The sequence below is a fragment of the Ambystoma mexicanum genome, chromosome 5p (genome assembly GCF_040938575.1).
Source record: "Ambystoma mexicanum isolate Mex_15411 chromosome 5p, UKY_AmexF1_1, whole genome shotgun sequence".
Classification (NCBI taxonomy): domain Eukaryota; kingdom Metazoa; phylum Chordata; class Amphibia; order Caudata; family Ambystomatidae; genus Ambystoma; species Ambystoma mexicanum.
Genome location: NC_090930.1, coordinates 1,135,570,518 through 1,135,642,606, shown reverse-complemented (window position 1 = coordinate 1,135,642,606; position 72,089 = coordinate 1,135,570,518).

Genomic DNA, 72,089 nt, shown 5'->3' with positions numbered 1-72,089 from the left:
GGAATATAAAGAATCGCATTTCAAAAAAGCAGAAAGAAAGTATCCCGCTGAGATAAATAATGGGCAGAGAAAGGCGACGTCCTGCTAGAAGCCTATTACAAATATGTGAAGATGAACCGTCGGAAACACTGCGCTGATTGGCTGATACAAACGTTCTGCACGATGAATCTACGAATCGAAGACTCGATTGTTAGCTTTCTTGTTCAGCTCCATGTTTGTATGGTTCATTACGTTTCCTTCCGTAGTCACGCTGTTGACAGCCTCGCGTTGCTCCGCGTGCCTGTGGCCTAGCCATTCCCTTCGATTCTGCATCTGCTGATTCCTCCGTTCATCCCTTTAATGCCGCCGAAGCACCGTGCATCCTTTCCATTGCCAAGGTTCCCCGTTGCGTTGCACCGCTAATTGCTTCGCCCTCTCTCGCGTGCCCATAGAAGTAGACGTTGCCCCTGTTTATTTCATTTTCAATTGCTTTTACTGTGCAATCAATAGATATGTCCCCATACCACGTGCTGATGGATTTGTCCTATTTATACTCTCAAACAGCAATGACATTTTTGTAGAAAGCAGCCATTGGCTTGGTTAATTAGTTTTTGCTTCTTTAATAATTCTAGTAATAGACAGAAAACATGGAGTTGTGTAAATTGCATTCTCCCCGGGCCTTCTTTTTGGACTACAAGCTGAAAATATTATACAAATGTCGATCGGTTATGTTGATTACCTTGTCAATCATAGTATGTGTTCTGCAGTACAAAGCACAAATCAGAACATAGCAATCAAAGATCTTCAACTGCATCAATAAAATCTACTGTATAACATTTGCATGTTTTTTCTTGCACTTAAAATAATTCCTTCTGCTGCTCTGTGCGTTTTGAGTGATCCATCACAATAATGATAATTTTTTGTCCTCGATTTTCTATTTTGTTTGAGTAATACTTTCAATTCAATACTGAAATTAAATCTTAGTTTCAGGGTGCAACATATGGGATCAAGTACTCCTTACCATATGGTATAGGCTATTGCAAGTCACTGAGGAGCTCTGTGACCAAGCAGAAGAACAAGGCCTTTAAGTGGCTTTTAATTTTCTGTATATGTATAATAGGGGGTATTTCATTCATTGTTATGCATTTGGACATCACTGCCCCTTTGCTGAGTCTGATGCAAGACATCTTAACATTGTTGATACATGCAAACAATGGAGAATGTGGCAGTAAAAAGTACCACATAAATGCAGTTTCTATTGTGATTAAAACATTATTCTGAGCAGTTGTAAACAGGTGATTGTAAATCCATCCTTTGGTTTATAATGCCTGATATTATGCAGTTAGATACTTTCTCTCCTGTGTTTAAACTCCAATGTTAAAATAAAGTAATGATTGACCAATCAATCAATCAATCAATTAAGTGCTGCAAATGTATTTGACCAGGGAGGATCTACTGTTGGCTTCAATTTAGAGCTCTAGTGGCAGCTTTAAATCTTCACTTTGTAGGCTGTAGCAAAAGACATTTTGCTGTTGCAAGTGTATCTACAGTAGTGATGTTATTTTCTTAATACAGACGAATGACCTGTATTATGTGATGGCACAAATAAACAGCAATAAGTACATTATTTAGTGGTGTCATATGGATATTGCAGACTGCCACAATATTATAGGGCTTAATACAATTAGGGTAATTCACAAAACGAAAACAGAACTTACACCGATTTAGATGTGCAAATTACACGTGTAAAAGTCACCTGATTGACAAAGGGACATACGCTTGGAGACACTAAATCATATTGCCCACATCTTCCTTACACAATTTGTTCCACCCACCCAGTCTTTGTAGATACTTGTGCTTGTTGTTTGTGGTTTCTGAGCATTACCTTAACCATATCTATGTTAAACAAGGGACCTCATTATGACCCGGGCGGTAAGGGATTATCGGTCCAGTAATCCCATACCGCCCTATTACGAGTTCCCTTTGCGGGTCCTCCCTTAACGCCTGGTTTTACCAGGCGTTAAGGACGGGACCCGCAAAGGGACTTTGGTGCTAATAACGGTACCGCAATTTGTGGTACCGTTATTAGAGTCTTCCCCATTCCCATTGAGCCCTATGGGGGCTCAAATGGGAATGGGGGAAGGATACTGGTGAATGGGGAATTACCGCCCCAGCCAACCTTGGAATGGGGCGGTAATAGCTCCATTCACCAGGCCGGAGTCAGTAAGGATTTGGAGGCAGCCATGGCGCTAATAGCGCCATGGTTACCTCCAAACTCGTAATGACCCCAAGGACTTGCTCTAGTGGGATTCCAAATTGATGGTCCTACTCTGACTATTCCATTGCCATTTCAAGGATTCGTCGTATAGGGCCAACACATTTCACAGCATTTTTTGAATACATGTTTCCCAAAAACTAGAACTGTCAAAGGCGACATTTCACAAATTTGAGCTAGTCTGTTCTACTAGAGGAGCAATAAGCTTACACATCGTTGCCCAGAAGGAGCAATCGGGAATGAGCTTCTAGGTCATGCCAAATGGGTTAAGACCTGCAAGGACCTCACCAGAAAGATATGGCCAGAGTCTTTCGGCACAGGAAGCAAAAACTAGGACATCTAAACAATAACTTTTACCAAAAGTAGACTCAAGAGAGAAAACAAGTAATACTGAACATCAGGCAACATACTTTTTTACTCCATAGATGCAATGTGAAGACACAATTCCACACAATTCCTGACAATCATTTCTTTATCACAGGCTCCCGTCCACCTGCTTTGGCCCCCTTGTACTCCACATCTCCGGACCATATCACACTTGGAAAGTATCTTGAAAATATTGTATACCATCTGAATCTCTTGCTTATCCTTCGTAATATACATCTGGACATTATTAAGAGCATGTTTGCACATAGGACACTGTGAACATTTAAAGAAACATTTAATTTGATGACCTGTTTGTGACTCTCTTTTTTTGTTGTGCATATAACTTGGACTAAGTCTCGATTTCAGTGTGGGCGCTTCCTTAAAACATGAATATATTTGAACTGTGCATAGATTCTGTTGAAAACTGTTCCAAAAAATGCATTTACAAATGAAACAGACTCTGGTCATGTGTAACTGGGGATTGTAATATCTATACCCGAAGATGGTATAAAAAAAATTCAAAACTCTCACCAATACGTTACAAGTTGCCCTATTCCAAAAACATACGTACTCTCACAAATAATTGCACGAGTCATGGTATGATATGGTATGATATGCTATGGCATTTATAACGTGCCTATACACAAGTGTTTCAAGACGCGACAAGGCAAGGGGAAAACAGATGGAGGACAAAGACAACAATCTTACTAGGCTGAATGATATGCAGATCACGCAAGTGCCGGGGAGCGTGGAGGGGAGAAGTGCCTGGGGAGGGGGTGGGAGGATATAGTAGTGCAGGACAAAGGAAAACAGGAAACAAGTGGTGCAGCCAACAGGTGGCAAGTGCGGGTGCTCAGAAGTGCAGACAACGAGTGTCTAGTAAGTGCAGGGAGGGGAATGCAGGGTTACAGATACAGTCCACAAGTGCAGGAGGTGCCAGGAGGCAGTGCGGTTTGCAGCTGGACAGGCAGGGACCTGGGCCCAGATTCAGAGGGTGGCCAGATGATAATTGCGTGGATCAGGCAGGAGATCAGCAGAGAAGAGGAAGAGTGAAGGCAGAAGAAAAGAGGAAGGTCTTGAGGGGCTTTCGGGACCGGAGATGGTTCTGCTCAAGTTTCCGAGAGGCAGGGAGGGTGCTCCAGAAGGAGGCACCAGACGAAGAAAGAGATCTGCCCCCAACTCGTTGCTTGGAGAAGCGACTGACCCTCAAGGGGTTGGAGGTATTGTGGTCCTCAGCCCCAGAAAGCCTTGTGGACGATGCAGAGGGTCTTGAACTTGATCCTTGCCACCACTGGGAGCCAATGAAGAGATTTCCGTGCTGGAGAGATACGATCCCTGGGCTTTAGGCCAAGGACAAGTCTTGCAGTACTGTTCTGGATGAGTTGTAGAGGACGGAGAGTAGTGGCAGGTAGATTTAGAAAGAGGCTGTTACAGTAGTCCAGCCTAGAGAGGACCAGAGCTCTGGAGACAGTGAGATTCTTGGGGAAAGTGAGGAAAAGAAGAATACTTCAGAGGAAGTGCAGCTGGTAGTTTGACTTCTTATAGATGTCGGAAATGTGGGGAGAGAAGAAGAGTGTGGAGTGGAACATGACCCTGAGTTTCCTATCCTCACAGGCAGGAGCAGGAAGATGGCCCATGGTAGGCAGCCAGAGAGAGAGAGGAAAGGAGGGAGCTGGTGATCCAATAAGGAGGATCTCTGTCTTACTGGCATTAAGGCAGAGATCTTTGGTGGCTCAACACTCCTGGATTACGGTCAGACAATCAGGGATGAGAGAGGGAGAAGAGGCGGCTGAGTGGAGCCTGAAAGAGAGCTCAGTATCATTCGCATAGGACTGAAAATTAGAGCAGGGAGCAGCTACGCGGTGGGTGAGAGCTGCTGGGTATTGGTTGAACAGCAAGGTGAAAGATTACACCCCTGGGGAACACCGGAGGTAGAGAGAGTTAGAAGAGAGGAAGGACCGAAGTTGGACCTGGGAGCGTGGGTCAGACAGAAAGGAGATCAACCAGGCCAGGGCTTGATCAGTTATAACCAGGTTATCACGGAGCTGGTTGAGCAGGATGGCATGGTTGACAGTATCTAATGCAGAGGAGAGATTGAGAAGGATAACGACAGAAGGATGGAGGGTTCCATGTCATTCCATCACCCGTTTGTATTTCGCGGCCTTTTTTGCAGCGTTTTTTTTATGCAAAAACTCATCAATTTTTTTTTTCTTTTTTGTTGGGGGGGTTACCCCCCAAACCTCTCTTCCCACCTATTTAGGATATAGACCCAAAATACCCCAAAACATTATATCCCTCTACCCACCCCCCCATATTTTTCGATGGGTTTTTGCGGTAAAAAATCTGCAGTAAAAAATGAAGCGAAACAAAAATGGCGATGAATGGACATCGTACCAGTGTTGGAGTTTGAGAGCAAGTATTCACGGATGTTCAGGAGAGCAGTTTTGTGCTCTTGGCCATTCTGAAGCCAGACTGATGGTCATGGAGACAACCAACAGATTCAGGGGCCGATTCATGGAACAAACGTGCGCCGAAAATCCCAGCGCAAGCTGGCGCAAGGTGGTGCAAGCGTGAGAAAGCAAGCGCACGCGCACCCGTGCGATTCAAGGAAGGCGCTGTGCGTGTTTTCCACTGGTTGTGCGCCAAATCCGTGCGTGGCGCACACAAGTGCACACGTCATTGCAACAACCCGAACGCTGTGCGCGATGCGCACAGGGACAGCGCACAATGTCCGCTCACACACCAAAAAGGGGGCGGGACATGGGGCGTAATGCACGGAATGGGGAACAACGTGTGAAAAAGAAGGCGTAACTGGGGAAGTACTGCAGGGAAATACACGGAACGCCCACACGCACGCGAACAACTCGTATTCATGGATTCGAATACGGGAAACAAGCGCACACTAAAAGACACGCACAGGTGTCAACATGTCTGCCACAGGAAGGCAGGCTTAAGCGTACCCACGCACAGTATAAAAGTGCGCACAAACAACAAACACATATATAGCGTTACGATGAATGCCCCATTTGTCGCAGCACTGATCGTGGGACACTGCAGGAGGAGGAGAATAGCCAGGGCCCGCATTTTTCCCCCCGGACTAGCCTTTTTGGGATGCCTGACGACCAGGTCTACGGCAGGTGTAGGTTTCCACATCATATCAACCTAGACCTGGTCAGGGAGTTAGAAGATGACCTTACATCCCCCACCCTCTGCTCCCAAGCATTGAGCCCCTTGGAGAAGGTGCACAATGTCCTGCATTTTTTGGCCACTGGGTCATTTCAGCAGACTACTGCCATAGTGGGGGGGTCTCACAGGCCACGCAGTCACACTGCCTACACCAGGTGTTTGCAAACATGACAGTGCGCCCCTCAGTCCGCAGGCACATATACATGCCCAGAACACCCGCAGAAAGGCAGGCCGTTGTCCAGGACTTTTACAGGGTGGCACACTTCCCCAAAGTGCTCGGTGCCATAGATTGCACCCATGTGGCCCTGCGTCCACCTAGGGCCACTGAGCACATCTACCGGAACCGCAAGCACTGGCATTCCATCAATGTGCAGGTGGTATGCGATGCCAAGGGAATCATCACCTCTGTCTATGCAAACTACCCTGCCTCCACCCATTAGAGTTTCATATACAGAATGTCCGCACTGAGCTGGGCCCTGGAAGCTGGGCAGCATGGCGACAGATGGCTCCAGGTGAGTACAAATGCCCGTGCACATGCATGCATGTCACACACAGACAAATACACAAAGCCCAATAATCACAACCATTATCACCTCTCCCGGGGACCGTGCCTAGCCTCTTAGCAACCACATGATGACGCCAATCCGGAACCCCACCACACCACCCCAGGTAAGATACAACGCTGCCCATATTGCAACCAGGGGCATAGTGGAGCGCACATTCGGAGTGCTCAAGTCATACTTCCGCTCCCTTGAACGCTCTGGTGGGCAGCTACTCGATGCACCCCCAGTAGTGTGCAGGATCATTGTGGCAGCATGTGTCCTGCACAATGTTGCAACATGGCAGGGCATACCGGTGGACATGGTGGTGCCCCCACATCCCCAACCACAGGCACAGGCGCTGCCCATGGGAGGGGATAGGGCATGTGGCGAGGCAGCCCGGGCCCAGCTTGTGGCCACATTTTTCACCTAAACTCCCACCCCTGCGGAGTGCACACAGGCCTGGCACATACCAGGTGACACTCGATGATGACAAAGAGACAGTCAACTGTCACAACCTTACCACCCTGAGAATGTTGCTATGGAAGTGCCACATTGTTTGCATCCCTAGCTACTCAAACCTAACCAATCCTGTGTGACCAAAAGGTACACATGCAAGGTGTGTATCACACAGACCTGCAAAACAGGACATGACAATCACTGGTATGTCACCCAAAGCCTCCAAAACCACAACATGACATGGCAAGCAATAGCAAAACACCAACACAGTAACAATAATGTACACATTGACATGTCAAAAATGTAAAGTGGCGTCAGACAATGATGCTTGACATGGAATCAGATGAAATGACTGACCAACAACCTCCCACACAAAGCAAGTCATTCCCAAATGCATACCAACAGTTGTAGCTTGAACATAACAATGAATGCCTGTTTACATGCACATTGTGCACAGCAAAATCAACACTGCATAACCCGTGTGCTGTGTCCATCTCCTGCAACACACTGCTCAGAACACAGCATAGTGACCAGCCATTGTGTGTGACGCACACCCTGAGCATCACATGAAAACGACAAACTAAATAAAAAAGCAAATCACGCATGTACAGGATCCACAAATGGTCATAGATCATGTGCTGCAGGGACACAGTGGGCCCCAGAAGGCAAACTGAGTGCACATGTAGAGATGGAAGGATGGTTGTACATGCTGTGGATCATAGTGCAAGTGTGTGTGTGTCAGTAGGGACATGCACTCAATACATGCATGTGCAATCAAGTGACCATCAGTGTCTTCTACACACCACATGTGAACATTGCCCATGTGTACACCCCACCATGTCAAACCACAACTATCCCCTCACACCTGAAAGGTAAACACAACACATGAACAGGCATTGATCAGCAAAATACATCATGTATATAGGATACCACATTTACAATGTCAGGGCGCCCATCATACTGTGCACCACAAACTGATGTGTACTGTCACAGCTCCTGTGTACAGACGCAGGAGTGGCACGAACCAACCACCCCCACCATGGTCTGGGTGCCTGCAAGGTCAAACTTACACAGGCCTCTGAGACCATGGTGGGGAAGGAGGGTCAGGGATATGCAGTCGGGACAGGCATTGGTATTCTGGATAACCGGAATGAGGTGCAGGAGGGGGGAGTAGGATTGACAAGGGAAAGTAGGAAATGCAAAAAAATATACTAATCACATTAACACATACACAGTCAGGCCAAACGTGTACATCATGCACATAGTACCAAATTACTCAAATGGAAATCAAAGAGAAACTCATCTCTGGGGTGAGTGCTGACCTCCTGCCTGTGCACTCTCAGGTCCGGTATCAGGAGCAGATCAATGCTGCAAAGAGAGCCAGAGTCATTAATCTGTGCGTGCCCATAACACACACACACACCACCATACATGCCCCAAAGTAACAAACTACTCTACAAACAAACAATCGGGTGTGGTGCTTCGTACCCATATGTAAGATTCCCCCCGTGATGGTTCATACACAGTCAATGCAGTAAGTCAGGCACTGTTGGGTGCGTGGCAAATGGAAGACCAATGTGTCAAGATTCACACAACATCCAATGTTCCCTTGGTAAGCAGACAGACACCTTTAGCAAGTATGATTTCAGTACAAGTCGTGTCCCAGGATAACCCAAATAAAGTAGGTAGTGCATTTGTCAATTTCAGCATGAAAATGAAATGCACTTCACATGCGTATGTCCCTCGCTGTCTGCCCCTGTGAGCTGCTTCTTTCCCTGTCTTGGAATGCTACATGGCTAATACAACTGCCTCAATGGACTATGGTGGACCGGAGGATATGTGCCACTGCCCCTGCATGTGCCCCTGACAACTTTCCCATCAACTAGCCATTAGTCCACCAACGCATCTTAGCTGTTCTGTGCACTTCAACACCAATATCTGTCCAAGCTCACCGTCCGTGGTTCTACTTAGCATGCATGTCTAACTGGCCTGGTGGAAGGTTGGCTGCGGTTTGGCCCCCTTGTGCTGCTACCTTGCCTGGAGTTCCTTGAAACACTTCAGCTTCTTTTGGATGGTTGAGCGCAATCCCTGTGGCTCTGCTTGTGCACACATGCGCATGTCTGCACCACCGAACGTGTCCAGCTTCCAGACGTCCAATGGGCCATGTCTGTTGGAAAAGGTGGTCTGAAGGCTCATCCCCCTGCAGAAAGGGCAGAAAACACATGATTAATGCTTGAAATTCCCCTGTGTGTGTCTCTTCAGGCATGTCATGACTGGACCATGTCAGAGACGTACATCAGAAATCACACCATCAGTGCGACTTTCACAGGCAAAGTGTGGTAGCCACTGTCTACAGCATGAATTGCATCAAGCACATGTACAGTAAAGATAAGAAACATACTACACAATGTATAGCAATTAATGTACACATGAATCATGAAAACACCCATTTAGCAAAAGAAGAACTGTGGTCAATATCACCCCTATCATCCCCACTAGGGGTGTTAACACAAGTAGTACAGCAGCAGACTTTCCACCGATATGACAGTCCAAGGCCCTTGTGTAATAGGCTGTAACCCTGAACCATCCTTGAAAGCCATGGATAAGGGAAGCAGGAGTGGCATATGTGAGTCAGGACCCCAAACATATACACAAGACAAGCTTGAAGGGTCCAGTCCAGCTGGAACAGACAGTGGATGCTTTCAAAAGCCACAAAGCACCACACCGTCACATGAAAGCACAATAGACAAGCAATTTTAAACTATATTAACTAATTACACTAACTATGAAAAACCTACATTACCTAATTAAACTAACTATCAAATTGAAAGTTAACTAACTAAACTAAAAGAAAAATCAAAAATGGCCACATACGACCTGGGGGAAGGCACCCAGGAGGGGGGAGGTACAGGGTGCAGCTCAACACCCACATGCGATGATGTTGAGGGAAAAAAAAACCTCCATGGGCTCAACGCCTGCACAGACCGACCTGTGTGGGAGATACCTCGTCATCCGAGACTGGCTCTTCCTGAAAAGGAGGACGTGGCACAGGAGCCTGACCACGCCTAGCCGCAGCTTGTCCCTCGTCGGCAGCAAGTCTGCTGGACGGGTGAGCCTGGTTCTGTGCGGCGATGACACGTAGGTCTGCATGCAGAACCTCCCGTGATACGCGTGCTTCCTCTTGCAAGGTAACATGTGTAACACAGAATTCTTCCTGCAAGGCCTGGCTGGACAACGGATGCACCTCCCGGCAAGCACGTAGCTCAGCCGAGATGGTATGCTCAAGCTGCTCAAACCTCTCCTCTGACTGCGTCCTCTGGGACATCAAGAGGACACCCAGAGTAGATCTGAGAGACTCATACTCAGCCCTCAGGGCCTCCATGTGTGCCTCTGCATGAGCAGAAATTGCTTGACGCAGAGACAATATTTCAGCCTGGCATGCCCTGTCTGAGGCCGCCATGCCCAGCCTGAGCGAGCGGGCCGTAGACCGTGCCACCCGCTGCTGGAGAAGCACCTGCCTAGCAGGGGGGAGCACAGATTGGGTCACACACTCCATGCTCACAGCAATGTTCTCCATTGCTGCCCCCTGGCATTCAGAATTGGCAGTCATGTCTTGCTCCCACTCAGTATACCGCGGCCACGCGCGGTCACCGCTTTGCTGGGCTTGATACCTGCTGGACCCAAGGACCGGCTGTCCACGTTGAGTTGGCACCGCCCGCGGCTGCACGAATACATGCCCCCGTCGATGTGATGGCCCAGGCACATCAGCGACTGGTGTGGAGGGTGACCCTGCGTCCTGATCCACCAAAGGTGGAGGTTCCACCACTGTCTGACCCCTCAGTGCAGGTGTCGCAGACAGAGGAGTGTCCACATCAGAATCACTCACCCCTGACGTATGGACCTGATGCACATCCAACTCTACATGGACATCAGAGTGGTCATCAGGGCTGGACTCATTGCCAGCCAAAGACAAGATGGTCTGTAGCACATGTGGGTTTTCGTGGCCTACCACCCCACGACCCCCACGTGTGACGTGTTGCTGTAGTAATAACAACCCTGTGCCTGGCATGACAACATCATCCTCTGGCTCCATTGCGTCATCATATGAAAAGTAGAGAGAAAAAAGGTCACTACACATTTTAAAAGCACACACACATAGGCCCTCATTACGACCCTGGCGGAAATCGAAAAACGATGGCGGAAATGCAATACCGCCATCGAATAGCGCTCGGTGCGACTATGACCCGTCACCGCAAAGTACGAAGCCATTAGCGACACCGTAGTGAACGCCAACGCTAACTGCACCAAGCACGCGCGCGCGCGCCATGCCAAACCGCAAACACCACCATGGTGCAACGGTACGCCAATTCCGACCCTAGCGGACATGTACCTAACGCCATCAGGCACGGCGTAATGTACCATTCCGCCATGGCGAGAAGTACGGCATCGCGAATCAACCGTAAACGGCCCCACTGAGTGCCTGTACACCGCTCCCTGCCCACAAAGTACAACTCCCCGTAGGTGCAATGAAGCCACAATGCAACCATTGAAATGTACAAGTCACCCATGCATGCCAACGAACAAAAGAAACACAAGAGGGGCCAATGGGAGCTGCAGGGCACAGATGGCACGAATACAGAAGCCATCCCAATGGACATGACCACAGTCCCCCACCAAGAAACGCACGCAAACACAGGCACCTGTGACCAGCAATATTCCGAAAACCACATCATTCCACCAGTCCACCTGGCTGACCGGCATCTGTTACACAAAACCCAATCCCCCGCCCCTGAGCATGACAACATTCAAACTGGCATATTGGCAGCCCCCATCCCTGACCTCACTGGGCTTCGTAGGCAAACGCGCACAGCACAGTACCACGCAACTAAACCCCGAAGCTGGAACCCAATGCAGATCTCCTCACAATACATCGCCCCCCAAATAGGCATATGCCACATCACTTGCAAAGAAAAACGCTACACGGGCCAAATCAGAATAGAAATTTTATGCACATCAAAATCACCAAGCCCATACAGCCATCAGGCCATGAACTCCAAAACACTAATCACCATTGTGGGCTGCTTCCGCAAGAAATGACCAGCCACTACCTGTGTGTCGCCCTGTTCCCCCATGGTACACAGAGCCACATTCACGTACGAAAAGGCAACATGGAAGCGCACAGAACCGCAGGGCCGTCCCAATGGGGAGGCACTAGTCCAGCTGAAAGGCCGAAATGTTGCTCCGAGCCACCAGTACTGCGTAAGGGCATGTGGCCCATTGGCGATCGTCCCATAAGATCGTAATGCTGCTCCACTGATTAACACGAAGCAGCAGGTGTCGGGAGTAAAACCCATCTGCAGGAGTGGCATACAGATGGCAGTGGCAAAAGGGGAGGAGATACCTGTCAACCAAAAGAAAAGAAAAAGAACAGAATGGCCATCAGAACTACATACCAACAACTCACTTCAATGATCACACGAAATCCACAGCCATATGCATGCTAGCCCACTCCAAAGGAACATCACCACCCCAAAACCACTTGCGACTCATAACCATCTATATCGAGGTGCAAACACCATCACAAACGAGTGTCTGAGGGCGCCTCGAGACAGGGAGGGCTCAACAAGGCCAGATGGACGATGGTCCCACTATGGCAGCCCTGCATCACATAGCGTAGGGGAGGCGGATAGATCCCAAGAAGCCCTGTACATGGCAAACTCTGTATCAAATCACCTGCCCATGCATCCATCCATTATTCCCTCATCCCGGGATCAAAATGCCTGAATAATTACTCACATAACATTAGAAACATCCATTGAGTCTGTGCGTTATGCAGCCTGCTAAATCCACAGTGCCCCAGCCCGTAATTCCAGTGTTGTGAAGTAACATGTATTTGGGAACGGACGGCCTCATCGCCCACGTAGCTATTGCGCATCCCAAACTATTCATATCAATCATTGCTCCCTCGCCATGGGCCCTGTCTCAAGGACATAGAACAATAGAACGTTACATTTGCAGTCAGACCTGTGGGCATCTCCTCGCCGCTAGCTGGAAACCGAAAGCGCCACCCTTCGAATTCCTCATTTGCAACATCACGTCGAAAAGGCATCTGTGGCCGTTTGAAATCACTAATTATTCCATCGAGTGCGGCTGTGTGTGAAAATGTCAACTGCCTTCACCCACGAATGGGACGCCCCGCCCGTCGTTGCAACTCGGTACAGTGATGCATGAGGGCCCACCGTTACTCGAGTACTACGTCCCACTGACCCCTCACAAGTCTGTTCGCGACTGCACAGATAGTATGTGAAACAATGGGACCACAGCAGAATGAACATATCAACCAATCTTACACGGCCATCGGGTACAAATACATGATTGCAATAGCAAGATACAATTCCCCGAATTGCAGCGTTGTGCGCGGGACGTGCTCGGCCAAAGGGGAGAGCAGTTTGCACAGGTGGAATCAATCACCACAGGTGGAGGCCATACAGCCTGAAAACACATAAATTGCACAGCCAGTCTCCTCCCACAACCACACCGAAATGCTACCGGCAGGACTCGCGATGTTGGCCCTGGGGGACCTGATAGCACTGCAAGTGCTCCGACTCCAAGAAGTAGACGAACACCAACTACAACCAGCCGCACGGAGGAGACGCAGGAGGAGGAGGAGGCTAAGGCAGGGCCAGCAAGGCCCACCAGCACAGCCACTACCACCACGCAGGCAGCCCGCAATTCCACGTCTCCGAGCACATCCGTTCAACCTCACTGATGAGCAGATCCACACCCTCTACCGTCTGGACCGGGACACCATAGCCGCCATTGTGGACATGACACAGGCTGACCTTGTCAGCATGATAGATAGCCCAACCGCCATCCCACCCCTACTGAAGGTGGTGTCTGTACTCCACTTCCTGGCCACAGGCACCTACCAGCACACAGTCGGACAGTTGCATGGCATTTCTCAGCCACTGTTCTCACGGACACTATTGCAAGTGCTCGATGCCCTCCTGAAGCACGCAGACGACTACATCTCTCTACCACGCTCGGAGCAGGAAATAACCAACACAAAAGTGGGATTCCATGCACTTGCCGGCATACCGGGTTGCATTGGTGCCATCGACTGCACCCATGTTGAATTGGTCGTCCCACATGCCATGGAGGCCCAGTACCGCAACCGAAAACAATTTCATTCCCTGAATGTACAGATGGTGTGTGACTCCAACAGGATCATTACACATTGTTGTGCCCGATTCCCTGGATCAACCCATGATTCTATGGTCTTGAGGAACTCTACAATACCACGCTACATGGAGCGACACGCAGGGAACAGATCCTGGCTACTCGGTGAGTCTCATTACATGCATGATGATGTGGGGTATGTGAATTGGCAATGACCTGCCAGGAAGGGGGGGGGGGTGTGCGTACGTATCAATGGCATTCCACATCATACGTTTCTCGTCCACATACAGGTGATGCTGGATATCCACTGAAGAGATGGCTCCTCACACCAGTCCGGAACCCACGGGACCAGCATGAGGAGGACTACAACCATGCCCACTCACGTACCCGTGTAGTCATTGAACAGGCATTCGGCCTACTGAAGACCCGTTTCCGCTGCCTCAGCAGGTCTGGCGGGGCACTCCTGTACCGCCATGAGAAGGTTGCAAAGATGGTGATGGCATGTGTCATGCTCCACAACATGTGCGTACGTAGAAATGTGCCCATGCCCCCTGACGCTGAACTGCAAGCACCTGATGATGGTCATGATGAGGGTGGGGATGTGGCAGCACCTCATGGAGTCTGCGAGGCACCGGAGGCCCGTGACATTCGTCAGCATCTCATTGATGTATGCTTCTAGCACTCACGCCTGGTGGCTGATACATGGACACGGGACTCGTGGCACTGCGTGTGTCTGGGACATGCACAATATGGACTGTACGCCTATGATGGCCTAGTACACAAAGATCAATGTCCACACTTCTCATTGGTTGATCGTGCACTTTTTATGGCATATGTGATATCATGTTGAACACCCTATCGACCCGCCACCCAAGTGAGCCCAACACACCCCCTCCACCCTCCTACCTCCCCCCCGAACACCAGTGTCCAAAGATGCTCATTGTCAGTGGGCTGTCGCTATTGCATGCCCCCTCTGCGGGTATCAGGGGCACCCCTGCCTGTGGAGCGCAGGTTCCTTCCAGATCTACGTTGGGGGCTGCCCTGGACGGAACTTGCAACGGATGATGTGTCTGCCTGCTCACGTCCATGCATGTCCCTAAGGGTTTGCGAGAGCTCAGTGAGCACACGGCGCACTGCGGCAAGTTCGGCACATACGTCTTTGGACGTCGCATGCAGTTCCCCCCTCAGGCTCTCGGTGCTTCTCTCAATTTGTGCCCTTAGCGTCTCTGTACCTCTCTCCATTTCTGCCCTAAGTGTCTCAGTTGATGTTTCTATGTCTGCCTTAGTGCCCCCACATTCATCGGCATGGTCCTTGAGGAGTGTGGCCAGTTGCTGCTGTTGTTCGATCAACTGGTCGAGGGACTGTTGCCTCTGCTGGGCCATGGCCATTTGCGGGGGTGTCACAGAGGGGCTGTTGTCCTCATGTTGCCTTGCCACAGGGCTTGTGGGGGATGGCCAGTCGTCGTCTTGTGGGTGCCCCTGCGTGGTATCCTCATGTTGTACGGGATGGGACAGACAGGGGGATTGGGACAGGTCATGGATGGATCTGACTTCGGCATCCCCGTTTTCTGTGTCCGAGCATGCTGCCATCAATGGGGTGTCACCTATGGTGCTGCTGCCACCAGAGGCAGTGCCTTCTGTGGCATCCATTGGGGGGACCTGTGGTGGTGGTGTTGTGGGCATGCTGGCTGCTGGGGTGCCTGTTGATGTTCCCTCCTCTGTGCTGCCACCTGATTTGTGCTGCTGCCGTGTCTTGATGCGTGCAGCTGAGGTGGAGGGTCTCTGGCCGTTGGTCTTGGCCCTCTTTGCAGGTGTGCTGGTAGGGGTGTCCTGTAGCTCGTCGTTTGGATCGGACCCTGTGGTGGAGTAAAGGAGGGCGAGGGTTATTGATGGGTCAGTGGGAATTGGAATGGCATTGTATCACATGCATTGGGGTGGTACCTGAGGGTGATTTGGGTCGGGGTCTTGGAGGTGCTTTGATTTGTGTGTGGAGTGAGGGTGCAGTTGTTTGGCAGCCTGCAGTTAGGGTGTGCCTGCTGCACGTGTAGTGCGTGTATTAGGGGTTTTTAATTATTTATGTATTTATTGTGGGTTTTGACGTGCGCTTTCAGGCCGATGTGTGTGGACGTTCTCCTGGACATGTGTTTCTGTTGCACTATGTGGACGCATGGTACTTCACATGGATGGACTGTGTGGATTTGGCATTGTTTTATCTGGCCCACCTACCTGAATCTTCGGATGTCTGCACTCCTTTCTCCATCCCTCCGACTCCCTCTATGCTCTCCATTCCGATGGTGGAGGCACAGATTTCTTCCCAGGGGGTCAACTTGATGGGTGATTCAGGACCTCCCCCGGTGGCTGTGGCAATGTTGCGGTTGGCAGAGAGTATGCTGCGGACGCGTATCCGCAGGTCGTCCCATCGCTTGCGGCATTGCTGTGGGGTGCGGGGTGCGGTCCCCACCGCACTTACCCGCTGTGCCACCAGAGCCCATATGGCCTTCTTGTTTGCAAGTGCCGTCCTGGTCATTTGCGTGGAGAAGACGACGGCAGCATTCTCCTGGAGGGTCTCTGTTAGCACGGTGAGTTCCTCACGGGAGAAGTGGACCTGCCGCTTGCGGTCGCACGCTTTCTTCGCTACTTTTCCCATTTTTCTTGGTTTCGCTAGGGTGGTTGACGGGTTGGGGTGTGTTTCAGGGTAGTGATTTTAGTGGTTGTGTGGTTTTAGTGTTTTTATAGGTGTACGCCGGGATGTTTCCCGTTCCGGGCCCATGTTTTAACTTCCGTTTCCGTATATTTCCGGGCACCGTACTTTCCGGTAGGCGCACACTGCGGTGACCGCTAAGAGGGGTGGCGGTATTGCACCTAGGGCGCCGTACGGCGGCGGTGTGGGCCGTTTTGGGGTCATTTCCGCCATCGCGGACTTTGCACTTCCGCCGTGGCGTTGTGCTCGTGCCCGATGGGTCGGAATGGGCCGCACTTTGCTCCTTCGTACAATGGCGGAAACGCTATTTACGCTGTGGCGGTCCGGTCAGTCACTTTCCGCCAGGGTCGTAATGAGGGCCATAGACATCACACAGACAGCCAACACATTAAGCAGACATGTCACACACAAAAGAGAACCTGCCATGCATCCTGGATCAACTTGACATTGCTTCTGTGATTAGGCATGTAGAAAGGTGTCATACCGCTCAGACGTGGGTCGATGCAGTGCAGCAAATTTGTACATTACTCACTATCAAGTAGAAAACAAGGAGGTACCCAGACAGGGCACTGAGAATTAATTACCCCTCACTAGTCTTACCCTAGAGAGATTAGAGATTGAGGAATTATCGTCACACACAGTTTAACATAGCACAAACAAAGTTGCCTGAACACATTGACATAAAGATAAATATACAGTCCAAAAGAAAAATACCCAACAGCAGCAAATTCATACAAAAGTAATTTTAATCATATAAATGTTAAAAAAGATGAATTCATACATCAATGTATCCGAAAAGATACAGCAAAAATGAAAGACATGAAACAAAGGAGAAGAATCGAAAAGAATAAGTCATTCAATAGCTCACTATCTACATGTACAAGTACTTCATGATGTGTATCAGAAAATGTGAAGGCAGTGCAAGGTCAACTTCAGGCATCACGTGCAATGTGCATTCAATGGGTTGCATGGCTACAAGCAAACCACCCCTCCCCGTAAGTGGAAATGCAGGGATGCCTTCCATGGCATCAAAAGGATGATCAAAGACCTGTGTATTGGCAGACAGTGTTGACTAGCATCAATTGCATCATCTGAGTCAAGTGACAACACAGCAGATGATGATGGGACAGTAAGCAGGACACATGATGAACCCTCATGACTACACACATGTGAAGAAGACACTACACTAGTTGCACAGAGTCATTGGGCCTGAAACAGGCTGAGGCCTGTGACCCACGCAGACTGTCAAACCCTAAACATGTGTGGGACGCAGGACTGAGCCACTGTGGCCATGGGAAGGCTGATGGAATGCCATGCAATGTAGGTCACGCTGGACACGTACTACAATGATCATCCAGTCAAGGACACACAGGGGCATGCATGGAATGCACATGGAGCATGAATGGGCACTCATGTCCCTGCGGAGCATCTGACATCTGCACAGTCCAAGTGAGACACCCTGCATCAAGTACAAAGGATGTACCCCACAGCATATGTCTGGCAGGTTGGCTGGTGGAAGTTAGCATGTACACAGGACGCATGAACAGGGAAGTGCTTTAGGTCAAAATTGATGCAGACCAGTGCAAAGGTGAAATTGGGGTGCAGAGGGGGCTGGAGGGGCAAGGGAGCATGCCTACGTGGAGTACCCGCATGCAGGCAGAGGACACATGCATGTCAGTCATGCTATGACATAGTCCCAGGGCTGAGAGGAAGGACACCCCAGGCTACATGCAGAAGGGCCAGTGAGCTGGAACACGGACCGAGGGGCATCCTGGTGACCAGCATGTGAGTAGGGTGCAATAGTGGTGATGCGGACAGTCCCTGTCTGCTCCACATGTCCACCATCCTGCAGAGCAGCCATGCATCATTGAAGCATTGCATTACTTGCACATCAGAACAATGTACACATGACATGTATTGGCAGTCATGCACAACACATCACACAAGTAAAACACACATGTCCTCGACAAACACGCAGCAACACTCACTGGACTGGGCATCAAAGTCCGGCACCTCTCCCACTCCTTCGACTGATTCAGGTGGTATGAACTCTGCAACGAGTGACTCGTGCAGAGTGAGATCTTCCTCCTCAGGTGCCGGCCCACTGCCAGTCACCAGAGTCATGTTGTAATTTGAGGCACGCTTAGCCTTAGCGCTGCGTTTGAGGTAATTCCAATGCTTTTTGCACTCTTGCGCCTTGCGCACCTCATGGCCGAATGCACTCACATGTTCCGCAACTTGCTTCCAGTGGATATCACGGTGGGCAGCCGTAGTTTTACAATTAGGTCCCACTAGCATGTCACGGTTGTGGTCCCGCACGTAGTCCACGAGGAAGTCCAGTTCCTGCGTACAGAAAGGCGTCTTCCTTGACGTGCAGGAGGTCGTGGCTGTGTGTGGGGTCCCAGCCTGTCGTGCAGGTGCAACCTTCCTCCTCTTGGATGGTGGCACAGACCCTGGCTGGCAAATGCCACCCTGATCAGTATTGTCAGTGGCACCGGTGGATTGAGCCAACGGAGTGGTAGGTGGAAGGACGACCAAAGGCCTGACTTGCGTCAGTGGCAGCGGGGTGCCCTCTAATGGACCATGCACAGCAACATCCGCTGTGGCAGTGTCATTGACCGTGACTGTCCTGGTTGGTAGACTCACAACCGGGGTGTTGTTGGCTGCATCTGCCCCTTCACTTGCCAACACCCGGCTGGTCGGGGCAGCAGGTGACATTACTGCCCCAGGGACACGTGTCTCGGTCAGGGCAGCTCTGCGTGCACCTACGGTTTGCCTCCTGCCCTGTTGGAAATCTTCCATGGACTCTTCAAGTGCCAACGCAGCCTGCGCTGGCAGACCCTGAGCCTGGGTGGTGGTGTCCACAGCTGCACCTGCAGCTACCACTACCCTTGGGCCCGTGGCAGTCGATGAAACAGACTGCCGGGTCACAAGGGTACCAGTGCCAGATGCAGAAGCTGCATCTCCCGGAACCACAGGGGGTGGTGGCATGACTGCACCGACACATGGCACAACATCGTGCCCAAGTGGTGCACCCCTGCCTCTTCCCCCTCTGCGGCCCCCCTGGACACCCTGGAGTCCCCCTACTCCTTGGTCACCCCTGCCACGTGCCTGACCACGCCCGCCACGAGGAGTATGCCCAGCTGAGGCGCCTCTCACCTTTGTTGGCCTCCCAACCATGGCACAGATGGAGTAGTGCCGGCACAGATGGAGGAGTGCCAATGGGAGGTCTACACCACAATTGTCCTGGGCAATTGGGGTGAAGGGGGTGGGATGCAATATGTTAACAGCACCCCTGCACCTGCAAGGCTGTATGTGACCCCGGTGATGAAGTAACGGGTCACACAATGCTCAGGCACCCCAAAACTGCAGTAAAACCGTGCACGCAACTCTGCAGCCTACGTGCGTGGAATTAACCTTCCGCAGTACGCGGTGGCACCCAGGAACACGAAAAACGCATACACGTGGGACACGCTGGCTACTATGACCTCGAAAACGGGTACGCGATACACAGGGGCACCTGCAGTGGGAAAAATAGTGTGCGCAACTCACCGTCAGACTAGCGCGATGATGAAAAACACGCGTAGCCAATACCCCTAGCAAAAGAAGAGATACGTCCTTGATCCGCTGTGAAGTTGTGATGGCGCGCAAAACAACACGAAGTAGCAACACACATGTCGGTCTCCACGAAAGGCAAGTACAGCGAACTGCTGGCCCCGCTCACCTTTAACCCGTGCTGAGGGAAATGCCTGCACGTGTCACATCACTTACGCGCTTAATCCCTTTCCTCGAATTACACTCATTCACACACGGACGTGTGCTTTTATCACATGCTGGAGGACCACTCCGGTGGTGATAGTGCGCGGTACAAATGTCCTTTAACATTAACATATAACATTAACATTAACATTAACATCCACTATGCACCCGTGTTGAGGGAAACGCCCGTGCGCGATACGTAACAAACGTGCTTACACGCTAAGGGCCTTTCCTTGAATTTCACGCTGACGTGCACTTTTTTCACAAGCCAAATCACTCCGTATCAAGCTGGCCACGCGAAAACACACGGAAGATCACGTTCCTGCCCAAAAGGCCATTTTCCTGCCCCCAAGAGCACCAAGCACGCTCCCACCTGCCATCTGCTGCTGCCTGTCTGCTGCCCACGTGCCCTGCTATTTAGTGCCTGCACGTCAGCCATCAGCAGGGGTCCAGTTGCTGTGTCACCCCTGCTGGAACAGAAGACTCCCGACTGGGATACCATCGCCCCACAGCCCAGCCCCAGGACCCAGTTGCCCACCCACACCTGCCTCGGGGGTCGTCATGTCAGGGCAAACACCGTCCAAGACCACTGGTGACCGCCAGCCAGAGAGGCAGAGGGCCACCAGCTTCAGTGAGAAGGAAGTTGGTGTCCTGGTGGAGCAAGTTCTGGGGCATTATGATGCCCTCTTCACACCATCGTGCGCCAACAAGGAAGGACGGGAGAGGATCTGGGAGGACGTAATGGTTGCCATCAACACGGAGGGGGTGGCAACCCGCAACATCAAGCACGTCTGGAAGTGCTGGGAGGACTTCAGGTCCAGGACCCTCAACAAGGCCCGGCACCTCACAATGGCAGAGGATGCAGAGGGGTGCCGGGTCAGCATGACCAACATCCAGATGATGGTCCTGGAACGCATAAGCCCAGTGCTCCACGCCCTGATTCTTCGGAGGAAGACCCATCTGGAGTTGAATGCGGTAAGTGGCCATGCATTGCTGTGTGAAACAGGGCATTTTGCAGTGTGCTGGTAGTCAGCTACTTGGCTGTATGTGTGACAACTGCCATGTATGGATGTGTGTGTGCAGGGACATCATGGTAATGCATGTGAGACCAGTAATGCATGAACCACATGGATGGTGCATGTGTTCCAATGCAACATGGGAGAAGCATTCAGAATGCACACATGAATGCATGTCTGTCCCTGTTCTTGGACATAGATGGGGGTGATAGATGGGTGCTGCTCTCATGTACATGTCTGGTGTACATGTCTGTGTGTCTGAGAAGCATGTTTGTGACTTTGAAATGCCATGGATGCATGACACATGTCCGTGACGATGTGTAGATTCACTTGTGCAGTCTGGTCATCCTTGTATCCACTGTGTTTGTGGTGTACGAGCCATGATGCATGACCCTCCGGTGATGTGTGTGCATGGGATCGGTATGAGCAATGATGCATGTCCATAGAGACCCTTGTACATGGATGCTGAAGTTGATTTCATGCGCCGTGCCTGTTTATGCATGTGTGTTGCCTGCATTGACACATGTGTTGTGGAGGGACAGGATGGAAGTGACGTTTGACAGTGCCACTCATGTTTTATTGCTTCCTGTCTAGGGGACTATTGTACAGTATCCTGATGCTTGTGTTCTATGTCTCCCTCTACACAGCATCGTGTGAAGAAGAGGGCGGAGACGGCGCTGTGGAGCTAAACGGCGGGGATGCCTCCACCGGGCGGCGACACAAGGCCCAGCCACCCTCCCAGGAATTGCCATCATCCGGGAGCGAGGGGACTGGTGCGCGTCTGCAACTACGGCTGTAGCAGAAGGGCCGGGTGAGCCCACACAGGGGCAAGCAATGGCAGATGATGGTGCAGAGACATCCAGGTTGGTGGTCTCCTAAGAGGAGGAGGAGCCCGCTACGGAGACGCACATGGGGCCTGGTGGGGGTAGTACCACTGGTGCAAGTGGTGCAGTCCAGGGCCAGGGTCAGGAGGCAGCACAGGTCACCGCAGAGGGGCCTGTGCATGTCGCTGTCCCTGACCCTGTGACTGCACCACCATGCACCAGCAGGGATGCCCCGTCCCAGGCCCGTCCGCAGGTAGAGGGAGGCCCACGTCATCTGGCTCTCCACTACCTGCGGACGTGGAGTCCCATGACCGTATGGGCTCCGTCCTGATTGGTGTCGCGTTGCGCACGTGTGTCATTCGTGATGACGTGCGTGCTTAATGGGGGGAGCACGCACACCATCATGAAGAGCTGCGTGGCAACCTGGCACAGTTGGGAGGGGCCATGGTCGGTGGGTTCCTGCATGTGTCGCGCACTCTGGCGGATCTCTCCTCCTCTGTGGAGACTATGCAACAGTCGTTCTCCCTGCCGTCTTCCGGCCCAAATTCCACCAATGCCCCCTGTGGACCTGGCCTGACCAACACAGCCAGCTTGGTGGAGATCCCATCCCTGCCACAGTCGGGAGTCGGCGGTCCAGCAGGGGTGGACACCCCAACAACTGGAGACCAGCAGATGGAGGATGTGCAAGCATCATCGGACAGGGCACATGGACAGCAGCAGCAGCAGCAGGCTCTAGGTGGGAGCAATGATGGCTCAGGGCCATCAAGATCAGAGGGGCAGGCATCGGCCAGAGGGCAGGAGGACCCTGGAATGGGTGGCTCTTCCGTGTGGCTGCGGTTGGGCCAGCGTATAGATGCGGAGCGGCGGCGGGCGGAAGAGGCACGGCTCACCATGGTCAGGGCGGAGTTCTCCATGCGTCGGGCGTTGAGGCGGGCTGAATGCCTCAAGGCAACTCGCAGGGAGTTGGAACAGGCCATGGATGCATCCCTGTGAGACCTCGGGGCCAGGGAAGAGGCCCGCCTCCAGGAGATAGACATGGAGTTCGATGATGCCCTCGCCCACAACATCACAGAGTGAGCGTAGGACTTGCCCGCCCCAATTGTATATAGTTAGTTAGTGTTAGGTTTCCTTTCTCTTCTTTTTTTCTTTTGGTACGCTTGGACAATGCCCCACATTTTGTATATAGTTCTTAGTTAGGTAGTTTTTTTTCATAGGTTTCATTTCATTAGTTGGGCTCATGGACCCTGGTTTCAATATCTGTACATAGTTGGACTGTGGATTTCTGCACACATTTGATTTTACTTCACCACGGATCAATGGATTTTGAAATTTCTGTTTTCTTTGGATTTGCTTTGGTAGACAAGGAGTTTTCACTGACTTTATTTTGGATGACTTTGGATTGTGAGTTCATTATTTTCATTTTATTTTTTGGACATGCATTCTTCTTTTTTTATTAATATTTTCATGCTTTGATTCCATTTGCTTAATTTTGTGCACAATACATTTTGATTTCTTACTTCCATGTGTGGTATTCGCTCATTGGTGTACTGCATGTGATAATGTGGGTTTGCACAATCACTGGCACACAGTGTGTGTGACGGACATGTGTTGATGTGCATAGTTGACTTTTGGTTTTTGACAAGAAATAGGCCTTTCAGTGTGGGGTGGATGGGAAACCTGATTGTGTCTCAGGACTGGGGTGGCGTGCAGTGGGATTTTGGTGGATATGAGGCCCATGAATGTGCATCTTTATGACATATTGGGTAGGGACATGTGTCGGGGCCTGCTGGCAGGTGCCCGTCAATGGAGGGTGGGTAGGGGTGCAGGGGGACATGTGTCGGGCCTGCTGGCAGGTGCCTGTCAATGGAGGGTGGGTGGGGGTGCAGGGGGACATGTGTCTGGGCCTGCTGGCAGGTGCCCGTCAATGGAGGGTGGGTGGGGGTGCAGGGGGACATGAGTCGGGGGCCTGCTGGCAGGTGTCCGTCAATGCAGGGTGGGTGGGGGCGCAGGGGGACATGTGTCGGGGCCTGCTGGCAGGTGCCCGTCAATGGAGTGTGGGTGGGGGTGCAAGGGGACATGTGTCGGGGCCTGCTGGCAGGTGCCCATGAATGCAGGGTGGGTGGGGGTGCGGGGGGACATGTGTCGGGGCCTGCTAGCATGTGCCCATCAATACAAGGTGGGTGGGGGTGCAGGGGGACATGTGTCGGAGCCTGCTGGCAGGTGCCCGTCAATGCAGGGTGGGTGGGGGTGCAGGGGGACATGAGTCGGGGCCTGCTGGCAGATGCCCGTCAATGCAGGGTGGGTGGGGGTGCAGGGGGACATGTGTCGGGGCCTGCTGACAGGTGCCCGTCAATGGAGGGTGGGTGGGGGTGCAAGGGGACATGTGGTGCTGCCTGCTGGCAGGTGCCCGTCAATGCAGGGTGGGTGGGGGTGCAGGGGGACATTAGTCTGGGCCTGCTGGCAGGTGCCCGCCAATGCAGGGTGTGTCGGGGCCTGCTGGCAGGTGCCCATCAATGCAGGGTGGGTTGGGGTGCAGGGGGACATGAGTCTGGGCCTGCTGGTAGGTGCCCGCCAATGCAGGGTGGGTGGGGGTGCGGGGGGACATGACTCAGTGCTCACTGGTGCATGGTGACATGTGGGCTGGCTGGGGGGCATGGCCAGGGTGCATGGGCTGCCTATGGGACATGACCAGGGGTGCAGGGTAGTCCCCTGTGGTGTGGGCTGGCTGCAGGGGCTGGGGAGGGGGTACAGGGCACACCTGGGAGGACACACACTGCAAAATCACGTTTGGAACTCACTGTGCACCCCTCAGAATACACGTACCCCGCTCGCACAGGGCCTATCATGTGTGATTCTCCACGTGCACCCCCGAAATACACGTACCCCGCTCGCACAAGGCCTGTCGCGTGTGATTCTCCATGCGTACCCCCGAAATACATGTACCCCGCTCGCACAAGGCCTATCGCGTGTGATTCTCCACGTGCACCCCCGAAATACACGTACCCCGCTTGCACAAGGTCTATCGCGTGTGATTCTCCACACGCACCCCCGAAATACATGTTCCCCGCTCGCACAAGGCCTATCGCGTGTGGTTCTCCACGCGCACCATGCTGCGTGCGGGGTTCGTGTATTCGAAGGGGTGCGCGGGGATTTTTACAGACGTTTTCGTGGTTGGGGGGGCTGTATGCTGGTCCACTGGCCGGTGCACCATGTACGGGATTTGTGTGCTGTTCATGGCGCACGGGGCGTGGTTGGGGGCGTAACTGGCGTTGCTGCAGGTTTGCTGCACCACTCTGCGCCACGGATCGTTATGGATGTTAGATTCCATGAATACGCTGTGCGCGAAAATGGATTTTGGTGCACGCGGCTGGTACAGTCTGCCGCACGCGCACCCTGTGCGCCAGCCACGTGCGCCACTTGTGCACTGATTCTATTACCCCCTCAGTGTGAAGGTTAAGCTTGGAGATGGATAGCTTTTCCAAGAGTTTGCCCAGAAATGGAGTAATGGAGATCAGGCGATAGAGAGGATCGGCTTAAAGAGGGATCGGCTGAGGGTTTCTTAAGAAGAGGGTGAGCAAGTGAGTACTTCAGTGGGGAGGGGAAGATTCCAGTGGCAAAAGAGTGGTTGCAGAAGTCGGCCAAGGCTGGAGCGAGGGTGTCAAAATTGATCTTGATGGTTTTGGAAGAACAGGAAAGAATCTGTTTTGACGAGACTTTCATAGATCAGACTTGCCTAGAAATATTATCAGGGGTGAACAAAGGAAAGCAAGAGAAGGGAGGAGGGGAGGCGGCCACAGGAAGGTCAGAAGTAGAGGATGAAGAAGAAGAAGTAGAGAGGGTGACAGGATGTCCTGGGTTTTAGGGATAACATGTAAAGCCAAGGTCATTCAGATGGCGTGGGAGGGAACAGGAGAGGTAGAGACTGCAGCAGGATCGGCCAGCTCCTTTAAGATTTGAAAGAGTCTGGCTGAGTTGTTAGATGTCACAGCGATGCAGGCTTGACTGGGTATTGACTGCACTGTAAACATTCTGATTGGCTGAGAGGAGATTAGTAATGATTTCCATGTGCTTTTCAGTGGATAGCGTAAATAAGATGGTATAGGAACATGTGATAGAATGAAATAACTGGAGCGAGAACAGTGATGAAATACCAGGCCTTACTTTCACAATCCAAACCATTGGATGTTAAATCCCACCTTTTAACTTGAACTTGAAACTAATGAGAGGTATCAGGAGAGAGACAATTAAATGGAAACTGTGCGAGAGTTTATGCCATGCTAGACAGAACATAGACCGGACTCCTGGCGAACTCACCACTCCTCTTTGCTGCTCCCCCTCTTGGTCCTGAGACTATTGCAGGTTCATTAGCAGCCATCAACCTTCAACCCTCTACACAGCAGCCCACCATCATTATACCTTGAGACAAGTGGCTTGTTTACTAGGAAAGGAAACAACCTTCCCCACGTGCAACCACTGTACTCTGCTCTCACTTGACCCCTTCAGATCAGTGGCTGATAAACTGGCAAATGCTGAAGCTCTGACTGTCCTTTTGGTTACTTCAAGTCCAATGAAAGTTAGGCAGCTCCTAAAAGGTGTTGTCTCCTCCTGAAGGTGATGTAAGTAGAAAGTAGTCTGGTACATAGACAAAATATCCTCAAATTCTTCCCTGGCCTCCATACATAGATTAACATATAACATCAACGTTCTCTAATGGACAGATCAAAGAATGTCCAGAGGTCCTTTCCTATAGTCTGTCCCTCTACTCACTGGCAGTGACCTGTGGCCTGCAGCATGCTATGCACCCAACTGCCTTGCTAGGTTGTGCTGGACTGTGTGGCTGTGGGGTTGCGCAGAGTCTGGCTGCCCGAAAAGCTGGGTCAGAGCTGTGAACTGTTAAAATCCCGCCTGGGGCTTGTTGGGCTCTGTTCACTGTCTCCTGCAGCGGGCAGTTTCACATTGCAGCATCACAGTGTGGCTGGCGTTGCTGGAGCAGTGGGCTCAATCACACGTGAAAGGGATTACAATTGGTTGATTATTGATATATCCTCCTGAGAGATGGTCCTGATAAGAGAGGGTACCATGTGTGAGGTGAGGTCTATGTCCCCTCAGGCATGGTCTGATACAGGGGAGAAAAGAAGCACCTCATACCTGGCAATTCCTTCGTCCAATTGTGAACATCCTGTCAAGATGGAACAGTTCAGCTCTCCCCAAGGGCAGTTAGCAAAGGAAAGAATAGCCGCCGATTTACATCAATGTAGAAATCCTTATGATTTTTGCTTATGGTTGGATTTGTTGGACAAAGTCGCCACATTGGTCTGCCCTAATATGGTGGATAATTCATGTCACACAGATACACTTTGGAGTGCTGGTATGGTTAATGTCGGCTGCCAAACTGTCGAGCAAAAATGTGACTTTGTTGTTTCAAAGGATAACAGTAGCCAGACTGAGTTAGGTGACATTAGTACTTTCAAGACGTTGATATCTGAATATGTGAGGTAGCATCTCCCTACTCCTATGCTATTCTCCACCTCTGGAGGCGCTGATGGGCATGTTCCTGCAGGGCTGGCTCCAGTGGACGTGGGCCTGGGCCCAGCCTCATCATGTGCTTCTCTTAGAGTCTGTACCAAAGTCAATCCCAACCCCTTCAAGGCTGTTCGACTGAGGAAATCACAGATGCCACACATTGCTGATAAGTCACTACGAGTGCTTTCTCTGGATCCAAGAAACATTATCATCACTAATGTTATGTCCCCTGTAAGACCAGAACCCAGAGAGGCCCTCAGGAATAAGGTGAGGGCCTGGATTCATGAAAGAACTGGTCCAGGAATTGTTAGAGGTTTGATTTGAAGGTCTTGCGTAGGATTAAGTCGTATGAGTGGTGTACGTAAGCTCATAGTGTTTGTATCATTATTGGCTTTGTCTACAGCAATCTTCCTTTTTTCCTTGCAAATTGTAATACATTCTGCAGATTTGTAGCTGATGGTGGAATCTCGATAACATTTGGTATTCTGTATCCCTTCTGGTTTTGTTATGTTTTCACAAGATTATGTTTTTGTATTGTTATGTGTCTTGTTCGTGCGTACTAAGGCATATTGGCCTGTTGCACAATATGAGAATTAAATGAATCAATACGAAATAAATAAATGTTGCAGAGAAATCCAGATACGGAATAGTTATAATAAAATAAATACGCGTGGTCCTGGTTACCACCCAAATATAGTGCACTGCTGCAAAAGAGACACCTAAGAAGTCCGTAAGGGCATGGCCATATTACCCAAAATAGAATGCACAGTGGAGAAAGGGAAAACGACAAAGTGAGAATAGTGCATGGTTTGACACAACACAGTTTCTGATCTTGATAGTGACCCTGCACACACAACCCTTCCCAACCAGACATACAGAGGAATATTCAGAAATATCCAGCCACTGAACTTACTGTCCTCCACTAGCAGGTTCCAAGCCTTAGCCAGGTCTGTACTGTAGATGACACCTTGTTGACCTGGATCCAATAATCTTGCAGCAGGATCAGCTTTAGTCTTCTTGGAGGGCCTGTGCATTATCTTGCACAGGCATCAAACATGAAGCACCAGCGAAAGAGAATGTCATTCGTGCAGGAGTTGTTTTCGTTGACCCTGAAAGTGCTGCAATGATACTGTGACCAAATTCTATAACTCACAGATTAGGATTGACTTAGATGATTGCTCACTATTGTACATTTCAATGAAATCAGATTAAACATTCATGCACAACTGTGACAGGCCATTTTAGCCTGACACATTCCGCACGGCACAGCATTTCCGACTGTAATAACCCATTAACACATCACATCATTCACTCATCCTGTTGCCTAAATGTCTTCTTCTGATTGACACGCCCCTCCATATAGTAGTAGGTGGCTTCCAGAGTGAGTTGGATTCCTAGACGGTGGAATAACTGCTGGCTTTCCTGGGCACTGTAGACCATGCTGTAAAGATACTTCCACGTGGAACTTATCTCTGCCCAGATACATTTGTAAATGGGACCAAAAAAGTAATGTTTCAAATGTAAGGCTATAATGCAAACAAAGCAGCAATCAATGGGAGAAAGCCCAAAGACACTCCATAAGAAGGGCACATGTCACGGTGATGTGGTAGAGAGGGGCAGTGGCCATTGCCACTCATGGGTGACAAATCAGTCCGACACAGAGGACCAGCAGGTGCCATCCTGGTGTCCATAATGCATTTATAATAAAGCATTAGAGGGGATCTTTACCCAATGTGAATTTCAGGAATCAGGATATACTGTATTAAAGTCGCAAAACACTTGCTGTGGCACATGTATCTGGTGACTTTTGATGTATGTCTATCAACAAAAGGAAAGTAAAAATTGACACAAGGCATGTGTCTTATAGAAAAGAGGGGTATTGTGTGACATGTCAGTCGCACATCACTGTCTGCTGAGATCTGAAATGTTGCTAACAGGTAATTTACATGCAAACATAAAACAGTAAGTCTAATTGTGATCCCTGAGTTTCCTATCTGTGACATTGTGAGTTAACTGACCTCATTGCAAGACGTATGACATATTAGCAGCCTCACAGAGAATGCTAGCTGACTGTCTCATGAGACCGCTGGTTGTGAATAAATACAAGCACGTTCCAGAGATTGTGACTGAGGAGGCAGTGATGTAGTAAATGTACTTACCTTGACACAGCAAGTGCTATTTGTGCATGGGTCACTTAATGCACTTTAATTGTGATAACCAATCACTTGATGACTTTGCCAGATGACTCTTAGCACATGTAACCACCAAATTGCAAAGGGTACAAGTGAAATCATGAAGCCAGATGTTGCATATGGTAACCCACCTCCTTCCCTTAGACTTTACTCTTAATCTAGGTTCACTCTATATACAACACCACATTAAAATACACATATCTAAATATGTTATTGAAGCTGTCAGTCAGGACGTGGAATGCATACGTTCTGGACTTCTGCACAAATGCCCATATGGACTATATTTGTCCATCCAGAGCAAGAACAGTTGTGAGTCCCTGCCAGTTATATTTGCATAGAATAGGTCAGTTGACTGTCTGACACATTTCTTTCATAAGTGTTATACATCTCTACAGTTTCTTTACTTTGGTTATGGAATGAGTTCCGAATTTCGTGTGCAAGGCTTTAGAATGATGTGAAATTTAATATGAAATGTATATATTTTGCAATGTGTATTCAGTGAAACTGTCAATTGCTGGTTTTATGAATATTCATTAAATTGCTTTCACAGTTTTGTTCCTTTTGTATTGTAAAATAATGATTGTGTACTAATGTTTTGAAAAGTGTAAATAGATGAATACTTAAACCACTTAAATAAATATAAAAAATAATAAATAACATAAGGAATGTGTAGTGGACGTGACAGTGTTCATAGAATATGTGGTTTTTGCTAACAATGTCATCTTAATGTGCTTGGAGGTTTAGCCTATCAGCATTCTCTGTAAGGTGACATCATCCTTCAGTATTTATTTAAACAATAAATGAAATTCTTTGTTCACAAAACAAAAATGAATGCACAGCAGTGCAGTCATGGTAGCAGAAAAGGTTCTCATATAGTTGTTTTGTTATGCATAAGAGTCACACAGGCGTTTGCACACCTCTGTCCGTTTGTGATCGTGTGGCTTTAGAGGGATGAATACTGGTGAGTAATAGCACTGCATTGCCATTGTCCTGTGCAATTAGTGCAATACACACACTAACATGTTTTGAGTATGCAAAGATATGGGGCCTGATTCATGGAATGTTTTCCTATGACATTGCGCCACTACAAAGAACTTCCATGAATCAGGCGCATGGTGTCAACATTCTCTGCATGGACAATTTTACCACTTGTGTCATGACCTTTAGTTAGATAACGTTGCTCATTCGTTCATTTCAGAATGTTGTTTTCTTCTATTTATAACCTCTTTATTATTTGCAAATCATTATTATTACTATTATTATTATTATTATTATTATTATTATTATTATTATTATTATTATTAATATTATTTGTATTATTATCACTATTATTTAACTATTTGGTTTTATGAAGCTCTTACTCCAAGAACTGTATATAGGTATGACAGAGAATGGAAACAATGAAACATGGGCTACAAAAAGAGGGCACCCACCATTATGCTCCTTTCTTTGGGATGGGGGAGTGGTAATAGGGAGTTTTGAGAGAGTTTGGTAAAAGGGAAGAGCAAAGACAGAGCATGTAGAGTAGGAAAGAGCATTCTCGGGAGGATAGCTCATGGGCAACATGCTCGTCTTGGATGCAAGACGACGCACACCCACACCGGTCTGATCCCCGGGTCCGTGCTTAGAAACATCTGGGTATTAAGCATGCTATAAATAACCAATTACATTCCATGCATTGAGGGTGAGCAAGCACATTGAGAGTAAATGGGATTGGGCATGAGGAGAATGAGGGGAATCCAAAAGGAAGCGAGATGAAGATCGAAGAACAGCAGGGGTGGAGTACAATGAAAAAAAGAGAACAAAGATATGTAGCCACAGAGCCATGAACAGGCTTAAAGACAATGTGCAAATAATACAAAACTGAAGATGGGCAGGGAAGTTAACCCAATGGAGAGAACCTATACAATGATATGGGATGAGGTGGAGGTCAAAATAATAGGCACATTACAGAGTGAAGTGGGGATTGGGGATAAAAGCCAAGAAAAAGTGAAGAACAAATGTGTATAGTGTAAAAGCAAAAGCCTTAGTGCCTGAAAAAGTGATACATTTTGTTAGACATGGAGAGGATCAGAAGTAAAATAAATGAAAGGGTTTGGACAGGAGTGAGAAGACAATGCAGGAAAGAAAATAATTTACATCATAGATGAACTATAATAAAAACAATGATCAAGCATCCATATTGCGATAGGAAGGAGATACTAAGAGATAGAGGAGTGAAGTGGATCTGGGAAAGAAGACAAGGAAAGACATATTTCAGGGATCACCTCCCCTTTTGGGCTGTACATGGCCTGCCTGGCCCCCGAGCATGGGGTGGTGTGAAGAGGATGCCAAGAGCAACACATGATGGCACGCAGGGTTGGCACGCAGGTGGCCTGGACACAGAGAAGAAGCATTTAGAACGATAGTAAGAAATCCGAAAAAGAGCAAAGACAGCCATTAAGGAGGAAAGAGATGAACAAAGTACTAAGGGATCCATTTTATTAAAATACTGAGAAAGGTTGATAAGAATGTGGGCGACGGCTGCTTAGAGTTACAAGATAGTGTGGTAAAGGTTACAGCAAGTAAGAGAGCCATATATGTAGAGTGGAGAGGCTAAATCCAGACTGAATGTAACGGGAGTGAATTATAGAGTTAAGGTTGAGAAATGGTTGAGTGTGGACAGAATAATCAAAGTGTTTAGAAAGAAAGGCAAGCAAGGAGATATGATGATGGATTGATGGAATGATGGCTTGAGTGATGTATTTTTTTAAGAATAGACTGATCCACTCAATAATAATCTTATTTGTACACAATAAAGTATATTTCCAAGTAAACATAATAAAGCTTTACAATGATAGGTTATTTCAAATTCCTATGTGCATTATAGTAGACATGAAAGCAAACATTAACCTAACTCCTAGGCACACAGCCACTTGGCTCATGTACAGTGCACGGGCATGAATCACTAAACCACCACACAGTGCACATGCTCCAGTTTTAAAAACTCTGATCCCCACAGAGACATGTGCTATGCACTCTGAACACACTTTGCTGTTGTACAAATCCATGAATTTGTTTGTAAGTAATGGTAGCAATATTAGTCATAATAAATCTATATATATAAATGTGAGAATGTGTTTGTGGCCGGATTTGTGGTGAAGCGTTATCCCTTATACAAATCCACACCGTTTCACCAATCTGCACCAAATTCTGCATAGTTGCCTGTTAGGTCCCTACGGACATTGCTGGCTACATGACATTGGGACACCCCACCCCGTTCCCCGGATTACAGCACAAGTCAAAATGTGTTTGTGGGTTTGTGGCTTGGTGAAGCTTTCCCTAGACAGTTCCACACCATTTCAACAATCGGCATCACATTGTGCATAGTTACCTGTTTGGACCCTCCTGACTTTACTAGCTACAGGTGATTTTGGGCGGCCAACCCTTTTTACCGTATTTCAGCACCTTCACACATGAGGCCGTTGCCTAAAATCAGCGAAACATCAATGATTCCGGGACCCAGAGACCTGCCCACCCAGCCGCATAACTGCACTGCTTCCTGGCAACCCTTGCACTTGGGTCTGTATCTGCAACACTACAGTCCCCTTCCTGCACTTATTAGACACTTGTTCTCTACGTCTTATTCTTGCACTTGCCTCCTGCTGGCCACACTACCTGGTTTTGTCTTGATCACGTGTTCAGCACTTTCCACTCCTCCACTCCCCCTTGCACTTTCCCCCTTGCCTCCCACCTGCATTTTCACATTCTCAATGTCACTGGGCCTAGAAAGATCGTTGTTTTGTCCTCCCTTGTACCCCTCCTTTGCCCTGCCCTGAAACACTTGTGTATGGGAGCAATATAAATAAAATATATTATCATATGTGGTCGTCGAAGGACCGGTCCCGACACGAGGAACAAAACTCGATGTCCAGGCCCTAGAATGCAGGGTTTCCAAGATATTTGCAGCGCAATGCGCCACATCAAATTGCACCATGAGAGGGTGACACGATGGGTGGGGAGAGAGCACAGAAGGTCCCAGTATGCAGCAGCACACCAACCCTTGCCTCCCTCGACTGTCTGCTAGCCAGCCTCACACGCCCATTTTCAGTGCAGTTTACTTCATGGTGCAAAGCAATATATGCCATCATTTCCACCATAAGAAGGAAACACCATGATGGCGTTTCCCAATAAACCAGTACATTTACTGTAAGAACACACTTCCCTTTGCCAAATTACCAAGACTACAACTGTAAGAACACACCTGCCTGTGCTTTGCCCAATAAGGCTTGTTCTGCCAGCTACTAAAACAACACACTACTCTTGTTTTGCCCAATAATGCCAGTAGTGCAATTGTAAGAACACACCCATGAAGGCTTTTCCTCATAAGGCCAGATATGCAAGCCACTGTAAGAACACATGCACCTCGTCTTTGCTGAATAATGCCAGCCACTGTATGAAGAGGCCTATCTTGCTTTTTCCCCTAAATGGCTTTTCTATATCTATAAGAACACCCATATTATGACTTTGGCCAATAATATTTAGTAATCCACTTTGGTAAAAAATCTGTTAATCGGAGGATGGTGTCTGTGACTCAGCAGACTTCTTTGAAAGTGACACTGCATGAAATGTGGGTGATTTTCAAATGACATGGGCCTTCTGACGCACAACATGAGTATTAGCAAGCCCTTGTTGAACAAAAGCACTAGCTGCCCACTTACCATTTTTGGAGATTGCAATCAATGCCTGACAAGTTTATTTTGAAATATAATGCTGAGTAGAAGAGCATACTTGTCTACAGTCGCAGTGGATGATAATGACAGGGAAGTTGTGGGTGACCACTGTCTGTGTGAGGTGGCTGAAAATGATTGCAATTTATATACACAAAATGTATTTTCGTGACACCACTGAGGGTGTCCCACAAACACAGGTTCCCATCACACTACCAGCGCATCTCTGGTCAGAAGAGCTGCTCGCCTTGCTTCAAATCCGTTGGATACCTCATATGGTCAATGGCGGGTACAGCTATTGTGGAAAGACCTTTCTATGTTGCTTTGTGCTCGGACCTAAAAACAAGATTCATAAACTTTTAAAAATGTACCTGTTCAAATGCTTCGACCAAATGTGCTTCTTTTTCTTCTTCCCGCGTAGCCAGTCGGCTCTACTTATTTAGACACTCTTATGACAGAACGTGCCACAGGTTTAGATACAGATATACAGATGCACAAAGGTGACTGACGGTGAGATAGCAATAGAGGTACAGAGATAATTCCCTGCATGCACAGATAATGATACCCAGAGATGCACACACTAAAGCTGCGTATATAGATGAAAATATCTGGATGTACATTCACGCACACACCCACACAGCACTGATCATCCTATACCTAAAAATGCAAAGACAATGATAGCTTCTGAGAAATGTACTCACTCGGATGATAATACAGTGACATATGTTGTAATGTGTAAGTACAGTATTGGAACTATTTCATTTGAATCAGTTTCGAAGCTCCATATTTACAATTTCCTCAAAAAAGATATCAATGCACTGATTGCTGCAAGCCCATATTTGTCTGATATATCTATGCTGCGAAGACGCAGGGTAATACTTATGAGGAAGGTGTAATCGAAATATGTGGTTTATGGACATTCTATTAAATAACAGTAATAGTCTCATGGCAACCTGGCCAGCCAATATAGTTAACGATATGGCATCTACCAATATATTTCTTAGTGACAGAAACAAAAAAATATCAGATTTGTCTACATTTTCCTATGAGTCAAAGGCTGATTTCATTTACTGAAAGGTGTGGACCCTAAACAGTGGAACGTGTGGTGAAACCCCTAACCAGTAATGCATCAGTTTTTGAACATGTGGAACTTATATGCATATTGAACACCAATATTGTCCTAATATATTGTATTTATTTAATTATACACAGGAAGGTGCAATGTGCTTTTGATCGGCACAAAATAATGTCCAATAGATAAGAAATCAGATGTGACAGGAAGCAGTGAGCTTCTTATAATGGGCTGAGTTTGAGTGATTTTTTAAAATGTTTTTTATTAGCATTTGGTCTTTTTTTGTTACAAACCTTTTAGCTATTTCAGAACAACAGTTGCAAAAAATAAACAATCATGCAGTCAATTCATCAATTTAAAATATATCTTTTCAAACATTAGGGGCCTCATTACGACTTTGGAGCTAGCCATGTCCTTAATACGGGCATGGCTCCCTCCAAAATCGGGTCTTGGTCCGGGTTCCCTGAATGGGGAAATACCGGGACATTCCGAGTATGGAGGGCCCGGTATTTCCTCTTTCATGGAACCCGCGCCCGGTCCTTCCCCATTCCCATTCAAGCTCTCATAGGGCTCAATGGGAATGGGGAGGGAGCTAACAACGGGCCCATTACGAACGGGCCTGTTGTTAGCTCCCTGGTCCCCTCGCGGCATCTGCTATGGACGTCTGGAAAAACCAGACATCCAACGGGGGTCCCGCGAGGGGACCTCGTAATAGTGCGAAGTGGGTTTAACGGTGCCGGCACCATTACTGGTGCCGTTGAACCCATTCCACACTTCTCGTAATGAGGCCCTAAGTCTCTTAAAAAGAAAAAAAAACATTTTCAAAGGTTTATAATCACTAAGGCCCAATGCACGTTATCACCTCCAATTAAAGTGGCCCAGCATTCTTCTAATGTTAGAGTACTATTATCCGTGTAAAATGTCCCTGAGTGTACAGTTCTCAAGTCAGTTAGGATTATAAAAGATGTTTTAGTGTTTCCTGTTTGTTAGTCTCTTTGCAGTATCGACAGTCAATGATCCATTTCGCAGGTCTCAGACGTGCAACAAGTATCTCCCTTGTCGGGTACAGGTTCAGTCTCACCCTGAGGAACTGACCCCTATAGTAACTGTTGGGGAATTTTTGCATATATGTTGGCACTCTATCATATGCTCTATTTTCATGTTTGCAGTGATAGAACAGTTTATACCTCTTTCCTTCACTCAACGTGCAAATCAAATCTGCTCTCCAGACTTTTACCTTTACTTTATCTGGGTATCTCTTAGGTTTGTCTAGTGTGGTGTCTAACTCTGCCAGTAGATACTTGCAGGACTCACTCCACTCGAATGGCATTCCTGTTTTAATCCAGTACTGTCTTTATCATACAGTATAGTGTTCCTTCAGTGTCTTCAATACATTTATGATAAAGAGACTGGCTTCTCGGGCGAATCATCACATCTATTGAAACTAGGCCCAGTTCTTGTCCTATCATTTGTATGGATATTGATCTTGGCAGACCCAACTCTGTTTTCCAAAAGGCACCTTCGACGATTGGCCAGACCATTCCTGGTAAAAACAAGGCAGTCTCTGCACCATACGTCAGGGCTACCACCACCTTAAGTTTGTAAAATTGTATCGGGGGGCCATTGAGAAACGGGCACATTTTGTATGTATTGTTTTACCTTGGGAAGCCAGGTTTTTGATCTTTAGTTTTAATGCCTTTTCATTGGGTGCGTCGACCCTATTGCTGTTAAACAATATCTCCAAGGAGCAGAATGTTTGCAATTGTTTAGAGGCTCCCCTTCCAGGTACCATATGTGGGGTTTTAGCCACCTTCCCTGTGCGGACTCCAGGGTCAAGACCTTGGATTTTAGGATGTTAATTACTAAGCCATTGTTGTCCACATATTCCCTTAGTTTGTTCAATTATCATTTTAACTCGATTGCTGTTTAGTCCAGGAGAACCAAGTTGTCTGCATATAAAAGCCTCAAAAGTGGTTTTTCTCCTTGCATCAGGGGGGGGGGGGGACTTGCATCGGGGGGGTGGTGAGATCTGGCTCTTACTAATACGTCCCCCAAATCAGAGATAAAAAGGTTGAAAGATGCAGGAGCCAAGGGACATCCTTGATTTAGACCCGTTGGGAATGATTCATGACATTATTTGCACAGTGCAATGTGACTTTTGACTGGTGCAAAGTTAATTTGCACTGCCAATGAACACCTTGATTCATGTAACAGTGCAAAGTGACTTTTTTCTGTGCGTTTTTTTACAGTATGAACATAAAGACTGCCTACATCTCCTGATCTTTTTTCAGGGCAGCATTTGTGAGCTTTTTGGGCTCCGGGGCTCTAGAGGAGCTTGCTTCACCAATTTCTACAGCAATAGCTTCTCTTCCTGTCAGTATTTTCCAGTGCCTATTGCCCACAAGATGTTCATCCGTTTTCAAGAGATATTCCCTAGGAGAAAAGAGTTTAGAAAAATGTCTGAACCATTCTTTTTCCTCCACAGGGGATGATAGAGAGGATGCTTGTGTGGATTCCATGCTGTTGATCAGCCCCCAGATCTCTTTGGTACGTGAATTACAGATCAACTTCAACATGGCTTCAGCGTCTCAGTGTGTCATAGTTCCTTTATAGGATTTTAGCCAGTTTTTATACTGCTGGTTTCACTCTTTACTTTTGGTGAGAAAATCTTCCATGGTCAGGCTTTTTGTCATCTGCCTTAGCTCCTGCCTGAGCAATTTCCACTCTAGAACTAAGAAACTAGAAACAAAGGTCTGTAGAATAAGGACCTAGTTTAGAGCATTCAAAGTTGTTTGATCTCCATGTGTTGTAGTCTGACTTTCATATTGGGAGATCAGGCTTGATATTTTATCTTCAGACATATTCAGGCTATTTTTCCCTGGGTTTATTTCCAGCTTGCTGCGGTATATCAACTTTTCTGTCCTGCTTCCGGTCATCAAGATTGTTCATAGCAGATTGTGATTGCTGTTTGTCATTTCAAGTACTTTACATTTGTGTATTAATGAGAGAATGTTGCTGGTAACAAAAACATAGTCTAGGGTTGACACCTGAGAACCTCTGTGCCAGATGGGATTGCCAGGTATATTGCCCAGTGCATGACCGTTTAGTAAATGCAAGTCCCTTTCTAACATTATTTGCAGCCACCCCTGTCTTGTCTCTTCTGTCAAGGAGTGTAGCGGCCATATTGCAGTCTTTGGACCATACCATGGTTGGTTACATGATAAGTTCAGATCTCCACACAGTATAGCATTGCAGGTTTCCGATCTTGTATAAACTGAGTCTAATACATCTCACCCTCCTCTTCACTGATCGCTGCTGGATTCCAATATAAGTTGATCAGGATGATGCTTCTCGATCCCGGGAATGCTTCAGATTCCTACTTTACTGTAGGGACTGTATATGTGGATTTCTGTGTTCCCATTTCTACACTGAGATACCCCTACTGGTTTTCATTGTGAACAGAAACCCGGAGGAAGGCCTCCCACTAGGCCCTTTGTTGAAGGATTTAATATAGTACGAACCTGTGCAAAACTGGGTTTGAACACAACCACGTCTCTGGGAAGCACAGTAGGTCATATATCACAAAAGCCAATGCACCTTTTTCTTAAAAAGGTGGGCATGGCCACTTGTGTTCCAAGAAGCCAGGTTTATGTTTCCATGCAAGGTTATGGAATTTTCCTCCATCCAGGATCATGAGTTTTCTAGTATTGGTGTTTTTTGTTCTGGTAGTCCATTTGGACAGATCTTTTCTCTTCCATACTCTTTCTGATGGTAATTTTTAGGGGGGTATGCATGTTGATTTCTTGATTATCCGTTCGTTGTGCCTCCTTCGTAAAATTGACCATATCTCTTTTCTGTCTGTTGTGACTCCTTCGTAAAATTGACTATATCCCTTTTCGACGTATCCTTATTATATGTAGCTAGTTTCTCGATGGTGTTTGTGGTCCTTTGATCACTTGCCTTTGGAGGATCTTTTTCCAAGTGTCGCTCTTTGTTCAGTATGGCTTGAGGGCATGGTTTTAATTCAAAGCCAAAATGTAAGAGACATGGAGCAGCCTCCAATAGCATCTGCTGCACCATGCCCGGGTTCAGGTGATATGATATGATAGTTTATTTATATAGCGCCTAAACACAATGTGTTTCAAAGCACTTCACGGCAAGGGAGGGAACAAGGGAAAATACAATGACATTCTTACAGGCCATGAACAAGAATGTGAAATTAACTATCGTACTCGGCCTGATGACATTTCAGATAGTGCAAGAGCCAAAACACAGATAGGAAGGAAATGGGAAACTGACAGGTAGAGTCTGAGATTAACAAAAGGTGGGGGAGGGAGGAGGATAAAGGAGGGAGAGGCACGAAACAAGCAACTTTCGTACTAGGCCTGACGACATTTCAGATGGTGCTGGAGGAGGGAACAAGAAAAGGGAGGGGGGAGGAGACAAACATTTTTTGATATGATACTAGGTCCAGGGACAATTCTGATAGAGTAAGTGCATAGAAAAAAGTAAAGGAGGGCGGGAAGAGAGAGGGAGAAGGGAGAGAAGGAGAAAACAGAGAATAAAACAGGTGTAGATATGCTCTTTACAGGTGTTTCTCATTTACAAATTCCACCACTTTTAGATTTGGGATACAGTAAAGTAGGTTCAAGATGTTTATTCAGTTCAGAATTATGTTATCTTTGCACTCGTCCAAAGCTTCAAGTCGAACGCAAATATCCCACTCTCCCTTTGGGAATCACTTTTGGTCCTGTCATTAAGCTTTTGAAAAAAAAATGTTGATAGGTTTTCAGAGACTGTTTCCATTGTTCTTGAGATTGGTGCCTGTTGTTCGATGATCTAATGTTTTACTTGACCCGTATATATTGTCAAGTTTATTTTATCGCCAAATTTATTGTCTCTATCAGACTCGGCAGATGTTTTCAGAACAGATTTCCATTGTTCATCAGCGCTTAGTCATTTCTGGGCAAGAGTCACAAAATCTGTTGATTTAGGACAGACCGTGACTCTTTGGCTGCTGGATGGTAGGTTTTCTAGTTTCCTGTCTTTCTAGGATCTGTTTCTGTGCGGTCATTTTCTGCTGGATTGTTTTTGTTCAATTGCATTTGCATTAATTTTCAATCATAGTCTGGGGGTGTTCAGATGTCATTGACTTCGGTTGCTGTTTGTTTTCAGCCTCTGTTAGATGAAGTTCAATGATCTCATTTGGACTAGGGGTCCCGTTCAGAGACATAGTGTTTCTTTTATTCTGGTGGCCCTTGAATAATTCCTGCCTCGGCCAATTCTCTGATGTTCTGTCATCTGTCTTTGTTGTATTTACTTGTTTGTTTGTTGATCTCTCTTTCATGCTGTTGCTTTCATTTGTTGTCCTGTACCCACTTAATTTCTAAATTGCTCTGCCATGACATGGCCTTCCAAAAAGAGTATTTGTGTGTGCAACATGGCTATCAGTGTGTCCTGGTCTTTCTCTTTCATCAAGTTGTTTTCTGCCTCATAAAGATTTAAGAATGGTGCAAGTGATATTGTCAGGGCTGACATTATATTAAAGTTGTCTGAGATTATTGTGTTTCTCGGTCTCGTCATAGATCTCCTTCTTGATCTTGATGGGTTTACTTCATATCTGGAGGAACTTATCATTGATCAGAGGGAGTATTCATCATGGGTGTCGTGATCTCTATTCCCGACCTGGTTACCCAGTTTCCCAGTCAGCAGATTTTTCCTATCCAATTCGGTGGTCCGCATTTGTCGCTTGTCTTAAGCCAGCATGCAGGTTTTCTCTGTCCACGTCCTGTAGCAATTTCTTTATGTGCTGGATGTTTGTTGCCAATGTTAATTCCAGTGAATTTGGTTGTGTGGTGTGCATGGGCCCATTCTTAATCTGGCTATTTGAGTTGTTACTGCTGGTAGTCTCTGTGAATTTGAATGGGGTTTGCAGCCGAGATGTGGGATTCAAGCAACTTTTTCGGTGGCTCTTCTGTTTCTTCCTCCCGAGTACCCTCCAGTATCTGAGTGTCTGTGATTTCCCCTAAATTCTTGAGATGGTTTCCCTTATTCGTTGCTATCACTCACTCAAAGTGTGCAGTTAGTTTATTATATGACTTCTCGATTTTTTTGGTGTCATCTTTTGAGTCCTGCTTGAGGGAGTTGTGATTATGTTAGCTGTTAGCTCAGTTACACCTCCCTATTCCTTCACATTGCCTCCTTCATCTTGAAGGACATCTTTTTGCGGGTTAATTTCACTCATTGTTAAGTCTATTGAGTTTGTCTGCTGCTGTTGAGACACTAGGTCATTAGCCCTATCCACATGCAGCTGCTGTTCCGTCGATTCCCGGCCAAATGAGTTATTTTGTCTTTCCTATCCTTTACTTATTTCCCCCTGATATTTTTCCTGAGTCGATACTGGCACTTGGACCCTTACAGTAGTGTTTTCTAAGGTAATTATTGTTGCTGGTACCTGCTGGGGCTCAGTTGTAGAGTTGGAGCTATTACATATTTTGTTTTAGTCAACTTCATTTCTCTCATCACTGGTACCGTAATCGGACCCAGTGATAATTTTCTGTTTATAGAATTGTTTATAACATTGTGAACTTTTGAGGCATTAACCAGTCTCTGGCAATCCACTCACTCCGCTTTGTTCTTTAGAATGCTCCTCAGGCTGTTGCAGTCTCTGTGTCACAAAAGATTCTGGTTGAGAAAGGTTTAAGGCATGGTGCATACTAGCTTCTTGCCTATTTATTCTATATGTTTCAGATGCAGGGAAACCTGGCATGGCTCTACCTAAATAGGGCAGTTACGGCTCACCTACCTCGCCTACGTTGCTGACTTTTTTTTGCTGGGCTGAGCAAGGATAGGCTTGCAGCGACTGCTGTATGCTTTTGAAAAATATGTTAAACTTAACGTTAATAAAATTAAGATTCTAACTTTCACCTTTAAGATGCCAGTAGAACGATGAACTTGGTCCTTTGAAGGTAAAACTCTGAAGAAAGTTACATATTTTACATATTTGGATTTTTACATCTCTGGTTTTCCAACAAGGACAACGTTTTGTAATATTTTAGAAAGCGAATGGGCCCCTCATATCTCAGATGATGTTTATTCAAAACAAATATTGTACGTCCTCCTTGCACCCCAGTACTTTTCTTCCGAAGGTGACCTATGGCATAGACATTTACCAGGTATGGTCTTTACAAATGTTACAAAGGATGGAGAGTAGGAGATGGAGAAAGGTTCTGGGTGTTTCTAATGCTGTGCGGTTGTGTGCAATTTTACTGAATTTAGGACTGAACAGTATTACTTGTCTAATCAGATGAAAAATGCTGTCAATGTTAAATAGGCTGCTGGTAACTTGCCCTGATTCACTATTCGCAGAGTTACACAAAATCCTGGTAACAGGGGAGGACAAAATCATGTCTGCTTTTGGGGTGCACTCTGATTTTTTGTTAACAGAAATTGATTACACGAGATTGGAGTTTGTAAGTGCCCCGAAACAATTTAAGCACGCTAACCAACTATTTGACTGGTGCATGGCAGTTGAAAGATTCCATAGATAGAAGAGTATCAAACATCTGACTCACGAAGACAAAAGCTTGGGAACTCTTGTTCTCCATTAAACTTTGTTCCCGTTCACCAGGCTTCACCGGGCTTGTACAAAGTTTCATTGGAACCAATTTCGAACAAGAGAAAGGATGAAATTACACAGGGGACCTGATGCCAAAAAAAAAAAACAGCTGCCAATTTAGTTGCATGGGGGGCACTTTTGAAACAATACAACATCTGTTTTTTACACTGTGAATCTTTACGCTCAAAACACACTCTCCACTTCGGAAAATTCATGGGTAAAAGATGGTATGAGTTTAATTACACGTTTTGGAAAAGTTGCTTGGGCTTTAAACCAACAGCACTAGCAATTTCAATTTTAAGCTTTGTTGACTCATTAAATCTTTAAAGAACGTTTAGTCGCGAGTGTCACAGATTGGTGGATTTTATTAACGTTTTGTGTAGCGGACAGCATATTAGCTGTTTTTGTAACTCTTATTTTATTCTAATTGTCTTATCATTTGAAGAATATATGTTTTAATGCTTGTGTATGTTTTAATATGTTAAGTTTGAAATTTGTTTTTTTCTAAGCAATAATCATTAATTTCAAAAAAAAGAAATTCCATGGTCTCTAGGATAAACATAAACTTTTAATGCCAGTGTTATATGTCACAGTATCAAACACAGTCCTAAAGAAAAGAGTAACCTACCCTACTTCGAAGCACCTGATTGCATGTGAAACGAAACCTTTTAATATCCATTGTCCCCCTCTCTATCCCACCTCATGGATGTGGTCCCACCCTATAGGATGTTGACAAATCTCCCAGTGCTCCACACAACTCTGGTTAACCCACGCGCATGCTATTTTGTTCATTAGCTCTTGACAACCTGCCTCCATCAGTTGCCCACCATCTTTTTGGCCTATACATACTTGTAGCACTTAATTCTTGGGCAGAACACACCAAATGGTTCTCCACGGCTGAAACTACACATATGTGCATTACTCTGTGGCCAACAGAACAATGTTTCTCCTCTCTTGGCTTTAAAGCACCACAGCTGTGTATATCTGTTTATGCTCTGTCCTAATAAATGAATGAATTACTTGATCTTTTACAACGCACAATAACAAAGACCAGTCTCTTAGATTCAAACCTGTGTTGTTCTGCAATGTCTTGCTTCCAAGACAAACAAGTTGCCCCTGAGCTGTCCTCACGGCCAAACAACAAATGCAATGAACATTTTGATTCTGCAGATGTTGTTACATGTAATTAAATATACATGTGAGGTTGGTAGCGGCTCAATAGTTTGGGACTGGTCCGCGCCTGATAAAGCAGCATGAATAAACATGCATCCCTATGTTTTTTTGGTAGGCATGCATGTCTTTGAATGTGATCATCCCTAACCGGAAATAGCTAAAGATGTCTTTTCTGAAGAGCCGTGCATGGACTGGGTCTGCTAAAAGGCTTTGTCGCAAGAGGAAGTCATATGGGAAATGTCATTTGGAAAATACCACCTCTTTCTTGTGTACTAAATGTATCTTTCATTAAACACACCAAACATCCTGCACTGAATACTAATAATTTACATTTTTACAAAATATCAAGTTTAAAAAAGCCTTACAAACCTTCACTAAAAGCTAAGTATAGATGCATGACTAATCAGTAAGCGTCCAAAAACATTAAAATAACTCTCAGTATGAACAAACATAACATGAATCGAAAGATCAAGTACTGTATGCATTCCGGTAAATAAAATGTGCACGCAGACATTGAAGGTACTCATGCAGCCATGCGCAGCCAACACTGTAAACACTCAAGAATTCATATTTTCTTATGAATAAGCTACTTGTGGCCTACCCTTAGTAATACATCCATCTGAGCATTTGATTAATACATGTATATTGTATTTGTCTCATGTAGGTCAATATTACCGTACCTTGCCACATACACCAACGGTGTTTGCGCCGTCAAAATTAGTGCCAGTGCAAATGCACTTTCTCTGCATTTTCCCTGACGCTAATGGGTCTATGTAAGCGGAGCCTGATTTACAACGCCTTTTTTAATAGGAAATCCCCTTTGAAAAATGCTTTGTAAATCAGGGACACGTGTGTGCATGTAAAGAAGTACCTCCCATTATAAAACGCTTCTGTGAATTAGTCCCCTAGTCCTGTGCAACACTCCCACACTCATTGGGCCGGATTAATGGAATATTTGCCCGTTTCAAAGTTACTTTGACCTGCCGACACAAACCCTGATTTGTGTTTTTTTGCTGTGCAAAGTCTGGGTAAAGTCAGCGCATAGTCATTTTTTGCAGTTCAAAATAATATTGCCTGGAATTTGCACTGTAAAAATACAATTTGCACAGTTCCATGAATCAGAGTTTGTGTATGCAGTGCAAAGTCACTTTTCCGCATTGCAAAGTCACTTTCAACCGGGTAAATATTCCATGAATCAGGCCCAAATATTCCATGATTCGTGCCCATTATGTCTTAATGATATCCTCTTCTCCAGTAACAAGCTTACATTCAAGAGCACATTATTAATCTAAAAATAGTATAGGGATGTCTGATCTAAAGCAGCTTGTTGTTGGCCCATTGTTGACTTCTTCTGGCGGTGCGAGTTTTAGCATAGCGGAGGTTGTAATCCAGGATGCTGTTGGTCACAGAGAGCAAACAAGAGGCAAACCCTGACAGTTGAATGTCAGGGTTTGACTGTAATTCTCTCCCTGCCCCACAGACCAGGGAAGACACCCACCATTTAAAAGGAGCAAGGACAGTGTAAGCACTGTGATGCAGAGACGTTGCAAGGGAAGGGGGGGAGCTGAGGGGGCTATAGCCCCGGGTCTTTTGGTTGTCGCCCCGGATAGACGCTCAGGGGTTACAATCAAAAAGGTTAGCTAGCCCCCAGTCCAGACAGTCCCAACATTAGCGTAGCCCCGGATCTTTTCCAGACCTGGCAACTGTAAGGACATGTATAGCATTTTTGCCAGCATATAATAGCATTTTTGCCAGCATATAATAGCATTTTACCAGTATGTAATATAGCTTTTTTTTGCCAGTATATGATATAGCGTTATTGCTTGCATACAAAGTACACAGCCAGGCCCAGTTTGAAACTGCAAATATGCAGAGCACACATAAAAAAAACTTAGTGTGCTGCCAGGTGGAATTAATGAGGTGCACCATGTATTTTGGATGCTTCATGTATGAAGACTACATTAGAACACATAACCGACTAACATTACTAATCTAACTCAAGTACTAAGTGCTAACTTTTAACATGAGAATGTAGTCTTCTATGAAAAATGAGGTGAAATCCATGTTTTGGTTGTACTATTTAAAATTAATTTTTAAATGCACACTAGCGTTTTATTCAGCTTGTGGAACCAGACAATATGCAAGATGCAGGAAGCAAAATGAAACAGTTACTCTGGACCTGAAGCTTTCATTGTTTTGAAACCGAAGGCTGGCAGAGGGCACATTCTTTTTACCCTGATTGGTAGAAAATGTAGGCAGACAAGCCACGTCAATAAAGGGATGGGTAAAGGTTTTCCTAAGAAAAAGAAATGAAGAGAGCAGTTAGTTCATACTGGCTAAGGAGACAGACAGACAGAGTTTTAAGCGGGTCGAGCGCTGACTGAATCTAATCAGTTGGTGCTCCCCCACATAAATGTACAGAGGAGTTTCGTGCTGACACTGGGACTGCAAAAGACAGCGAAGTTGTGTGGGAATCAGATTACTGGCCTTGGTAAGAAATGTGTGCCAAGTGAGGAATAATTTGTATGCCGTGCGTGTGTGGCTAGTATTTTTGTAGTGCAGAGAAGGTAGGAATCATTGCATGTTTATTTCTCTCTATATTCAAAGTGTGGGAACATTTAATCATGTTGGCAAAATATCTGCTGTTCTGTTTGTTTTTTATATTGCAGATGATGCTGTAAATAACACATGGTAAGATCTGGTGACTTGTAAATGATATGTAATACAAAGCATATATAAAAACAATTGAGACTTTTGTGTCATCCATGCATCTGTGAATTATTTACATAAGTGAAGTACAAAGGAAAGGTTCATATCAGTGCAGTAGTGCATTTACCAATTTCCCACTGTAACTAAAAAAGCAAACAAGAGGAAGTTAGTAATAAACAGCTACAAAGTAGAGGGTTGTGTGCTTTGTGATGAGTGAGTCCTTCCTTGCATACTGATGGGAAGAGGGTGTCTAATTCCACACATAGGTTACTGGATGTACATAAACCAGTAACACCAGCCACAAACGGTAGGTGGCGCTATGAATAAACTCATTGGGTTCTATGAGATGCGCTAAGTCTGGGGCTCTCTACAGGCAAATAGAAAATATTCCAATGGAAAGGAAAGGTTTGTTTTTATAATGGGGTTCAAGTATATTAAAAAAAAAGAACCATGCTCACAACCAAATCACAGGAATAAGATAATTCTAAAAATACTGCAAAGCAAGATACCACTAAAGTGACAAGCTAACAAGGTAGGGTCACTAAAATAGTATGATACCAGGCCCACTCTAAATGTAAGACTAATATACCACCAAATTACCGCCAATATTTTTACGTTAAGAAAATACCGCCAAATCCCAAATTTACCCCAATAAGACAAATCTCCTACAAATAATGGTGCGTTGGCCAGGAAAGTGACTGTAGAGCATCTACTGGCCGTGGCAAGTATGTTCCACACTACCATACGTGCATTAAAGGGAACTCATTTTATAAGAGCATTGTGAAACCGGAAGTGAATCTCAGAATGTCTCACATGGAGGCCCCTTCCCAGAGTTGGTACAATATCTGGAGGGAAAAATTATAGGCGCATGGGACATGGTCATCAAATAACACCACAGAGTGGCATGATCGTGTCTATGGGGAAGTGCAGAAAGAATCATTGGACAACATTTTTGCAGAAGGTAGCATAATTCAGTTCTGTCTTCTGAGATTATTAAAAGCTGCTGATAAACATGCAGAGAAAGATTGTGTGATACGGTATGATATGTGCCAAGACATGGTTCATTTTAAATAGGTCTCTGCGAATGCAAGAAAATGATGCCAAGCAGATTAGCAGATTAAACGTTGAACTACATGGAGCTAGTAAACAGGAGGAAAAGTTAAGAGCAGAACTGGAGATATGTCAAAAGGACATGCAGTTAAAGTGTAAAGAACTCGACAATCTATTGTCCCAAAGGAAGGAACAGTTTGAGGATAGTGAGCAAGAATTAAAACACTTGAAAGGTTTGGTAGATAATATTGGACAAGATAAAGACGAGGTTATTTTGGAGATGCAAATATTACAAAAAGAACATTTCGATAAAGAAGGTGAGCTTCAGAATGTTGAACAAGAGATAGTTAAAATGTTTCAAGAAAGAGACAAAGGAGACAAAGAGTTTAATGAATGCCAAATGCAATGTGCGATATGCAAAATGTGATTAATAAGATGGGTGATGAAAACAATTACTTGCGTAAAGAGGCAGATTGGCTCCTTAAAAAGTCCAAGGTTTTGGAACAGCAACTATGTACTTTTAGATCACAGGATAAACGTCATGGCACTACATTCAATGGAATTGAGGTGAGTTCTATTTCTACACGGGGAGATAGTGCCCCAGTGGCTGTGCCGGTGCCTGAGATTGGTTGCAGCGCCTTGGGGGTGTTTGACACACCCATTGGGGGCCGCCACCAATCCCATACACCTGAAACAAGGGTTGAATCACAAAGTAGTGCAATCCCAAACAAAGCGCCAAGTAGTCCTATCAAGATAATGAAACCAATCAAAGCTCTGATCAAACCATTCAAAAAAGGAGGGGAGTGCTGTATAGAGGACCACTTAAAAGCGGTGCACGATATATTTAACGCTCTCAATATACCTAAGGAACAATAGAGATAATACTTCCACTTAACTCTGCACGTTCCCACAGCCAGTATCATCAGAGGATTAAATGAACAGCAAAATAGACATGGGCAGAGTTTGAAAAATAGATTAGACGTCATTTTTCTCCATTCCAGTCATTACAGGAAACAAAGAAAGTTGCATACACTATTAGGTCTGGGCCAAATACGTCCCCTCGCCAATTTTTGCAAGACTTAAAAAGAGCTTTTTCTCACTTTGATGTATCTTTTGATCCCAATTCCAATGAATTTAAAACTGCCTAATTCTATGAGTTGCAGAAAGACATTATATCACAGTTGGTCCGCGAATTTGATGGGGAAAAGTCCCTTGAGTGGATTGTGCACCAAAGTACAAAATGATATGAAGTGCTATACTGTCAGGATAGAGAGAGTGATAAAATGAAAGATACCAGTTCACAATCTAAAGAATCCTCGGCAACAGTAATGGAGATCAGGTCAGCTAAAATGTCACTCGAGTCAGCTCAAAGTCCAGGCAAACATAATGTGACACCCGAACAGAGGGGTAATCAACAGAGGTTGCCGCTCTTTGCACCGATGTTTCAGTCACATGATCCTAGTAATAGGGAGAGCTACATTAGCCCTAGGTACTTAGGAGACAGGCCCCGGGCAGGATATCGGCCTGATATGTCAGGTATGAAAAATAATCAGAGACAAAGCCAGGATCAAAGAAGTAATGATCCGTATCAGACATTGGGGACACAGAGCAGATTTGACCCCAGCACCATGATAAATGGCAACCAGGATAGACCGAGGTATGTGGATCAATTTACTGAAAATGGGAATCAGCATAGGGGACAATACTCAAAAAATGAGAGACAGGACATGAGGCAGAGTATGAATTATGCCCCACGTCAATACAATCAATCACCGCCGCCAGGGGATAACAACCAAAGGTTAGGTCCACCCCGCTCCCCGCCCCACATGAATCAAGACTTCAGAAACAACTCCAATATTAATCACTCTCCTGAGAGATATCAGAATAGATTTAACCAGTGGGAGAATAACCAATTTCGGCATAGGCAGCAGAGAGAAGATTCTAGAGAGATGGAAAGATTCCAGTGTCTTGATGCCCAAGTGAAAATGTTGGCTGAACAAATAGGAAAGCTCTGTATGGCCCAAAAACAGTCATCAAAGGAGGGGGCAGAAGGTCATAGTAGTGACCCGGTGGCTTCTGATAATAAGTGATTAAATAACTGATTGCTAATTGACTTTGTTTTGGGTTCAAAATGCCTTAATCCCTTTGACAAAGAAGAAAACATTTCAACATCAAACTATATGTTCACATTTTTCCAAAGATCATCTTTGTTTGAACTTTTCAAACAACCAGAATTTCGGGTTTTTCCAAGTTTTAACGAATACATTTGCTCAGCACTACAAGTGAGTATTAGAGTGAAGATGAGAGAGTTTGAGAATTGGTAGGTGAGAGAAATACTTATCTTCCTGATGTTCAACAGGTTCTGTCTTGCTGGAGAGGTGATAAAGGTGATCTTGTTAAAGCTTCTGAGAACTGTCAAAGAGAACCCCAAGATCGTTTGAAGGATTAAATGATGAGCTGAGGAGAAACACATTTAGGTAATGGGTGTAGGGCTGTATTCTCGGTTGGGACATTCGTTTTCAAGGAGTTGTGGATAAGACAGCAAAGTGCCATCCAGTGGTGGATAGCTGAGAGGGCAGCCAATATCTTAGGGAAGAGGTCCAGGGTGAACGGTGGAAAGGAGAATATGATCTAAGAGTCACTAGCAAAGATCTTGAGAGAAAACTCTCGAGGATCATGTGCGCATCCCAAGGGAAGACAAGTAGGGGATGGTGAGTGCCACAAAGAGGAATTAGTGTTGGGGATGTGCAACGGCCCCAGAGGACTCTTTGTTTTTAAAGATTGCAAATGAAAGATCAGAGTAATAGGGGTTCTCCGGTTGGAGAGGATTTGGAGGAATAAGGACTGATCCACAGTGGAAAAGATAGCAAGTATGTCAAGGATGATGCAGATGTATGAAAGAGACATGGGTCAGGGGAATTTAAGTTCAATAATAGCTTTAAAACCCCAAGCAGAGTGGATTGAACCTCTGCTCATTCCGGCAATTGCACACTTATCTAATCTGGATTCAGCTGAAGAGATGTCAAATCTCCTTTCTTTATCTTTTGTTAATATCTCTAATACCCTTGTACCATTGAAAAAGAAAAGTAGGAAAGAAATACGAAACAATGCATGGTTTTTTGCAGAACTTAAGAAACTTAAAGCTTCTAAGCAAACATTTTTATGCATAGAAATCTAATCAAAGCTCTCTGACTCTGGCAGCTTATAAAGGTGCAGCCAAAGAGTAAACATTAGCAGTCTTTGAGCTAAAAAAAAGCGCTCAATCGGAAGTAAAGGAGATCTTCAAAATTCTTATAGAGCAGGACACTCCTCACATTCAGGTTACTGGCTCTGTAAAAAAGGATGCTGCTTCGTGTTCAGCCATTCAAGAAGCCATGCATGGAAAACTTAATAAAAACAAGGTGGACATTGGGCCTCATTACGAGTTGGGCGCAAAGGGATACCGAGCACCGTTAAGGACACCCTTGCCGGTAATCCCTTTGTGCCCTATTCCGAGTTCCCTTAGCAGGTTCCTTCCTTAATGCCTGGTTTTACCAGGTGTTAAGGACGGGACCCGTTAAGGGACTTTAGAGCTAATAACGGTACTGCAATTTGCGGTACCGTTATTAGCGCCTTCCCATTGAGCGCTATGGGGGCTCAAATGGGAATGGGGAATGGCCTTTTCAATGGGGATTTACCGGTCCTGCAAAGGTCGGAATAGACCGGTAAGTCCCCATTGAACAAGGGCGGACTCGGTACCGGTTTTGGAGGTAGTCATGGCGCTAATAGCGCCATGATTACCTCCATACTCGGAATGAGGCCCATTGTCCTTAAAAAAGGGGATCAAACAAAATTGGCAGTGGTCAGGGCCCCTGCTGATTTTGTGAAACATTCCCTTTTCAACATGTACCTTTTCCCCATAACTGTGCCAGAATTGGCCATTATTGTTGAACATCTAAAAGCTATTGAATGCAAAGGCGATCCCTGCTCAGCGATCATCATTAAGTCCTGCTCACCTATCTTGTTGGATTCAATCTGTTAATTTGTAAATGCCTCTTTCTAGAAAGTTCAGTGCCCCTAGGGTTAGAAAAGGCATGGATAACTTCCATCTTCAAAAAACAGGATTATGTCCTAAATGCCATTCAATTACAGACCCATTACTAACAGCCCCTTTTTGCTTAAGATTCTGGATTGGGTAGCTTACGTCCAAATCTTTGCCCACCTTATTAAATAACCCATTCTCAATAAATATCAATCAGGGTTTGGACAGATATTTGGAACTGAAATGGCACTGTTGGAGCTGAAGTCCAGACATTAGATTGCATAGATAATGGAAAACAGTCTCTTCTCATGCTGTTGGATTTATCTGCGGCCTTCAACCTAGTGGATCATTCCATCTTGATCACCAGGTTGAAGAACATAGCACATTTTTTGGGTGAAGTGACCCTATGGATCTCGTCGTTCCTTAGTAATCGGGAATGTCGAGTCTACTGTGAAGAAGCAGAGAAGCTCCTCCCGTGATTCTGGAATATGGCGTCCCCCAGGGTGCTTGTATTTCTCCATGTCTATACAACATTTTCATGGTTCCCTTTTTTGCACTTCTAGAGCAGAACAGGGTGGCGTTCATGAACTACGCTGATGACACTGTGTATCATCCCCTTTACAGGTACTCATGACAGCGATTAACTTCTACTTAATAAAGTCTACACTCTCATTCAAAGCAGAATCTTGCAGAATAGTCTTGCTCTGAACAGAGACAAGACGGAACTTAAGGTAGTTGGCACTCCTAATATGGTAAAGAAATTAGGACCTTTGTATGCAAGTTTTTGTATAGAGGATACTAAAATCACCACTGAAAAGAAGGTTAAAACGCTTGGCGTTTTCCTTGACCAGTGCTTGAACATGAAAGCTTGTGTTAGCAGAATGGTCTCATCATCAGGTTATTACATCAAACTTTCAGCTCATCTCTGACCATTCATTACACAATCTAATACCAAAACCATTGCTAGGGCCATAGTGGGTGCCAAAATCGACTATTGCTGCAGTCTGTTGTACGGCATCACGAAATTGGACTATAATCAGTTACAGGTGATACAAAATAGTGCAGTTCGAGTGGTCACCGGAATCGCTTGGAGAGATCATGTCTTGAAGGCCAGACGAAGTCTGCACTGGCACCCAATAGAATCAAGACTACTTTGTCGCCTTCTGTTAATAACACACACATGCCAATTGGGCAAAATGCCTTCTTATTTACAGAATCTGCTTAAAGAGAAAACACACACAAGACTTCTTAGATCCAGTAATAGGGACCAGCTGACTCCCCCCAGATGCAACACCACTAAAGCCACGAAAAGGAGCTTTTCAGATGTGGCCCCAAGAGCATGAAATGTTCTACCTCCTGATATCAGGTGACTGAGGTCTACTGAGATATTTATGAAAAAACTAAAAGTCAAGTTATTTGCTTGACTTACTCTCTCTCCTGCATCCCTTTTCTGATTTGCTATTGGCTTTATGATTCTGATTTGTTTGTTAGTCTTCTTTGTTTTTGTGTGCCCTTAAGCCCACTGGTACATGGTTGTGCACTATAAAACAATTCAAGTAAAGTAAAGTAAAATGAGAGGTGGTCCCCAAAGTTAATTGTGTCCACATAAGTGGTATAACTGTTGAAAAGAACACAATTGATGATTTTAGCATTGTATGGAAGAGGAGAGTCTGGCAGACAGCAGGTGCTACGCTTCTGGCCCGCAGAAGGACTCTTGAGGATAGAGAATACTCTGAAACAGGTCAGGATGATCCCCATACACATGCAGAGGTTGAAGAAGGAGGATAGATGATAGCGAGTGGTGGGTGCACAGTTTAGTCGTCAGGGGAAGGAGAGCCAACTCCACCGGTGGGGCTGGGAAACAAAAGCTAAAATAGGATTTAGTAAAGATGAAATCAGATTGGGACAGTCTGAAGGAAGGGAAAGGAAGTGATATGGGCTGTACAGATTTACGGGATCCCAGATGAAGAGTAGAGTATAACGTTTAATCTGATTGGGAAGAGGGTATAGACAATTGAAAGAAAAAACAATGTAGATGCTAGTTTCGGTTGTCCCAGAAGAACACGCGCGTTCCATATTTGGTCCATATGCATACCGTGCTAATTTGTAACATTTCTATGTATTTATTTCTCCAGTGCTAGCATTCAAGTACTGACTTACTCTCACTAATATACTGTATATACATACAAGAGAAATTAACATGAGATAACTGAAACAATTTTGTTTTGTAAAACTGTTTTTATTTACAAGGCAATTAATGCTGTGTAGCGTCCTTCCATTTCTATGTGTTATTCCCAGTCTCCTCTCTTTTATTTACAGGCTGCTGTTCTACATGCTCTAGCTGTCTTTTCAATGCAGGGCCTTCCCCAGTGGGACACCTCTTGTTGGTGGTGTTCAGGGCTTGTCTGTACTAGAGAAATAACAACAGGCAGTAGTCAGGGCTTCTTCTGGGGAATTCTCCATATGTATCTCTCATTCTACTTCCATTAGGTTGTTGTAAATATATTATGGTTTTGTTGACATGTTTATTCCTAAATGCCATGGGATATACCAGCAACAAAGAGGCAACACATGTTGTAAAAGTAAGCAGAACACCTACCAAACAATTAAAAATAACTACCACCAATCAAGCATTCTTTTTAGGAAGAGGCCACTGAAAAGACACAGAGCCTCATTCTGAGGTGGGCGGTAAGGGATACCGGGCACCGGTAAGGAGACCGGTGCCGGTAATACCTTACCGGCCAATTCTGAGGTCCCTTAGCGGGAACCGTATAGGACGTGTGTTCTGACCACACGTCCTTTACGGGTCCCGCTAAGGGACCAGGGTGCTAATAACAGGCCTGCTATTTGCGGGCCTATGATTAGCACCTTCCCCATTCCCATTGTGCCCTATGGGGGCTCAAATGGGAATGGGGAATGGTTTGGTGAATGGGGACTTACCGGGTCCTCCAGGGTCAGAATGACCCGGTAAATCCCCATTCAACCAGACTGGTACCGGACCCGGTGTTGGATTCAGCCATGGCACAAATAGCGCCATGGCTACCTCCAATCTCGGAATGAGGTCCACAGAATAGAGTGGAGAAGACCCCCAATGAATTACTAGGCGTTGTCAATGGTGGTTGTCAACCTTCACACTTTTAGTAGAGCAGAAAGAGTATGTAAGAGACAGCCTTCGGTTTTGGCACAACAAAGAAATATGAGCATTTCATCACATTAACCAAATGCAGTTCCTTCATGAGGAAAATATGACTCAATAATGTAACACAGATTGTATACCAACATAAACATTGAAATGCCTAAGGATCGCATCAACCGTCCTGCCACCATTCTCTAGTGCAACTGCAGAAATTAAACTGGTTCAAAGAGTGCTGGAGTATAGTGAAATATTTGAGACACAAGAAGCAAAACCATTTTAACGTTAGCAACAAATGGAAACAAGACTGCAAAGGTCTGAACAACAACGTCAAGGCAATAATACAACCAGCACACAAGGGAGAAGCTATAGTAATATGAACACTACATACATATAGTTTATTTGAATAGGCAGAGTAAATACATGGGGATATTAGCATTTAAAGACGAGAAGCCAATGCTCACAGGATCGAGTTGGGGTGAGCACAGCGAGGATTTTACTGTTACTGTAGGCAGCTTTTGTACTGCAGTTCATGCTCTTTGTCTGAAATTAGCCATATGTGCAACTCCCAGACTGCAATGCTAGTTAAATGAAAGCCCAGGAAACGGATATTCAGGGATATTATGACCTCTGACTACTTGAATGTTGTTCACAGTGGGAAGAATGGGGTCAGTGAGCAGCAGATATCCACTCTTAAGCCAGTGCAGGATGGGGACATTATGGGGGATGGGCACCAGCTGGACATGCTCCTGCCGGGTGACTGTTCAAAGCAGATGACAAGAAGAGCATCCCTAGGCCATAACATAAACTAGACAGAAGCAAATAAGTGTGTCTTTAGACTCATGGATATCCGGCGGGTAACACACATCCCCATGGAAGCAGACATGAGCATTGTACTGGTCGGAGACCCGTTGCAGCATACATTACTCGTAACTTGAGAAAGACTGTGGCTTAATCAGGTAAATAATTTGTACCAGGGGTTGATACTGATTGTAAGATTTATTGCATAAACACTCATTGGCTAACCTATTTCTGTATATTGCTATGAACATTGGGTGGAAAACCCCACTCTGATAGCTGAAAGCAGTAACACTGAGGAACAATCCGTGTAGCGGGCAAACAATCTGAATCTTGCCTTATATAACATAACCATGAGTTCTTTTTGTTTTAGATATTTTAAAACAAAGAAATCACGGTCACTTGAGAGCTATTTGACCACGATGAAGATAAGAAAAGCATATCTTCTACTCAAGAATCTGCATGGGCTAATTTCAAGTCTACATGTGTGTGGCTGCTGGGAGGGATGAGATGAGACAGAGTGCCCAATTATGCTGGTTCACCCCCACAACTCACGACGGATTACCTGTTGGCTTAAATCCCTCTTCATAGCCGATGGGGCATGTTTTTATTAGTGAGGGGGGGTTGTAATGTCCGCAAGCAAAGCCACAGTGGTCTATGCACTATAACATTTCTGTTAAAAAGCCTGAGCACAATTGGAGCAAACACTTCCACATGAATGTTTGCTAATATTGCCCCTTTCAGGTATTTGGTTTTAAGTTATGTTGACTTAAATTGAGTTGTTTGTATGCAACCATATTGCTACATTGTATTTTCAATATGTCTCTGTCTTGATTGCTCAAACTGATGGATCACAGTCATGAATTGACAAACAAAATGTCAAATGGGAGCACTAGGGTCATACTGCAACATGGGCAATCATTTAAGTAGCACATTAATAAACAGAAATTGTATTTGATGTGCACTGCAAAAAAGGCACCCCACATATTGGCTCCCTAGGATATACAGACCTTCCAGGGCAGTAATGCCAGCCAGAAGCACAGAGTGGCTTTGATGACTTGCCAGTATGTATGAACTGCTCTATTTTAGCATATGGATAAGTCCATGTAAGGCAGGAATCCCAAACACAGTGATATTGATTATGCAAGGCCACCAAGAATTTGGCCAAGCACTTGAGACAGTGTTTCAGCAAATTAGCCAGGTTGCGTGAAATAAATAGAATAGAGCAATTGCCATGTACCGGGCAGGCTACACCTAACATGTGGAAATAATGGGGTACATTCTGAGATGGAGGATCAGAATCGCATTGTATTATATTGGCTGGTTCTCTTACAACAAATGATCACCTAGGAGAAAAAAAAAACACAAATGTATAGCACATCTTTCAATGGGCAGCACATTAATATCTCGTTAAATGGCTGAATGAGATAAAACAAGCTCTACAAAAAGTTAAAGGAGAGTGTCGAACCAATGGGTCAATCCCAGCCAAAATGGCTGCTCTCTTTCCAAGGGTGACCTCTCATCCACCAATGATCTGACTGTGTTGTGCACCTTGAGCATTTATGTGACTGAAAGTGGTTTGCCCACGTTTCTTGGGGGCTGGGCATGCATCTGCAGACATCACTACCCTTTCTGAATGACAAGCAAACATGATAGCCAGTTCCATTTGTGGTTGTATCTACCACACTACACTGGATTTTTCTAGCCAAAATCCTATAGCTATGTGTCAATGAAATGGTTATTCCCGACATGAAAACATAAGAATATATTCAGATGTTCCTCTCAAGTCCTGTACAATACAGATACATTGACCCTTCTTGTTTTTAGCACAGTATAGCCATTCATCAATTAAACTAATTATTGATAATACATCCCAGTACTATCCATCTAGTTCCACATATCTTAACATGTACATTAAAGCAGGGGCTAGGCCATTGTTTGCTTAATCAATATTTATGGAGATACATAATATTTGTCGTATAACCGATTTTACTTTAAATACATCACTATAGAATTGAGTGCTATTTTGCTGGTATATGGCATGATTGCTTTTTTTCATGCATGCTACATTTTAATATCACTAAAACATTTAAAGCAGATGTCAGGTCTAATATTATGGAACTGATTCAGTTTGACAAACGTCAATTATTGTCTGTGAATTAAGATGAAAAGCCAAATCAAATCATCATTAGTGTAACTATGAGTGAGTTCCTTGATGAGGCAGATCTTGTTGCGATGTTGGTCATTGATTTGAACGCCTAGTCTAAAGCACTGCAAATCATCTAAGGACATTTTGCACAAAGTACTGGCCTTACACATGGATCATGTCTGGGTTTCCAGAGAGGAATCCACATCAGAGTGTTTCCTTGAAAATCATCCTGGTAAGTAGAAGAGGTAAAGCTCTATTGGGTGACCACCAGGGTTTGGGTGACTACTGTCCATTTCAATGGGTGTGCCATCCTGATTGGGAGCAGAGTTTGCATTCTGCTTCAGATGTTTCTATATAATCCCAGAGTCTACTCAGTTAATTTGTTTGAATTGAGATGCACCCTCTAACCTAATAAGAACGCCAAACCAAATAATACCATGAGGAACCTACGATGCTGAAACTGCGGACTTCTCATAGCAAACTTTTCTCCTGTGTTTGCAGATACCATATTTCTTCAGAGACCAGCGCAACAGATCAGTGCTCATTTCCTCTGTCTCAGCAGGACTAGCTGAGATGAGAGCTTGAGAAGGCCCATGCACTCTGAAAAAACGTGCTTCTCATCCCTGCACATAAGTTTCATGAAGTAGTGAAAGTAAAATAAAGCTCTTCGTGCTGGTAACATATACCACCCAAGGCAAACTGCTATGCAACTAATTATGTAATTTAATCGTTTATAACACGCTTAATACCGGACACCAGTCTCTAAGCGGGGACCGTGATTCAAAACTGTATTGTACTGTTTATTCTTTCTTCCAAGACAAACCATTTCCCCTGAGCTATCCTCCCGGCTGGGGTCTATCAAACACATCACAAGTGTTGTTGTGAATCCAAGGGGTCTATGTTCTTGCTTGCTCCCTATCTGCTGCATCATGGCTGCATCTGCATGGTACTGGAACTATGCTACCTGTGAAAAGCCTCCTTTCTCCATTATGTCCCATTCTCCATTGGGCACGCCATAGCCCTGCTTGCTGTGGCTCTCTACTTTCTCCACCTGACCCTTTTAACAAACAACAGCAGACCAGTGTCAACATGGTTTCTCTTTGACTCTTTAACCTCCAATGTTTGGGAGCAAGGGTTTGCTTATTGACTGTGGATACAGGCAGTCATAATTAAGCAAGATTCAGAACATCGAGCCTGGCTAGACATTGATGGGTACTGCAACCTCATGGTCATCGCAGTTGGGTAATACTTTTAATATCCACACCCATTCCACTTTCTGAGCACCCTAAAATATATCAATAAAGAGGAAAGTCAATGTTATGCTCTAATAAACATTTCACTTTAAATGAGGTGGATCCAACCCCAGCCTGCTATCATGTTGGCAATGGAAAAGTGCATGAGGAATGTCTTGCTTTTTGACATAAATCATAATGTAGCAGAGTTCAATTAGTAAACACTGTCTTTGGAATAGTACATATGATGTTTCAAAATCAATCAATTAAATTGCATAAGATGTTATTTTTAATATTTGCTTTAGCTGATAAAGAAAACTTTTTGTTGCAACAAAAACTGTAAGATGATTTGTGATCTTTAAAAGCCATGAGTCATAACTGAGAGAAAATAAGTAATTATCCACTCCAGTCAATTGAATGCGAAGGCAGTTAATCATCTTAATCTCTTATTGATGAATCTCCGGGGAGTTATCTGTACATTCTTGAGGAAAACACTGAAGCTGACTTTGTTCCTCATTACATATATATCCTCGCAAAGACGCCAGAGGCCCAAGTTCAGAAAGGGGAGCAAGCACAAATAACACTGCCTCTAGGCATCGGGCTAGTAGAAGAAGAGAGGGTGCAGACATGTATTTTGTTCTTCATTTTATTTGTTAAAAATAAATAACGCAGGCTTGGAGAGTTGTAGGGTGCTGCACACAGTTTAGCAATGTTCCGAGTGAAAGCAGTGGATGTCTTAGTGAAAACAATTGGGCACAAACATGTGGTTCGAAATCAGGCCGCTGAGGGTCTTTGAGCTCACTGCATGAGTGGGATATAGCATTGGTTGTTTGAGGAAGCAGAGTACATCACATTGCAATACATTTAGCACCATAGGACACCATAAATTGCATAGTGAGTCTTCGCAGTTAAAGAAGTATAACCACTAGCAGAAATGTAATTACAGACACAGCCTGATTTCAATATTTACAGTAACCGTTCATCCTCAATTGTATTTGGAAACATTAATTTCTGAATAGGGATGAACAGGGAAGAGGAGGCACTGACAATAGAAAGTGAGGAAGGGACAAGGTAACTGTCACATGAGAGTGGGGTCAGGCCAACCTTGCTAGGGGGAGGAAGGATAGAATGGAGGGCCATATCCTCATTGTGAGTTTATGAGGAGAGAAAGTGGAGTTTTGTAAGATCTGGCAGTCTGGCATTTGCAAACTCGCTAGAACGGCCTGACATTAGATCTGTGTGAAGGGGAGCTGTGGAAGTGAGAAGTTTACGGCAGGCCACGAGAGCCCTTTTGAGTGGCGATTTCTAAATTGGTAAAATCCCCCAAACGATCCAGCACAAAGGTTTATTTTCACACACACGCGTGCACACGCTCTCACACACACACGCACACACACACGTTGACTGTTAGTGGTGTGGTGCTTCAGAAAGAGAAATAACATATCAGCAGATACAGACTATACACAACAAGCAAAGCATGTTTAAAATAAATGGACAAAGAATTAATGTTTATTACGAATAATGAAATTACTAGGAAGGAATAGACATGGGCACATGCGAAAGAGGAAGGATGGTTTTAAAACTTCTCTTTTAGTGTTTGTAGGAGGGAGGGGATCAAGGAATGCAGAAAAGATCAAGAGATTAAAGGGACTAAAATGAGGGGTATACTAAAAGCCATAATCTGGAACAGTTTTGTCCGCATCTGGGATGTGTTTTGTAAAACACAGCTACGTGGTGCAATTTCCCAAACAAGTGGCACGTTGACAGTTTTGTATGAATGGCAATTCTTTCACCCAACAATGAATCATAAGGTGTTTAACTTGGATTGGAGTCTTTCTGTCATCTGGTGGGAGAAGTCTGCTTTGGCTTCAGGGCTCTGTGCTTGGTACTTGCTGGCTTTTCATCACGCCTTTCACCCTTGATAGACAGATCAAGAATTCTCTTGAGGAAATAGCTTCCCCTCCCACAGTTCCTGGTTACTGCCTGGAGTTTTTGGAAGTTCTCTCTCTTCACACTCAATAATTAAACAATCATGCCGTGGATCCAATTGCACTACCCAAACTCGCCTTACCTGTTTTGTTTCCTAACACCAAACGCTTCAGATTGTTTGATCTTTTGAACATTAGTGATGATGATGATTCACCTTTGGTCCTTTATCGGGGCTTGCATTTTTCTGATCTCTTACTACCAACAATGTAGCTTTGAATGTTGCAGAGTCCTTGTGGTCCTTGCATTAAGAGCGGAGAGCGGAAGCCCTCCTTCTGCTCAGGAGACCCGTGACAGCGTGGAATTGGGGGAAGTAAGCTCAGCTTGGCTCCGTTGCATATTGTTGTGCTAAATTGATTGTTAGCAGTCTCACTGTCCCGGGAGGATAGCTCAGCGGCAATGTATTTGCCTTGGAAGCAAAACGACACGTAGCAACACAGGTTCGGGCCCGGTTGCTGCATAGTACCCCTCCTGGGAGCATGGTAGCTCCCAGGAAGTTGTAATGGGTCACGTTGCAGTAGCCACGTGACCAACATAATAAAAGTAACGAGCCGCTTCCGGCTCGTCAGTCACTCCATCTTTGGCTCCGGTGTCGTTCCTTCATAGCACCATGCTGGTGCATGATCTGGGCCCAGGGACGGGGCCCAGCTCGAGGATGGTGCCCCTGCTGGGCACGCCGTCCCAGGGTGATCCCAATGTCATGTGACCATGGCTACTCAGGTGACCCCGGCCTGGGTGCCCCCAGAGTCTTGGCCGTCGTGTGCTAGGTGCCCCCAGTCATGTGTGTGCATCCAGTGATCTGGAGCGCAGTGGGGTGATCCCTATTGCATCATCCGCGGCATGAGCGCCGCACTGGAATACCCAGTCGGGTGATCCAGAGATGTGTATGGGGCCTGCTCGGTGCCCCGAGCAGGCCCCCAACACCGGTATTTAATTGTGTTATAAACATGCAGCAAAAAAAAAAAAGAATTACGCAACTAAAAAAAAAAACAACAATTCTTGTAACAGCGCCTCGATGCCCGCGTGCTGTGTGCGCGCTTTAAAAAAATAAACTGTGACACTGCTATTGGATTAGTGTAGAAGCTTCATCGTTCTGACAAAACCCCACTAATTCCGTTTAAATATTGCAATCGGACTCTGTCTGCTCCTTAAGCTAGGTCTGTCTCCTTACAGTTCTACGCTCATTACACCACACAGTCTAATGCTCTGAGTCAGAGCTTTACACGTGCTATGTCTGCGCTCGGGTTTGCATTATTTAAAATCATTTACAGCGTTTGTTGCGCTGCGGCACAGTGGGTGCGTGCCTGGAGTTCATCGAACATCGAACAGTGGTTCGTCTCTCCACCAACTCTCAAACAATTACGGCCCCCACAGCATTACCGGATTAGTAATTGCACAGCCCGACACTCTCCATAACGGACCATTTACCATTTACCAAGGGGGCTGCGAGTTCTCCCTCCCCCGAGGAAAACACTGCTTATAGGTAACCCTGGTAACGTGGGGCTGCGAGTGTTTTACTCTCCCCCGATATTCCCTGATTAACTGGTGGTGAGCTTTAAGACTCTGACCCGATTTAGAATTTGGCTTCGGTCACTTTGCTTTCTTTTTGCTTTTTTTTGTTTTGCCTTGCGGCACCTTGAAGCGTCTTTAGCGATCTTATTGTGCAATTGGACCATTGTGCCACTGTATTATACTTGATATATTGCTGCCTAGACTTTGCTCCCCGCACTTTGATAGACCGCCTCTACCGACTCTTTCCTTTTCTTCAACATCCATTTGTACTTGTATTTTATTCTCAGCGATTACATATACATATTTTTTTAAAAATTGCTATTATTGCTTTCTTCTTAAATGTGGAGCAAATGAGTTACGTGAATGCTCATGATTTTTAATGTTCCCATGTTCCTATGTACATAGTAAGGTTGCCGAGGTTGCTTTAGTAGGCACCCTTCTATATTTGCAGCTATGTGGCAGTTATTATGAAATTCACTTTTTAATTATTTCTTTTTTTTTTTTGCTCTGCAGCATTTTTTATCTTTGGATTTGCTTGTCTCGTCCTCTTACTGTTCTTTCTCATCTCCGGGCTATCCCATTCGGCGGCAGGGGCCCGTGAGGGCTAAACCGCATCTGGGATCAAGAATGGTAAAGAGGAAATCATGTGAGGAGGGCCCTATGGCTTCCAGCGCCAAAAAATCCAAGCAAATAAGAGCCGCTAAGGCCATCAGTAAGTCTGTGCCCAGGACCCCTAAATCCAGTCAAAAAGTGAGTCAACTTTCACTGCTTACCTAAAGACAATGGCGGGGACCCTGGTCGATAGGATCCAAGTTACTGAGAAGGCAATCTGGGAAGCCACCTCTTCAATTGGGGCCATCGATCTAACAGAGGGTGGGGGCCTCGGAGAGGGGGCTTCAGCACTTGGCACACTTCCTATCATACTTTCTATTTCTAGTTCTCAAAAGACTGTTCGGGGTGGGGAGGGGGATCTGGGGCACTGGTACCTAGTCAGTCTATCACATCAGCGGGTACAGTAGATGAAAATGTTGTTATATCAGATATGCTAAGGGACAGGGGGGGGGGCTTCGAGTGAACAAAGGTCGACCCCACTATTGGGGGTTGATTCAATAGCCTCATCCTCTGAGGATGATGACAAAACTTGGCTGGAGGCCTTAATAGATAGTAAATGAGAACCGCTCACCCAGCTTCTAACCCCTAATGGGGACCCCAGATAGGGAGTCCCTCATTGGATGCACAATAGTTAGACAAAATCGAGGCTACCCATGCCGTGCTTCAAACTTTTAAAAATGGGGTTATGATCACTCTGGCCATAATTGATGACTCCATTAGAGTTGTGAAATTAAAGTTGGATGCCATCAATCAGAACCATGTAGGGAGTGGGTCCAGCATAGCACATATTCCTACTGGGGAAATTGGGCAGGCTGGGGAGGGGGAAAGAGAGGGAGAAGTTGCAAGCAGCATCCCCCCACCGTTTATACTGACTGGTACATTGATGGGTCACACCAGTTCAAGGACGTCCATGGAGGGAACAAATCCCTTTCCACGTGCCCTGCCTAATGGAAATTATAAAGGTTGGGCTAGTGGGGCAAATACAGTATTAAGACTTCCCCCGATTGCGGCCCCTTTGGTTGGTGTGAAAATGGGAGTGCAGCGCTTACCAGAGGGAGTTCTAGAGAAAACTTTCTCATTGATGAATAAGGCCACACACTGGATAAACTCCAATTTGATGGGTCCAAGCATAGACCCCAAATCAGTTTTGATGGCTAGAAGAGTGGGGTGGGTGGGCCCTGGGTGGGCCCTACTAGGAAAACTATTGAGGGCAACTGTTTTGTTGTTTCATTCTCTAATATTTTAGCCAGACATATGGTGACCTCAAACTTGACCAGGGGCCTGATGGAAAATGGTTCAAGATTGGATAGTAAACTTGTGGGATTGGACTATTTCTATCCCCAAGGGGTGATGGGGGCAGCACTCTCAGTAGGTGGTAGGGAAATATATTTACCACGGGATTCAGTCTGGAATGGTGGTGTTGCCCCTGCCTCTCCGAGCACGGCCCGGGTGTCTGCCTGGGCAACCGTGAGGGGAAATGGTCGTAATCGACTGGGACGAGTAGAATCCAACTGGAGTCTAGTGGCACAGAACAGATTTTAGCTACTGTCCTCATTGGATGAGCAGGATTGACAGGAGGGAGACCAGCACCAATCCATAGGGTATACCTCAGTGAGCCCAATCAGAAGTTGTACTGAACAAACTGGAGCGGATATAGAAGTTAAGGTTCTGTCTAGGAATATTGTGGGCTCCCGGGCTAAACTCCAATTGGATGAGAATGTACATTTTTTGAAACACCACAATATCATCCTGCTGCAGGAAACCTGGGATGTCGAGTTGCCCCGCCTGGATGGTTATGCCTCCTATGGCATCCCAGAAATTCTGGCGGTTTGGCAGTAATGGTCAAGGCATCACTACCATGCAGGGCGGAGGTGATTGAGACCAAGATGGAATTTCTACGGTGTACAGTCATACTTTCGAAAGCATACTTTCGACATGCAAAAGTGCCCAATACAAAGCATCTAAAAAAGTTTGAATACATTTTTTTTCTTCATTTTATGGGTTTATTTTAGTTTCGTGTAAAAAAAAGTTGTTTTAAAAAAGAAAACGGGGTTAAAAAAAATGGAACCTTATTTTTTCGATGCTTTTGTGTCAGAACTTTTGCTTTTGAAATTATCACTGGGAACCATTTCTACAACTCCTAAGATTTAAAACCACCAGTACTGATGGGTTTAACATCTTAAATCTTTATAATACCCCTAATAAGGTGGATGGGTACACATGATTGAAACTTAAGGGCTTCGTTGATAAGTACATGGCAGACTCTGAGAATATCCACAATTTAATAATCTGGGGGGGGTGGTGGTGAGGTTAATGTAAACATGGGCAGTGGTCTGTCAGAAGACGTTTACAAACCGTTTGAGGAACAAGGTTTTGGAACCTCTATTGGAGCACAGTAGGGTATACATGAGAGGCCTCCAAATGAGTACCTGGTTTATTGAATGGGGTCTGTGATCAGTTAATGGGCATATTAGCCCAGATATTCCGGGCAAATGCACATTTAATAATCACCACGAATCCTCCATAATTGATTTGATATGATGTGGCCTTTATAATGCGCATATGCACAAGTGTTTCAAGGTGCGACAAGGCAAGGGAGGGGGAACAGAGGGAAGACAGACAACGATCTTACTAGGCCAGGTGTCATTCAGATCGCGCAAGTGCAAGGGAAGGGGGAAAAGAAAAGTGCGGGGGGCAGGGAGAGGGGAAAGTGCAGTACATGATATAATAAATAACAAAGATAAATAAAAGAACGGCCAGCTGGTGGCAGGGCAGGGTGAGTGCAGACATAAGTGCTGGTGGGGGGACTGTAGGGATACAGAAAACAGTCCCCAGGCTTAGTGGTTGCCCAGAGGGCAGTGTAGGCATTCAACTGGCAGGACAAGGGCCCGAGATTAGATGGGTGGCCAGCTAACCAGTGCAGTCTCAGTATCAGCCAGGACTTCAGCAGGGGAGAGGGGGAGAGAAAGCAGAAGCACAGAGGAAGGTTTTAAGGTGCTTCCAGAACCGAAGATGGTTCTCCTCAAGTTTCAGTGTGGCAGGGAGGCTGTTCCAGAGGGAGGCCCCAGCCGAAGAGAGAGATCTACCACCAACTCGTTGCTTGGAGAAGCAACTGACCATGAGAGAATTGGAGGTGGATGAGCGAAGAGCTCGAGAAAGAAGATATTTAGGAATAGTGTGTTAAAGATATTGAGGCCCCAGAGGTCCTTGTGGATGATGCAGAGGGTTTTGAACTTAATCCTCGCAGTCACTGAGAGCCAGTACAGAGATTTATGTCCTGGAGAGATACGATTCCTAGGCTTGAGGCCAAGGACAAGTCTTGCAGTCCTGTTCTGGATGAGTAGCAGTGGGCGTAGAGTTGAAGCAGGCAGATTTAGACAGAGGCTGTTGAAATAGTCCAGCCTAGAGAGAACCAGAGCTCTGGAGACAGGAAAAGAAGAATACCTCTGAGGAGGTGAACTGGTATTGTGACTTCTTAGAGAGAGATGTGAGAAGAGAAAGAGAGTGTGGAGTCGAAGATGACCCTGAGGTTTTCAGCCTTGCAGGTGAGCTCAGGAAGAGGGCCAAGAGAGGCCAGCCAGAGAGCTACAGGAAAGGTGGGAGCGGGTGTGCCGATGAGGAGAATCTCAGTCTTACTGACATTAAGGCAGAGATCATTGGCGGTACACCACTCCTGGATAGCAGACAGACAGTCATAGATGAGGGATGGAGAGGAGGTGGCCGAAGGGAGCCTGAAAATGAGCTGAGTGTCATCCGCGTAGCACTGAAAGTTGGGGCAGAGAGCGGCAATGTGGTGGGCAAGGAGTGCCAGGTATTGGTTGAACAGCCAGGGAGAGAGGTTAGATCCCTGGGGGACACCAAAGATAGAGAAGAAGATAGCAGAGAGGAAGGACCTGATTTGGACCTGGGAGGGTTGGTCAGAGAGGAAGGAAGTCAACCACGCCAGGACCTGACCAGTGATACCAAGGTTATCACAGAGACAATTTAGCAGGATGGCATGGTTGACAGTGTCAAAGTCAGAAGAGAGAATTGATTATTTTTGTCTGATGTTCTACTAGCCCCAGGGAGATTGTGGATTTCTTTGTGGCTATTCTGGAGGCACTGCCAGGGGCTTTTTTGGTGGTCCCCTGACAACCAGGAAGCATTGGAAAGCAGGGTTGGCTTACTCAAGCATGTAGGTTGATAAAAATGGCTCCTCTGGATGCTCTAAAATGTCCAGCGATTGATAGACGCAGCACTATTCAGGCACGTGCTGACAATCGCTGGACAATTGAGCTAAGAAAACGGGAGCTGGAGGCTATGTCATGGGAAGAATATTTAGAGGCTATCATGTGGGTGCAGCGGATTGGGTGTCTTATTTTGGGTCCCTATATGATGATGGTTGCAAGGCCACTGCATGAAAGGAAAATACTTCAGGGGGTGTATCATTAGGCTTTTCCCTGGAGGAGGTGGCTAAAGCAATAGCGCCCAACCAAGAAACCTAGCACCAGACCTGGATGCCATACCGGCTGATCTATTTATGAGTCAAGTTGACCTATGGGCTCCGGTGTTGACCTTGGCATTTAATGCTTGCCGAAGCACAGGGCTTTACCCACCATCCTGGAAGACGGCTACCATTTTTCCAATATTTAAAAAGGGAGAAATAACTAAACTATCTTTGTACCTTTTGGACACTGCCTTCAAGATAGTTGGTCAGGTGCTGTTGGGTCACTTGAAGAGCTGGCTCTCTGAGGCTAAGATTGTAACAGATATTCACTTTGGCTTTCACCCTGGCTTGGGCACAATGGAACAGGTCTTGAATCTGCATCTGTTGGTGTCAAATGTTGTCTTCTGCAAGGGGGAGACAGTTTACCTTGCATTCATGGACTTAAGCACAGCTTTTGATAAAGTTGATCACACTAAGTTATGGGCTGTGCTTGAGTCCATGGGTTGCCCAGGGGACATCCTGAGAGTGCTGCAGGAAATTCATTCAGGCAATAGAGCAAATGTATGTTTTGGACCAGGGGAGATGCACTGAATGGTTCAACATTATGTTGTGTCTCCACCAGGGGTGTGTTCTAGCCCCTATACTCTTTACCCTGTAAATTAATGTCCTGCTGCAGGCCCTGCTGAACACTGGGGTGGACTGTTTGAAAGTGAGGGGTATGTAATCTCTGGTCCTAGCATATGCAAATGACACAGTACTTATGGCTAGAATTCCCAGGGCCCTGCAGGCTTTGGTTGATGCTTACACTTCCTGTATGACAAACCTTGGTCTCAAGATTAATACCACTAAATCAGCTGTGATGAGCTGTAGTAAAGGTAGAAAGCTCAACCAAATGCGCCCAATAGTCTGCAAGGGCAAAGTCATGCACAGATTCTCAGAGTATGATTACCTGGGGGTCATGTTTTCAGAGACCCTGACCGGTACGGTGCATGTAAAAAAGCAATCTTTGAAAATGTGCCAATACTTGGGGGGTTTGTCCCGCTTTTCCGCTAGATGTAAGGGCCAACACCTGGAATCGTCTCTTAAGGTGTATACTATGCAAGTAAAGGCAGCCACACAATAAGGAGCAGCATTATGGGCGTACTGCAAATCCAGGGACATACAGGCCAGGGAAAATGTTTTTTTTTTCAAAAAGCTCCTGGGACTTCCAGGCTCCACCTCCTGTGCCTCAGTGCACAGAGAATTGGGGATGGATGATTGGGCAGTAGGACCAAGCATTTTATGGTTTAAAATTTGGGGGAACAAAGAGGCCATGCTGTGTCAATTCATTATTAGAGCCACATTGAACAAGCACTTGTGGCACAATATACCCTGGCAGAGGTCCGTGAAAGAGCTACCATGTAAGGCGAACGTTCCGGTTGAGATACCTCCTATTGTGATGTTTTTAAAGGAGAAAGTCAGTCTATTTAAGGAAGCAGTAACCAGGGAAATTATGGCTCAACGCAGGAATGGAGTACAGGTGCCACATAGGGATAGTGCTCACCTACTTATTTGTGGGACAACAACCTTACAATCGTACCTTGTGTGGGTGAGGGAAAAACATCATAACTGGCTCAACACAAGGGCACGTTTTGATTGTTTAAGGGTGAGATATAATACAGCAAAATGGGCGGGTTATCCTGATGACCCAAGCTGCTCTGTATGTGGCGCCCCGAATAAAAATCGGACCCATTTTATTCTGTTTTGCTCGGTCTACGTGAAAATAAGAAAACGGATGATTCTGCAAGTAATAAAACGCACCGATTTGCATCAGCAAAGGCCAGCTATGACTTTCTTATTCATGGCAGAAATGGAACTGACGTCTTGGTCTCTGCGGCTGTATTTGAAAGCTGCCATGTATTTAAGAAGGGGGCTTTTAAGAGTTCATGACGCTGCATTTTAGAATGATGTAAATTGAGTGTTTCTAATATTATCTTTTTTTTCTTACAATTTGACTTGTGCCCTTTTAAACAATGCAATGGTGTTTGAATTACTTAATATGTATCAATGAATTATGCTATCATTGTTGTTTTGTTATATGTATGTTTTTGATAAATATTTTCTATTTGAATAAACATTTATATTGTAAGAAGATTCAATTCAACACTACAGCTAAGTCAATGCCTAGTCTGGGATACTGAATGGAAACCCTTATTAATATATCTTTATGTCCAGTTCATGAGTTCTGGATGACTACCCCTATATAACACCCCTCTCTTAGAATCCCCCTGTCCCCACTGAGCCAAGAAGTAGTTCTGTTTTGCAAGTTTAAAAGGTTTATTTGAGAATTTAAACAATATATATATATATCACACTTTATAATAAAGTAATATCTGATAGTACACTTAGACATATGCAGGCCGATTCATGGAATAAATGTGCGCCGAAAATTCCGGCGCAGAGGGGCCTATACGTGCGCTGCGCCGAAAAATAGCAAAAAGCGCAGGGAAACCAGCGCACGTCGATTCATGGAAGTCCGTGCGTAAGAAAAGCATAGGACGTGCGCTGAAAAAGTGCGCGGCGCACGCCGGCGCACAGGTCAACCAACGGCGTGCGCCACGGCCACTGCGCTATCACTCCGAGTGCAGCGCACAGCTCTAAAGTAGGCGGAACACAGGGCGGGACACTCGGAATGGGGAATAAAATGGGGCACAACACTCGGAATGGGGAAGAATGTGGGCGGCACGGGAAAGTACAGGAGGCAAGTGCGCGGAACGCCCACACGCTCTCCGGCAACACGTATCCATGGATTCGAACAGGGCAAAGCAGCGCTCGATCAAACCAGCGCACAGGCCCAAAAACGTACGCCACAAGTAAGCAGGCGGTAGCGTCCCGAAGCACTTAACGAAAGTGCGCCAAAACCTGCGCCAACAAATACCACCCACATACAGCAATGGGCCATACCGTGACCCCAAAGGACAAATGAGGTGCAAAGGTGTACGCCATTAACACGGACACCCACTGTTCAAAAATTCGCGCGTGTGTGTACAACGGGTTGCGCGAGAAGTCACTCGCGCGATTGCCCTGGGTACGTGTATCCCGGGGTGCGGGGAAGTCCCACACGCGATTGCCCTGGCCACGTCGATATCAGGGGTGCGTGTGAAGTTCCACACGCGAAAAGCCAGGGTACGTCAATTACAGGGGTGCGCGGGAAGTTTCACACGCGAAAAGCTAGGCTACGGGAATTCCAGGGGTGCGCGTGAAATCCTACACGCGAAAAACTAGGGTACGTCATTTACAGGGGTGCGCGGGAAGTTTCACACGCGGCTCTGCTGGGTGGGTCCTCACAGGTGTTCCATTCACACCCTCCACGTCCCCTGCATGCAACCCACACCACAGGGGACTACCCTGCACACCTGCTCATGCCTCCCACCACCCCCACCCCCCCGCAGTCAGGGGCACCTGCCAGAAGGCCCCCACCCATGTCTACCACCACCGCCCCACACCCCCCCCGCAGTCAGGGGCACCTTCCAGCAGGCCCCCACCCATGTCTACCACCACCCCACCCCCCCAGCAGTCAGGGGCACCTTCCAGCAGGCCCCCACCCATGTCTACCACCACCCCCAACCCCCCAGCAGTCAGGGGCACCTTCCAGCAGGCCCCCACCCATGTCTACCACCACCCCCACCCCCCCAGCAGTCAGGGGCACCTGCCAGAAGGCCCCCACCCATGTCTACCACCACCCCCACCCCCTCGCAGTCAGGGGCACCTGCCAGAAGGCCCCCACCCATGTCTACCACAACCCCCACCCCCCCCGCAGTCAGGGGCACCTTCCAGCAGGCCCCCACCCATGTCTACCACCACCCCCACCCCCCCCGCAGTCAGGGGCACCTTCCAGCAGGCCCCCACCCA